Raw genomic sequence first — 69866 nt, forward strand, 5'->3', positions numbered from 1 at the left:
GTGCTCAATCCACTGAGCTACACCAGCCAGGGCCTGAATCTTTCTTTATATCTGTATAAAACCTATTGGTTCTGTTGTCCAGCCTGGTTCTGTTTCTCTGGAGAATCCTGACTAGTACAGTGGCTCTTCTGTTAAATTCTCTGAGGAAGGATGGAAGGGGGAGAAAAAGAAAAGCAAGAGAGGATTAGCACGGTAAGTTTGCTGGAGACAGGTGGGCTACAGGGGCAAACAGTCTGCGCAGTTGCATCCTCAGACCCTTTAGGTGCAGAAAGGTTGTACGCCCAGTTGCACTGGGTCCTGTGCTCCTTGGGGCCCTGCTCTGCTATCACCTTTATGAAATTCTTAATGATTCTTGAACAAAGGTCCTATGTCTTCATTTTGTACTGGGTCTCAACAGGTTTTGGGTAGAAACTCTTGATTAAGCTAGTTCCATTTTATTCCTAGTTTGCTTTTTTTAAAAAAAATGAATTCATTGGGGTGACCTTGGTTAATAAAATTATATAGGTTTCAGGTGTACAATTCTATAATACACCATGTACATATTGTGTTGTGTGTTCACCACCCCAAGTCTAGTCCAAGTTTGCTTTGAAATATACATATATATTTTTTAATAGCATAGGTGGGTATGGAGAGAGCATCATGAATTTTCCCTTTTAATCTATTAATGTTGCTAAAAGACAAAATTCAACTGAGTAAATTTAAAGATCGAATTGGGTTTATTATGTGATTGATGAATCAAAAACATACCCTCTAGCAACTAACGAGAAGGGTACTCCCAAGGGTCTACAAAACAGAAGGTTTTTATAGGCAAAACGAAGGCAGGACCATGAAGTTGAGAGTGGATTATTCCAGGCAGGGATACCTTCCTTAGGGGAAGGCAGAGGATCTTAACAGGCAGATTACCCCACTAATGTGGATCAGGAAATTCCAAACCGATTGGTTTAAAATTCCACTTTTGGGCCCTGGCCCAAAATTAAACAATTGGTTAGAGCATCGTCCCCACATACAAAGCTCGTGTGATCCCCAGTCAGGGCACACACAAGAGTCAACCAATTAATGAATAAATAAGTGGAACAACATTCCTACCTCTCTCTCTCAAAAAAAAAATCAATAACAATTAAAAAAAATTAGCCCTGGCCAGTGTAGCTCAGTTGGCTGGGCATCATCCTGCAAACAGCAAGATTGTAATTTTGATTCTTAGGACGCATGCCTGGGATGCACGTTCAATTCCTGGTCCAGATGTGTGCAGAAGGCAGCCGATTGATGTTTCTATCTCACATTAATGTTTCACCCCCTCTCTTTCTCCCTCCCTTCCTTGCTCATTGAAAAATAAATAATTGTTTTAAAAAATTTTAAATAAGAGCATTCAGTTTTGGGAGAGGCTGAAACTGCCGTTAGGTTAGCTGTTAAAGCTAGGCTTGGCATCACAGGATTTTAGCACAAGAGATGCCATGTTGAGTCTGTGGTTTCCTCTTTAACAATGTGGAAGATTATGTTCATAGATTATAAATCATCACAGCATTGATAGCTTAAACTCAACTTGACAATAATGTAGTTAAAATAGATTTTGTGTTGTAGAAGAGTTTTAAATTTGTGGAAAAATCGTGAAGCTAGTGTAGAGTTCATGTTCACCCTGCACCCGGTTGGTTGCCCCCATCATTAACACACTATTATTCGTATGCTTCGAAAAGCAACTTCCACTATTCATCCAACAATCCTTGAGGCCAACAATGAGGAGGGCCCATGGAGGAGACAAGATGAAATGAGGGAGGGTTCCCAGGCCTCCCGCCCCACTGCTGTAGGCTCTGCCTTTCCAGGCCTGGCCTTCAGCAGCCATGTTAAAGTTCCTGGGTGCCATGAGGACCCCAGGACTTTGAGTACACTGGGACACTTTTTCTGGACCAGTCCAGGCCTCAGAGTAACCAGAGGTCTGAATTGGACTCCTGGGAGCAGCCAGCACTCACTACCTGGCCTGGGAAGCCTTGCGGTATCTGGGGTCCAGCGTTCCTCTTCCTCCCAAAGTCATACAATCCAACGGCATAGACCACCCTTCCTCTGAGCCCTGGGCCAGCTCAGCCTGGGTGCAGAAGGAGGGGAAGTTCCTCCCTTTGAAGATGATAGGGTGTGCCAGTGTGGGCAGGATATTGAGGGGCTTCTTGGTCTAGGTATTAGCAAGATCCTGGGCTTAGATTTCCATGTGACCACCAGGCCAAACTTTTGGGTTTTCTCCCTGCAGGGGTTGTGAGTTGGAAGAGGGGATGGGAGTCTAGTCCCTCGCCTCCTGCAGTTAGGTCAGGGCCCCCAGGCTCCCTTTCAGAGAGGGCCTCAAGGGAGGAGCTTGGCAGGCTTTGTCTAAGAGGCCATAAACTTAAGCAATGCAGAGAATTCTGGAGGCTGAAAGGCAGAGGAAAGGTCTTTCGGTTTTCAGATCTGGATATGAATACCAGATTAACCTGGTCCGGATGTGGGACCTTGGATACGCACTGCAGCACTCTGAGACTCAGTTTCCCTGAGCGATAAATGGCTCCTTCTGAGCAGCCAGTTTAGGACGGAAATTATTCAAGAGGGAGGTAGTAGGTAGTAGCGATTCCCCAGAAGAGGTTAGTCACAGTCCGCGGAACTGGGACAAAGGCAAGTCCAAGGGCGGATCCACAGGACGCCTGGATCAGTTTCTACTCTGGGCTTCTGTGAGAATGGCACGCAGCAGCGTGCGGCACTCGGCCGCGGCGGTACACCTGCCAGCAGGGAACCCTGCGGATCGCGTTGGGCGGGCACACCCTGCGCGGGGCGGGGAACGATCGCGGGAAGGGGCGGGGTCTCGCCGGGCTGGGAGGAGCGCCGAGCAGCCTCAGGAGCGAGGCAAGAAGAGGGTAGGTAGGCCGGGGCGCGCGCTAGACGCCGTAGTTCCTCCCGCGGGTAGGGCACGGTGGGGGGACCTGCACAGCTGGAGAACTCAGGCGGCGCCGAGGACAGCCAGGGGATCGCCGGGGCTTCGGCGGCGCCCGGTCGGGGGCGGGACAGGAAGGCACTGGTGGCGCCGCAGCCTCGCGCAGCGCGGGAAGGGGGTTCTGCCTGCGGTCCCCCCTGGGTGTGCCCCCCGGCCCCAGGCCCCTCCAGAGGACGCGTTTCAGCCCGTCCCTGCCGTGGTCGCCTCATCCCGTCACAGCCCCTCCCCCAGGCCTGGGACCCCCGCCCCATTATTCCCAGTCCACCTCTGAACCCCACGTTGTGCTGACCCGCGCTCCCTGTCCTGTCCCTCTCCTCCACCGGTCTGTCTCCGCGGGCAGCGAGCGCCCTGCCCTGGCCGAGACCCAAGTAGAAGACACTCGTCAGCACGTTCTCACTCCGGTCATCTTATCCCTCTGCCTAGCTCCACCCTAGGTCCTGTCCCCGGTGGCCCTTTGTCCCCGGACCCAGCCCCGCACTGACCGCACGCTCGGTGCTAGCTCTTGAACCACCGCATCACCCCAACCCCCCAGCTCCTCCCCACCCCGTCGACACGCCTCGACCCAGGATGCAGCCCGCAGGCCGGGCGGCCGTCAGGGAGGCGGTGGCCCGGGACTCGCTGGCAGCTGATCTGCGGTGCAGTCTGTTCACCTCGGCCCTGCAGAGCTACAAGCGGGACTCCGCCCTGCGGCCTTTTCCCGCATCTTATGCCCGCCATGACTGCAAGGACTTTGAGGCCCTGGTGAGTGTACTTTCCTTCCCCGGAGCTGTCCACTGCTTCCCATACCACGTGTCCTGTGGAACCCATGTTAGTAACCATGCCAGCCCCCAACCTGGCCTTGGAAAAAGGTTTCCCTGAGCTAAGAACCACCCCCCCCCCACACACACACATGCGTGCACTAATGTTAAACTACCAAGGCACTTTGTGGCTGCTTCCTCTTGTTAATTAAAAGTGACTTCCAAGAGTGAAGTGAGGAATTAAATAGCTACACACGCCTCCACAAGATTTCCTAGTGTGGCCAGCAGTAGGGTGTTGATCTGAATCAGCTGACTCGCCAAATAGGAAGTTATCCAACCCTTTGCAAATACTCAACACACCAAAAGTAACCAGAGCCACCCTTAATACTCTGATCTTCAAATGAGGTAATATATGGGCAGTGCTTGTATAAATTATAACTTACAGTACACCTGTGAGCTGTTATTTCTGTGATGGTTCACCAGGTACTTAATTTCTTGCAGTGTTCACTTCAGGTTCAGCATTCTAGGTATCAGTTATCTTTATAATCTAAATGTTTGGAATTACCTAGCAAAATATTATTTTTCAAAATCGATTCTATAAGAAATAGAAAATAAGCCCTGGCTGGTGTAGCAGTGGATTGAGCGCGGGCCTGTGAACCAGACAATCGCAGTTCGATTCCCAGTCAGGGCACATCCCAGGGTTGCAGGCCAGTTCCCTGCAGGCCAGTTCCCAGCAGGGGACGCATGAAAGGCAATCACACATTGATGTTTCTCTCCCTCTCTCCTTCCCTTCCTCTCTAAAGATAAATAAATAAAATCTTTAAAAAAAAAAAAGAAATAGAAAATGGAAGTAGTCTATAATCATTAAAGACATTGAATTAGTAATTTACTCAAAGAAAACTCCAGGCCTAGCTGGTTTCCTTGGTGAGTTGTAGCAATCACCGAGGGAATAATTTCAGCTGTAGACAAATTGAAAAATTTATGTACAGCTGAAATATTGAAAAACATTTCAACGTTTTGAAATATTGAAAAAATGGTTAGTATAACCTAAATTTGATAAGGATGATATAAGAACATTACAGGCCATTGGCACCCATGAATATAAATGTAGAAGTCCTCTGTAAAATATTAGAATCCTGAATCCATCAATGTATAAAAAGAATAAGTCCTCATTGACAGGTTGGGTGTATCCCAGAAATGCAAAATGAGTTCAACCTTTGAAAATTAATCAGTGTCATGAACCACAGGAACAGGTTAAAGGAGATGTTTAGAATTATCTCTGATGAGGTGGTCAGTGTTGGGTTTCCTCCTTCGTTTGACTTCCAGGAGGTCAAAGGACAAAGGCCCGGTCACCCGGCTCCCACCTGGTACACTGCAGCCCAGGCTAGGGATGTGTGGAGGGTACCTCAGGCCTAGGCCAGCATGCATGGGTGTTTCTGGGTACAGGGAGTGGGAAGTCAGAGAAGGATAAGCCAACTGACTTTCCCCACAACTTGTTCTGCAAATTCAGGTGTTCAGTTTTGTGTTTGTGGTATTGGGGCTTTGGGGATGACCCTACCTTTTTGTCAATAGATGTTAATGGAGCATTGCTGAGGGCCAGGTGCTGAGGATGTGGAAGGACCCCTGGCGAGGTTAATGTGCTCAGCTGTACTGCGGTGTAACCCCTGTACAGGTGTGGCACAGAGATATTGCAGGTTCGGTTCCAGAGAGCAGTGATAAAGTAGTTGTAATCTTTTTGCCGGTCAACTTGTAAAAGATGCAGTGTCTGTGAAGTGCAATACAATGAAGTATGCCTGTATTATATGACAGAGAAGCCCAGAGCAGGGACCCTAGCCCTTGGCACTGAGCTGGGGTCAGGGAACACTAATCAGGGACAGTGGCTGATGCTATGCTGAGTCGCTAGGGATGCAGAAGATTTCCAGGAGCAGAGAGGAGGAAAGTACTATTCTAGGAGGAGTAGCAGGATGGGCAGACGCCCGGAGCTCACCGAGAAGAACAAGTCTGTATTTTAGTGTGGCTCTTACGGAGAGCAGGAAAAGGAGGCCAGCCGGAGCGTGCAGGGTGTGTCATGTCCTGCCAAGGTGTGTAGATTTGTCCTTGGTCAGAGGGCAGCATTGGCGAGATCCAGGGTGCACTTCTGAAAGACCCCCACAGTGGCAGGGTAAGAGGGATCAATCTGTCCAAGAGAGACTAGAGTCGGAGGGACTGTATTCAGAGATGGTGCCCCACTGTGCACTTCATTCATTGTTACTGTAAACATCCAAGCAGACCGGGCTGCTCTGTGCCTCTCTTCCTGCTGGAAGGGCTGTTGGCAAACAGAATCAGGCAGGTGTGTTTGATGAACAGGGGATAAATTCAGAGGGAACTTTGGAATGGTTTGCTTTGTTTATGCTTTTAAAGAATTATTTTTAATTATGCAAGTAATGTTTGAATATATTTTTGTTACAAAAAATTCACATGACACCAACTGAGTAATAAAAGTGCCCTTGACAGAGCTCACACTACCCCACATCCCTCCCTGTAGGTGTCAGTGCTCTAAGTTGGGGGCGCACCGGTCCTCCTGTATCTATAATTCCTCAGAGAGCAGCAGGCAGCCCCAAAGAGCCACCTCCTCTAGAGGGACAGCCTGTCGCCCTCATGGGGCTCATTGTGCTGGTTCTGTAGTGCACCCTTTCTGTCAAGGGCCGCTGGAGAAACAGATTCTTACCAGCCTGTTTTGTCGCCATATGAGGGAACCAGCCCAAGCCATAGAGGTTCTGGGTTGTCTGTAGGCATGGCTTTAATAACTGCTACCCAGAAGGCCACTCTCCAGCACATGCTTAGAATTAGATAAACACACTTCAGGTTTCATTTCGATACATGTTACATGAGTTACAGAAAAAAATGTGGATAATTTGGCATCTGGGCCTGTATCTGATTCAGTGGTTAACTTTGAAAGAAAGAGGGGAAGGAGTCTGGATTTGTTTTCTGCATTGTTTTGTGGTTACCTGAAGAAGGAAGGTATGGAGCTGTTTAAAAAAGTCTCTCATTTGCATTTGTTTAGCTAAAAGCACTTGAAAGTAATGTGTAACAGTTTATCATTTTCAGCCCTTTTTAATTAATTTTCTCCACACTGCAGGGTGTCATTACACACCTATAATACATATGTTGCAGTTTCCAAAAATTAGAGCTCTGGCTTGAATTACTTTGTTGATTATTGCTTTCCTGAGAATGTCCCCTGCTAAAACAAACTCCTGGCTTTAGGCTCTGCTCTGACCCTGTTCTCTCACACTCTCCAAAGTCCCAAATCATCTCACAGGTGCCTAGTTTTGAGGATATTATTATTCTGAAGTTAGCACTTAAATTTTACACTGGAAGGTCTTTGTATTCCCAGTGCCTGGCCTGGAAGGTGCTTATCAGGTATTCGGGGAATCAAATTGGGTAAGTGTGAATGGTTTCTTTGTATTAATTCCAGGCCCTTGCCACTCAAGGTGGGGTTGAGGAGCAGCAGCAGCAGCAGCAGCAGCAGCATCTAGGAGCTTGTTAGAAATGCAGGATGTCAGGTCCCACTACCCCCAGACCTACCTAATCAGGATCTGCACTAAAAAAAAAAAAAAGATTTTAGCCCAGGCTGGTGTAGCTCAGTGGATTGAGCACGGCTGCGAACCAAAGGGTCACAGGTTCAATTCCCAGTCTGAGCACATGCCTTGGTTGTGGGCCAGGTCCCCAGTGGGGGCGCAGGAGAGGCAACCACACATTGTTTCTCTTCCTCTCTTTCTCCCTCTCTTGTCCTCTCTCTAGAAATAAATAAATAAATAAAATCTTAAAAAAGAGATTCTTATTTTTAATTTTTGTAGAGAGAGGGAAAGGGAGGGAGAAAGAGAGGGAGAGAAACAGTCCGAGAGGAACATTGATCAGTTGGATGGGTTGCCTCTCGCACGCCCCTAACTGGGGGACCTGGCCCACAACCCAGGCCTGTGCCCTGAGCGAACGGAGCCACACCAGCCAGCGCGGGGTCTGCACTTGTAACGGGTCTGAGAAGCATTGCCCCTAGCCTGCCCTGCTCCCATCTACCATCTGGGAGCCGAACTGCTGTAGTTGCCCTCCTGGTTCTGGTCTCTGGCTTGCACTCTCTAGACAAGCTGGATCCCCGTGTCTGGGCTAAAAACACCGATAAGCTCCTCCCTGTCCTAACCCCAGGGCAGGCCTCCGCTCCCCAGGCCATCCCCCACCTCCTCCAGGCAGACACTCCCTCGTCCTTTAAGACCCAGCTGAAACCTCTGTGCAGACTCGGTGCCTTCACCCCCAGCGGTTAGTCCTTCCTATGGTTCCTTTACGATATTATAAAGATATTATGTATTATCTTATACATAAATAATATTACGATAAACGCCCATCCACATTAATCATTGTTATTTTCCTGAGATAAATTCTGGAAGGTGCAATTGCTGTTTCAAAGGCTAACAGAACTTTCTGAGGAAGCTTTTGATGCTCATTTCCAGATTGGAAGTTGAATATTTATGTTTACTGGAGATCACGAATGATCTCAGCCTTGGTTCCCATCCGGTCACCTGGAAAGCTTTAAAAGCTACTGCTGTTTGGGCTCCACCCTTAGAGATTCTGGTTTAATTGCTCTGAGGTGGAGCCTGGGCATTGGGACTTTTTTGTTTGTTTATTAGCAGAAAATATGTAATTAAAAATTTTTCCTACTAATTGAGGAAATGATAACAATGAGATTCAGTCCAATCAGTTAGGGTCCATTTAGGCACATGCTTGATAGCTCAAGTTAAAGTTCTCAGTCTGTCAGATTACCGTTTACTTTCCCTACCCTCAAAGATGGTATCTGCTGACATCCATAGGATGGGATGTGACTGGCGGTGGCCATGTGGCTGGGAGGACTCCTTAGCCAGTGGGGTGGTGATGCGGCGGATCTAGGGGTGGGATTCATCTTTCGGGTAGAAACCACCTCCTCCCTTCCCAGCCACCCCAGAAATGCAGGCCTTTCCTCGGCAGATTGGAGAGCAGCAGAAAGGGATGTTTGATTAATAATAATAGTACAGTACCTAACGCTTATAATATACTTAAAGCCCCTACTACTTGCTGGGCACTGTTCTGAGCTGTTTCTATGTGGAACCCATTTACTCTTCCTAACAATCCAGGGGTACAGGCAGGTTCTATTAGATTCTCTGTCACCATCAGCCAATCGGGTGTGTGTTGGTGGCAGACCACCCTCGAGCCGCCAGGTGTTGCTGGCGTGAAGCCAGGGTGAAGAACCACCCCATTAAAGGGCCCCATGATGACTCCTTTTGTGAAGAGTTCTCTCTGAAGTAGACTGTCACCCCCAGTCTGTTTTAGTTGTTTTCGTGCCTTAGGTTTGTGCAAAGCCTGGTGCACCTGCATGTAACCTCAGTGTGTACCTTTCCAGCCTCATCTCAGCAGCTGCACCCACCTCTCCCACCCCACCGTTGTAGGTGTCACTGCGGTCCTGAGGCTGGCGACCTTGGCTGTACCTTAGGTGCATTTCCTTCCAGCAACTCCTCCCACATCTAGTAATTACCACCTAGATAAGGATTTTTTCCAGATGTTCTGTCTTCCCTGTTGCCAGTCCTTCCAGGACAATGTTGCCTAATGTCTAAACCTCAGTGCACCCACCTCCTCCTGGAGACAGGAAGCACCTGGGGCCACTTCTGCAAACAGATTCCTGGGCCTCCTCCCCAGGAGCATGTGACCGGGTGGTTGCCAAGTGTCCACTGGGCCATCTGGTCGCCTGACTCAAAGCAGGGAGGTGGAGTCGTCTCCTTCCAGCGTCATTAGTCCTCCCTCCCCCCTGCTCTTCCCCTGCTGGCTCCTGCCCTTGGCCTCTCGGTCACCAAGCCACCTTGCTTTTCAGAGGCTTCCCTTCTCAAACCCCACAGCTGCCTCGCCCTGCCCACCATTCCGGCCTTGCCTCCCTGGGCCTCTTCTCCCACCGAATCCGTCCTCGTCCCCAGGGCAGAGGCTGCAGAAGTGTGTTCTTCAGGGTGACACATTTTGTTTGTCCTCTAACCTTTTAGAAATTGGGAAATTAACATATAAAAACTTAAAAAAAAGATTTTACTTATTTTCAGAGAGAAGGAAAGGGAGGGAGAAAGAGGGAGAGAAACATCAATGTGTGGTTGCTTCTCTCATGCCCCCAGTCAGGGACCTGGCCAGTGACCCAGGCATGTGCCCTGACTGGGAATCGAACCAGCAACTTTTTGATTCACGGGTCGGTGTTCAGTCCACTAAGCCACACCAGCCAGGGCGCAGATTTCTTTTTTTTACTTATTTTTTTAAAAACAGTTTATTTATTTATTTTTAGAGAGATGGGGAAGGGAAGGAGAAAGAGAGGGAGAGAAACACGGACTGGCCTTGTACACCCAACCGGGGACCTGGCCCACAACCCAGGCCTGTGTCCTGACTGGGAACTTGACGCCCAGCCCAGGGAGACACACCAGTCTGGGCTGGTTTCTGAGGCTCAGCCGCCTGGGTAAGGGTCACTTCTGGGCAGAAACCAGCTGGACCTGGGGGCTGGGCCCTCTGCCAGCCCAGGGCCTCTGTCCAACAGCTCTCACCCTCCTTCCTAGAGTCCCCCCCCTTTACTCATTTTCATCACCTCTCTGGCTCTGGGGGCACTTGAGCCTGGGACCGCATTTTGGGATAGGCTGTTCTGTTCAATTAACTGCCTCTCTGCTAAGCTCCTTCCCACTGGGAATGCTCTCTCTCAAAATCCTCCAGGTCCCATTCTCATCCTGTCTGCTCCGTGAACCCTTCCCTCTGCCTTCTCCTTCATCCCCCAGAAATGCCTGCCCTCCTGAACACGTGTTCTCCTCAGTCCGGTTCAGTGATTGACGGTTCGAAACACTTGCCTTCTCGCCCTGCTTCTACTGCACGTGACATGCGTCTTCTTCCTACTTCCCACAGGGCCTCAGCGCAGCTGGTAGCTGTCTTGGTTGTGTTATTTGGGGGTGGGGTGGGGGGAGACTCCAGAAACCTACTTGATTGGTTTCCCAGGCAGCCTCTTAAACTTCTGCTGGAGTTGCTCCCTTGGGCTAAGATATTTAGTCCATTGTAAGTTTCTCCATTGATAGGAGAGAATCACAGAGATTGGACCTCAGAGTCAGGCTGTCTGGCTTCACGGTCCTGCTACTGGAGAGCTGCAGGGTCCTAGGCAGGGTGCTCCAAGCCTCTCCAAGCCTCGGTTTCCTCCCCTTTCCAGTGGTGGTTATAAGGATGAAATGGCCGACGCGTGCGTGGCATTCAGCCCAATGCCTGGCGCGTGATAAGGCCTCAGTAAATATTAGCTTTCACTATCTTGTTCTGGTCTCCATGCCAGACTCTAGGCTGGCTGCAGGGGCTCCAGGATTCATAAGGCGGGGTTGGCCCTCAGGAAGCCTTCATCCCGGCCAGAGTTGGGGGGGGCACAGAGAGTCGGTACCAATGTCGGATTCTGCATGGAGCACCGGGGAGCCCAGAAGTCGTGAGCGGACAGGGTGAGGGCAGGTGACTTTGGACGGAGGGTACTTGAGGATTGGCATGCGGGGAGCAGGTGGGGCGGGTGTCGCAGGAGGCGCCGTTAGGCAGAGAGGCCAGAGCAGATTCCCGAGGGCCTTGTGAAGGACAGAGTGGCTGCAGTTAGCAAAGGAAGAGGTAGGCCACCTGTTTAAGTTTGAATTTCAGAGAAGCAACAAGTAACTTTTAAAATGTAAATATGCCCCGATTGTTGCATGGGTTATACTTATACTAACAGTTTTGTTATTTATCCGAAACTCAAATTTAACTGGGCAAACTGTGTTTCGTCAGACAACCCTGCTTGCGTGCTTGGTCTCCAAAAGGCCCTGCAGACAGGTTTTGGTTCCAAGAGGAAGAATCCTTTAACTTGTTGGAGCAGATTTATTTTTCCGAGTGGCCTGAAAGGCGAAGTAGGACCTAAGGAAGGACCATTGAGGGGTTAAAGAGTGGGGAGCAGAGGGGGCAGCCTGCAGGACACCCCCGGGTGGGCCTGAGTTTCAGAAGAGGGCTGTCCCCAAGGGAGCTCAGGTAAGGCCTGGGCCAGGCTCAGAGCTGGGGCCAGTCTCTTGCACTTCCCTAGACTGAGCCCCAGAAAGGACCTGGCTTAGCTGACTGTCATGTGGTGGGGCTTCCTGTGCCCAGGTCTAGACTGTTGGCAAGGGCCATGGCTGGCAGGCGGGACTTGAAAACAGTGGTGGGGATGGTGACTGTGGGAGAGAAGACTCAGCTCTGGCTTTGGGATAACAAGTGTGGACCAGGGGCGGAAAAGCAGGGCAGGGGACGTCCCAGGCTGCTGGGGGGTGTTCTTTGGGCTGGGCAGGCAGCAGGCCGTATGGGTGGTGACCTGAGGGTGCACCATTTGGAACACATCCTCAGGTACCCTCAGTGGCTCTGTATTGCACAGAACAAAGCTCAGAGACCCCAAGGGGGGGAATCCAAGGCCTTCCCAGGCCGATCTCATCACCTTCTCACTCCTGTTCCTCCTGGCGACCCCTCCCCCACACTCTAGGCTCCAGTGACACCACACCACCTGCCGTTAATGCTGACAACACCCATGGCAGTCCCACTAACATTGGAGTACCTACCTCCTGCCTTCCTACCGCTGTAAGCACGGCACCTGTGTAACGTGATTCCCCTACACGGAGATCCTGTGAAGTGGCTGCTCATGGTATCCCACTGTGTTTGAGGAAATCAGGACACAGAAAATCATAGCAACTCACTCAGGTCCCAGAGCTAGAAGCGGGGATGAGAGCCCAGGCTTGTGGCGCCTCAAACCGGGTCACGCGGCAAAGCCTTTCCTGACCGCCCGCTTGTCCCCCAGCCCAAATCAGAAGGCCCTAGGACAGGTCACAGCTTTCAGCAGGGTGTTCTGTTTCTGTGGAAGTCCTTGTGGCAGGCCACACAGAGGTCCAGCCTGTCCCCGAGGGTGACAGCTCATGGGAAGAGAAGGGATTCATGTCATCTGGGTGTAGGGGCTGCTCTGGCCTCATGAAGCCCCATGATCTCAGAGGCTGGTCTCTCTCGTGAGAGTGCCATGGACATAGCTGCCAGGGCCCTCGCAGAAAGTCACCACACTCAGGGAAAACCCACACCTTGGAGGCCCCGCTTGCAGTTCCTCCCAGTGCAGGTGCAGCCTGCCATTCTGGGTCATTTTTATCATGAGCACTGTTGCCTGGTTATGTATGTGGTCTGTCCAGAAGGTGTGTGGCCATGCACTATGAAAAATAGAAATATTTCTTGAAGAAGTTATAAGGTACAAGAAGCATTGCACATAGAACAATGACACCTCAGTCCCCTTCAAAGTAGGCACCCTGGGACCTCACACAGTTCTCCCAGTCACCATCAGCTGCCCTGTTGTATTTTCCTGAATCTCAATGATGGTCTGAAATCTCTTTTAAAGGCGATTTTAGTTTTGGGAAAAGCCAGAAGTCACAGGGCACCAAATCTGGGCTGAAGGGGATTGAATCACCTGAGTAATTTGATGTTTTGTCAAAACCCCAGTAGACGTGATGCCTGAGTGGGTGCGTTGTTGTGATGAAGCTGGCAGTCACCAGCTGCCCATAGCTGCAGCCTTCTCAATCATCCAAATAGTTTCTGCAGAGGAATGTTCAAACAACGCAAAATTTGATGGAGATTCATTGCTCTACTTGCTCAATCGTTTTGAATGTGACGGCCACACAGTACACATGCTCTCTCAACAGCGTCTACCACCCCCACTGACTAGTACAGTGAAGTTGTCATTGTTTACACACGCACATTCCAGTCCACTCTCCTTGGCTGCCAGGTCACATGGTTGTGGTGCAAACAGTTCTCGTTACATTGGCATTGGCTGGATTTGGTCTGGACAGCCCTCGCATATAGTTGTCATACTACCTTTCTCCGGCCTTCAGGGGAACAGGCTGATGGGAGGTTAACTGAAGCTTATTTTCTCCTACTTCATGGGCTCTTTGCCACCCATGTGTATATATATCATGTGTTTGGTAACACCTCTAGTGAGGTTGCATCCCATACTTAGAATTGATATTCCTGCAGCAAAATATAACAGGAAATGGGATAAATAAAGATTGAGTGAACCTCACATCAGCTCAGGGCTGGTTTTGTACCAAAGGAGTTACAAAACAACTCTAAGTGTTTGGAGCTTTGGGGGTTGGGCGTTATTTGGAAAGGGGATGGTAGACGGTAGACTGCATTTTCCTCAGGAAATTCGTGACCCAAAAGTGGTGCAGGTTGTCTGATGTACCACTAGAGGGCGCCGGGTTCTCATTTTGTCTAGGATCCTCGCTAATAGAGGTTTTCCTCACTTCAGCTTGCAGATGCCAGCAAGTTACCCAACCTGAAAGAGCTTCTGCAGTCCTCCGAAGACAGAGACAAATGGGCCTGGGACCTGCTGAACTGGATTTTATCCTCAAAGGTCCTGACAGTCCACAGTACAGGGAAGTCAGAGGTGAGGCTTTGGTCCCTAGGAACCTGTGATCCTAGGGACCTCCTTGTGCACCAAAGGACCGGGGGAGCTTGTTGCAAATGCAGAGTCCTGGGACCGGCCCCCAGAGATTCTGAATCTGTGTCGGGAGTGGGGAGATTCTGAATCTGTGTCGGAAGTGGGGCCCAGGAACTTGCGCACTGGAAGTGCAAAGCTGTGTTCTCTCTCCTACTTGCTATGTGACCTTGAGCAGGCTTCTTGGTTCATTTCAGTACCTCAGTTTCCTCATCTATAAAATGGGGGTGTGAATAGCGCACTTCCATCAGGAAAATGGCAGTGAAATTTGAATGAATTTTCACATTTAGAACAACATCTAAGGAGGACACGTACTGAGGGCTCAGTGGATGTTGGGTGTCACAAGCACTGCAGGTAATTCTGATGAGGGCAGACCCTTGACCACACCTTCAGAAACAGTGGCCCAATCCGATTGTTAGGAAACAGAGAGGCAGAGTGTGAAGTTATGGAAAAGTCCGGGCTCTGGGTTCAAATTCCTCTCCCATCCATAAGTGGATCTCCTTTTTCCAATTGAGAATAGCAACAGTTACTCAGAGGGGAGCTATAATAGAATGTGTGTCACTCCCAGTATGGTTTTTGGCATAGACCAGACATTCCATAATTCGGTGTCCCTTGCCTGGCTGGATCTCCCAGGGGCAGGCTGGGATGACAAGGGCCAGAGTGCGGGATGGCAGATGCCCAGTCTGGTGCTCTTTCCTCTGAAAGGTAGCAGGGGTTTATCTCTACTCTTCTTCACTTGGTGAATCAATTTTAATTTAAGAGCACTCAGTGTTACAAGCTTCTGCTAAAGACAGAAATCCTCTTTAAGTGGCAAAGAATTTGATGTCCTGAATTCTGGTGTCTACGGACACCCGTCTGTGTCGGACGGGAAAGTAACACAGGGAGCCCTGGAGCGGGCGTGTCGGGAGGTCCACCGTCAGGTCCAGGCTGGGCTGCTAACCCTCATGGGTCTCTGGGTTTCAGCTTTGTCAACGGTTAAGTCAAGACTCATTTATTCATTGGGCATCAGGCACCTCCTAGATGTCGCTGCAGGTAAAGTTGCTCACACAGTGGTTCCCTGGCTTTTGGTTATGGACCAGTTAACTTCCATAAAAATATGGATTGTTGGCACCCAAGGTTACCTGCTTTTTATTGTGCCCAAGCAAAGACATGAGTCAGTCATGAATCATCATCTTATAAAAGGATGTTTTAACACCAAAAAAGGAGGAGGGCCCTGACCATGAATATGGAACAGTCCTTCCAAAGAGAGGATCATGGCAACCTGAAAGTAGTATAACTATATCTGTTACATGGCCCTAATTTTCCTTTTTCTTTTTAAAAGATTTTATTTAGTTAGTTTTAGAGAAGGGAAGGGAGGGAGAGAGGGAAACATCAATGTGAGGTTGCCTCTTATGCGCCCCCCACTGGGGACCTGGTCTGCACCCCAGGCATGTGCCCTGACTGGGAATCGAACAGGTGACCCTTTGGTTCGCAGGCCTGTGCTCAATCCACTGAGCTATACCAGCCAGAGCGCCTTAATTTTTCTTATTTGATCACAACCCAGAAAAAACTTCACCATAGACTGTGACTTATTGTTTGGAAATCACTGAAATAATGTAATCTATGCCCTGAAAAAGATTACTGCCCCTCAGGAAGGAGTTCACCATTCTGTATTAATTAGTTTTTGCTGTATAACAAACCATCCCCAAAACCTAGTGGCTTAAAATAACAATGATTGTTCCTCATGATTCTGTGTATTGATTGGGTGGTTCTTCTGGGTGGGACTGGCTCCTAGGGCTGGATGACTTAGGGTAGCCTCCCTTATCTGTCTGGGGCTTCAGCTGGGATGGCTGCAGTGGGTGGGGCCTTCCTCTCTGAGGCTGTCATCCGCCTAAAGGCTAGCAGGGCTTGTTCACATAGCCGTGAAGGGGGAAGGGGTCCCAGCAGCAGGCAAGAAGGGCAAGTCCTTTTCAAGTCTCTGTTTGTCATATGTTTACAAAAGTCCCATTGGCCAAGCCAAGTCACATGGCCAAGCCCAGATTCAAGGGGTGTAGAAATAGTGTCCATCTCTTTATGGAAACTCGGTGGAATTCCACCTGCAAAGTCACATTGTGGAGGGGTGGGAAGAACAGAATGTGGCCATTTTTGCCATTTATCACACCTTTTTACCTGCTGAGCGGATTGTAAAGGTGGGATACAGGAATCAGATGTGCACATGTTACGAAAATTAGAAGTGATCGTTAGTTAGAGGGAGCAGTGCAGGCTTCTCGGCCTATTACAGGGGTAAAACCATTATTAGAGGAAGGCAGTCTTGAGCTATAAGCTCGGAGCTTATTTAAAATTGATGTCTTTATCCTCATGAAACCATTCGTTTCCGTGAGCAGAGTCCACTGGACTTAAGCCCAAGGCTTTAGGAGGCCATTTTGGCAGCTCGTTTTACCAGCATCCCAAATAAAATTGCCCCTCCCTTTGTGTTTTCCAGTTTGAAAAGATCCAAAAGCTGACCGGTGCCCCTCACACTCCCGTTCCCATGCCGGACTTCCTATTTGAGATCGAGTACTCTGACCCAGCAAATGCCAAATTTTATGAGACCAAAGGAGACCGAGACCTAATCTACGCCTTCCACGGGAGCCGCCTAGAAAACTTCCATTCCATCCTCCACAATGGCCTGCACTGCCACCTGAACAAGGTGGGGCCTGCACCTGCTGGCTTGGGGGCGCGGGGCAGGTCCGAGCTGGTGAGGGCCAGGGAGGGGCCAGGGAGGGGTCAGGTCACTAAGTCCTTGCCAATCAAAGTGTGGTCTGCAGACCAGCAGCAGCAGGGAGCCTGTGAAAATGCAGAATCCCAGGCTCACTCAGGACCTTCGGGAATCAGAACCTGCACTTTAACAAGATCTCCAGGTGATTCCTGTACTGATCACAGTTTGAGAAGCTGGACTTACAGATGGTTCCCACCTTGGCTGCACATTTAGAATCCCTGGGAGAGCTTGTAAAATCCCCCTGCCTGGCTGCATCTCAGACCAGCTCAGTGAGAACCTCTGGGAGTGGGGTGCAGACACGGGCAGCAGGCTGTAAAGGCTCACCAGGCGACCCCCGAGTGTGGGCAGCGCTCACACTCACTGCGTATGGTTCTGGGCCCTGTGGCGTCTGTGTCGCCTGGGAGCTTGTTGCACTAGTAAAATCCCAGGGCCCAGCCCAGGCCACCTGATGTGAAACGGCACTTGAACAGGCTCCCCAGGGGATTCACTTGCATGTTGGGGTTTGGGGAGCACTGGTGTAGGGGCCCTTGGAGAGGCCGTTCCCCTCCCACCTTGAGCTTGCTGCCTCCCTTTCGCTCCCTCCCTTGCAAAGCAGTGCCACCCACCCCTTCTCTGCTGCCACTTTTTTGTCTCTCAGTGAAGTGTAGAAGAAAGTGTGCAGGCAGGAGCCCAAAAGGCCCCTTAAACTCTCTGGGTCTCAGTGTCCTCATCTGTAAAATGGGACGCCATGACCCACCCCTGATGTACTGGGAGGATTGAAACAGTTCGTGTATGCCGAGGGCCGTCTCTGTACTAAGCACCAAGAGGACTCTGCTTTCCTAGGCTGATGGAGAGGGACCAGGGGAGTCGGAGTGCCGCAGCCCTTCCCCCGTGGGGATGTGGGGACGGCGCCTGCCCTGAGGGGCTGGCTCCCTGAGCTACAGCGGGAGAGCCTTCCCGACAGTGCTGCAGCAGCCGAGGAGTGAGGTTGAGTTTTGTTGAGGATGACGGGCTTGTTTACACTGGCTCTCGGCAGATTGTTCCGGCCAGGCTACTGGAATCTGGGGCCTCCCTGCTCGGCAGAGTCAGCCTGGAGAAGTTGCCTGCGGGTCAGTCGCACACACCGGGCCTTCGCCTCAGTGTGCCCGGTAGTTGGCTGCTTTGTGGCGACTCATCAGAGTCCTTCGGTGAAGTGGCTGCTCTTCCGGCCCCCTCTTGTCTGGGTTCTCAGTGAGGGGCCGGCCAGCTGACGCTGGGAGGCTGTTGTCATGGTAAAGAGACGCCGCGTTTCCCACTCTTCTGCTCGCTGCAGCCATGCTCTCGGTTCTTGGGTCTGGGGACGGGCATGTATATAGCAGGCACAGAGGGAGAATGGACGTGGGGTCAGACCAGAGGACATCATTGTCTTCGTTGAAGGTCTGCCTAACCCAGCAAGGGGCCTCGCAAAGGCTCGTTTCATTTCCCCCAAGCTTTGCTTCACTGGCTTGGAATTGGGGGAGTCTGGTGCCACCGAATAGGACATTTCCCAATTCCTAAGCACAGGATGTTCAGTGTGCTGTTAGAGTCCACTCATCGTCTTGGGATGCTGATGCCGTGACCCCAGAATAGCAGCTATTCTGGGTAGCAGCTGCCTGGAATGCTGTGTTGAGAAGGATTCTGAGTCAGTGAAAATGAGTACCAGGGCTGATGTCGTTATGTTGGCCATCACGGTCGTTGATCGACATCTGCCATGGACAAAGGATGTGTTTGCTGTGCCTTCTGCTTGAGGTGTTCAACTTGATACCCTTCTCTCTCGCTTGGCATGCTGCCTCACTGAGGGCCCCAGGTTAGCTAGCATGTACCACCTGGGAGCTGCCTTCTAGACATTTCCTAGGTCAACACCAGTACAAAGAGTTCACCGAATCCTGCCCCTTCTGTGGGCCTTCCTTGTTCAGTTACGGTTTCTGGTCTGAGAGAGTCATTTATTCTCTAATGGCTCAGGTTACTTCCCCCTGCAGGCGCGGTCCCGCCTCAGTACTCAGGGGTGTGGCTTCGCTCCTGCAAGCCCCTCAGTGCTGCTGCCGCATTCATGTGGCAGGAGTGACTCTGTATGCCATGACATAGGTCCTGCGACAGAGTGTCCTCGCCTCCCGTGTGCCAGGTGTCCTGACCGTTGCTTTCTACACACTACCTCACTGAGTCCCCACCCACGGCCTAATGAAGGAAATACCATTATCACTGTTTTGTAAATGTAGAAACTGAGACCCAGAGAGCCGATATAACTTGCCAGCTTGTTGGAGGTATAGCAGGATTCAAACTCAGCTCTGTTTGGACTCTTATGTTTTTTTCACTCAACCTTGACCTCAGGAACTTCTACTAGTTTGTCAGCCTAGTCAGGTATACCTGCAGTCAGTTAAACTGTCATTGGGTAGGAATGTGTTTAGTAATAACCCTGTGATGATGTCATAGGATTATTTGATCTTATACCTTTTGCAGGGAGAAAAAGAGGCTTGAAAATTTTGTGTTTATGACTCTATTGAAGAAAGACCTGTGTCATCTTGCTGTGCCAGTCAATATTTACCCAGCCTTGTCTCTTTTCTGATGGTCCCTGCCATTCTAGACGTCCTTGTTCGGGGAAGGGACCTACCTCACCAGCGACTTGAGCCTGGCCCTCATTTATAGCCCCCACGGCCACGGGTGGCAGCGTAGCCTCCTCGGCCCCATCCTCAGCTGCGTGGCTGTGTGCGAGGTCATTGACCATCCAGACGTCAAGTGCCAAACCAAGAGGAAAGGTGAGTGAGCACTTGGCCCAGACCTGGGCTGCAAGCCTCAGGGTGGGCAGGCTCTTGCTGTAGGCCCAGCTGTTGGCATTGCATGCCAAGGGATGGGCTGAGTCCAGAGCCATGCAGGACAGGGGTCTGCCTTCAAGTGGGGAGCAGTCTCCCTGTGAACTGCACAGTGGAAAAGGTATCACGCACCACAGGGTGGTAGGTAGAGTGTGCCAGGTGAGGGGGCTGATGGGATCCACGGGGCAGCACAGAGGAAGGAGCTGCCCTCCTGGGTCCCGATGCTCGGAGCAAGCTCTGGGGAGGAAGTGAGTGTGATAGCTGAAGGGAGTGTGCGCGGCCGGAGTATGGGTTCTTTGAGGGCGGGAAGTGGGTCTCACTCCGTTTTGGGCACCTGCTATCAGTAGGGAGCTGGAATGTACTTGACATTCAATAAATATTTGCCACACCGAAGCTGGAGGTGTGTTTAGACCTGCTCCGGCGTGTGCTGGGGCTCCTGGAGGATGTGAGCAGCTGCTGAGCTGTAGGCAGAAAAGCCCAGGCCTCCGGGAACAGGTGACCAACTGGCCACCGCAGTCCTCTTCCCTGACATGTCCCTCAGATTACTTGGCCAGTACCCCCCGCTGTTTTGCCTGCAAAGGTTGAAGAGTCACAGAACTGTTGTTCTAGTCTCCAGAAGGGGTCTGTTGGTTCCACCAAGAAAAGGAAAAACCGTCCGTTCCTGGCTCCTAATGTAAAACAACTAGAACTCTGAGGGACAGGCCCAGGCCTGACGCTGCCCTCCTAAACCAGACAACGTGAACATTTGCATTTATAATTCTTAGGAAGTTTGCAAATCGTGACATTAAACATGAAAACAAACCCTCACAGTGTCTGATGTCACACAACTTTGGCCTTTTTTAAAATTGCTAAAGAGTTTCATGTTGTTCAAAGAAAAGCTTTGTTCCTGTTTGCTTGTTTAAACAAGCCTTGGGACGGAGAGCAGGAGATGGGTTCTGACGAGATGGGTTCTGAGGAGCTGGAGTCCAGAGCGGTCAATTTAAAACGCCTGCCGAGGGGCACGGCTCAGGCCCGGTCCGGCTCCGTGGCCCGGATTATTTTGTTTTGGGGATGGATCTGCTGCTTTCCTCTGCTTTCCCCATTTCAGGTTTGTTTTCCCCCTTGTACCTCTTTTATTTTCCTATTTCTTCTTTTTCCTTCTCCTGTTTGGCTCTGTCGATTCTCCTGTTTTGTACTGTGCTTCACGTATACACACAGGCCCGTTCCTCCGCCTGCTAGGACCCCTGACCCATTTATACTCATAATTCGCTCCCTTCATTAGTGTATTCCTCTCCCCACCTGCCAGTGAAGTTGTGCTTTGCTCTTCTTACTCAGATTCCAAGGAGATGGATCGCAAAAGAGCGAGGATCAAGCACAGCGAAGGGGGAGACATCCCTCCAAAGTACTTTGTGGTCACCAACAACCAGCTCCTGCGGGTGAAGTACCTGCTGGTGTACTCACAGAAGCAGGCCAAGAGGTAAGGCGGACGGGCCCTGCTGAGGCCCCGGAGGGAACTGGGGGCTGCACTGAAGGTGTTGGGTTCTTTGTTATCAGCACCCCCTGCCCCCAGCCGAAAGCCTCGCTGTGCATAAAGCATGTAAATCGCTGTGCTGGACGAGGTGAGGCATGAGGGTAAGGTTGGATCAGGTGTGGTCCTGGCGCTTGGGGGGGCTGTGCACTCTAACGAAGAAGACAGAGTTAAACACAAATCACAGGAGGAACCGAGTGAAGCCAGACTGGCTGCCCCAGACTGTGTGGCCCCTCAGCCACCTGGGCTCCTGATTTCAGTCTCAAACCCACTGATTAGACCAAACTGAGGAGCAGGGTGTGACTGGACACTGGCTGGGACATGTGCTGCCCAGCTTGGTCACTTTCCATGGTGGCTGTTGAATCACCACCTTCCCCTCTCCGGATCTGAGATGTTTCATCCTCATCTTTAAACAGAACATAGTGAACCCAACAGCAGGTGGGGTCTTCCGGCTTCTAAGAGCCCTGGTGGGTGTCCCGTCACCCCTCAGCAGGTGGCAGGTGGTTTGTACACAGGGTCCTCCAGGATCAGGGTCACTTTGGGATCTCGTCACAGGGTTGGAGTCTGGCTTCTCCTGGGGAGGGGCAGCAGGCGAGCAGGCAAGAGGGTCACTTGAGTACTCCCCCCTCCTGCTGGTACACACCAGTGGTTTTCGTGCTTCAGGACTGCATAAACCAGCAAAAACCCGCCCTCCCCTCAAATTTGGGAAATTTGTGCAGGGCTCCTGAGTCCGGGGGACATGATCCCTTGGTTTAAAATCACCTGGCTTTTTGTACTTGAAATTTGCATTCCTTCCCATGTCTCTTCAGTGCCTGCTTGGACGGTTTAGAGATCGTGCCCCAGTGGGCCAAAGAGGATTTCCCCAGTGTGGGCTGGTATCTGTACGTGTCTGAAAGTGAAAAGACTTTGCTAAGTAACCTGCCCCCTGCTGCCGTCTGGGCAGACACCTTGAGCGAGGTCATTCTTCTAGGTACCAAAGCCCTGCATAAGAAAAGACGGGCTAGAGAAGGTCCAAGAGGAGCAGCCCTAAAAGGGAAGATCAGGATGAGCTCACTGCATAGCTGTCTTTGTACATTTAGAACATGTTCTGGTGAAAGGCACGTCAGTGCCAGGGCAAACAGCCTCAGATTTCTTGAGCAAAGGAGAACGCACGAAGCTTCATTTCATGGCTCACTCAGAGGGTGAAATTCATCATTTCATCTCTGAGCCAGAAGTTGTTGCATACACTTTTAAAAAATGTTTTCCACGTTTTGCCAATATCACTCTTTTTCCCCCCCTTAAGCAGGGCTTCAAGCCAGCTGTCCTGGTTTTCCAGCCATTGGTTTATGGTCTCGATTTCCCTGTATCTGCTGCTGCTGCTCATAGTGAGTGTTCTCAACTCCTCGGCTTTCCAGCACTTCTGGAATCGTGCAAAAAGATAATCTTTTGGGGCCTGGCGTGGGGACTGCCTCAGCCGTGTGCCTTAGGACAACGTGTGCTGTACCTCCTGTGTCCCACGTCTGAGACTGAGCCTGGTCAGGTTGAGCCTGGGGGCCAGTTGGGGACCACAGGACAGTTTTCATATGCCATAAATGTTCCGATTGCCTTTGTGATGCTCCCAGCCACACCCCGGCCAACAGGGACTGCCGGTCCCCAACTCATAGGTTTCAGGGAGCCCTCCTGTCTGCTCCTGCCTAAACAGTCCTAGGGAGTAGGCTTTTCGATCAGGGCCAAAGGAAAAAGTCCTGCTGCGTTTGAAAACAAAGTGTCCGAGCTGTCAGCGGTATGTTTACAATCGCTCCTGGAGGACTCTGGCCCTCTCTCCAATGCCTTCTGGACGGTGGAAAATGTGTAGTGGGGGCGATAAATCACGAGGCGGTTGCCTTGTTTTGACTTGAGACACTCAGGAGGAAAGTCATGTTTCTCATAAAAATTGGTGGGACGGTTTTTGAATTCCATCTGCCTTTGTGAGTACAAAACATTTTCAGTTTTTCTCAAATCAACAAACAGCATTCTGCTACAGCCATAACCCCTGTGCCTGACTGTGGATGAGAAAGGAAGGAGTCAGATCCGATGAAAGATAAAAACCTAGCAGTGAGCAACTCAAGTTGTCTTTTTAAAAAAGTCGCCAACCACTGATTACAGCTGCAGGCCTGCCTCCCGATCTGGTTCTCACCACGCGGCCTCCACTGCGGCCTGCCTGCCAGCCACGAGTGCCACGCTCGGGCCCTCCGTCACTGCCGTCCTTCAAGACAGAGGCCGGCCTCAGTGTGTCACTGCTGTGTGTAGACCGAGCCTCCCCCAGAGGGGTCACGGGTCTTTGGGACTCAGCCTGGGCTGCACATGTGCAGGAAGAGCCTCGGGTCCACTTGCTGTGCCCTCCCTCCTGCCCCGTCTCAGTCACGATGGAGCCCCGTCTCATTTGGAGGTGGGGGGCGGGGGGTAGATTTCTATAAAGAAGGGGCAAAGTCATTTTTCCATAATTTGTGAAGTTGTGAAAAAGCCGCTATCATGGTTTTTACATTGACTACTGGAACATTTCAGAAATAATAAAAGTATTTTCCTAATCACCAGGTCGTCTTTGTGACTGCGTTTAGTCCCAGCCTGGGTCTGCCATGTATGCACTTTTGCTAAAAATCTGACTCTCCTTTTCCCTCCTTGCTTGAGATGGCTGTTCGCTGGAAAGCATATGTCATCAGACTGTCTGGTAGGTGTGGGATTTCTACTCATCGATACATGAAATGTGAACGCCTGCTGTGCGCCAGGCACTGGAAATGGGGCGGGACCGAGATCAAGAAGTCCCCGGCCTCGCCGAGCTGGCGGTCGGGCTGGGCAGGCAGGTGGACGTTCTCAGCAGCCACGCTGACATTATGTGGGATTATTACAGTGGACTTTTGGAAAATACTTGGCAAAACGTCTTAACATGGCTTGGAAGTATGGAAGTGACACACGTGGCCCTGCATTGTGCCTTCTGTCCTGAGTTCTTTAATCCTCACAACAGGTGAAAAACCAAAGGTACAGAGATTTTAAATAGCTTGCCCCAGGTTACTTGGCTAGGGAGTGGTAGAGCCGGGGCTTGAACCTGGCAGGCTGGGTTCAGTGTTGGTCTAGTAACCGCCACACAACAAACCCTGGAGCCCCAGCCCTGGCTCCTAGAACAGGTGATGTTCCACTGAAACCTGAAAGAGCCAGCAGTGGTTGGCGGCGAGGTCGAGGAGGAGTATTTCAGGCAGTGGGAACAGCACGGCAGAGCCCTCGAGTTCTCGGTGGAGAAGCCCAGAGCAGGAGGGGCCTGGGAAGAGGTCTGGTGAGAAGCGGGGCTGGAGAGGAGGCAGGGCCGGCTTCTCAAGGACCTGACACACTTGGGCTGCGGAAGCTGCTAGAAGGTTTCAAGTAGAGCTTTTAAATGGGAGGTCAGATTTGGTTGTTTTTTTTTTTTTTTTTAATTTTTAAAAAGATTGTATTTATTTATCTTTAGAGGGGAAGGGAGGGAGAGAGGGGGAGAAATATCAATGTGTGGTTTCGTCTCGTGTGTCCCTTGCTGGGAACTGGCCTGCATCCCAGGCATGTGCCCTGACTGGGAATCAAACCGAGGTTGTTTGGTTCGCAGGCCTGCGCTCAATCCACTGGCCAGTGGTTGAAGAATGGATTTAGGGTTATTTCGAGGTTTGAAAGAACTGATGCGTACAATAGTGTGCAGCACAGAGTAAGTACCTGGTATGTTTCAGTGCTGTCGTTGTCATCATTGTTGTCGTCACTCTCGTTTTTTTGTCCTGTATCTTTCTAAAAATCTGTTTTTTAAGATTGTTGATAGTAATATTACAGATATCCCTAATTTCCCCCCGTGCCCCCCTTCACCCAGCCGCCCCCTCCTCAGCCTTCACCACACCGTTGTCTGCATCCGTGGGCTCTGCATGTTCGCACGTGTGTTCTTTGACTAATCTCTTGCAGTCTCCCCACCTTCCCTTCCGAGGTTTGTCCTTCTGTTCCTTGTGTCCATGCCTCTGGCTTGACTTTGTTTGCCACCTTATTTTGTTCATTAGATTCCACATATCAGTGAGATTGTGTGGTGTTTGTCTTTCTCTGACCGGCTGTTTTTAGTGGCCTAACAGAGGAAATGAGCACTCAAAGGAGACAGCAGGAATATCCAGGGAAGTAGGAGGAAACCAAGACAACAGTGTCGCAGAAGCCAGCAAGGGGGGCTTGACGAGCAGTGTCAAATGTTGCTGCATAGTCAAGGTTATACCTGAGAGGCTTCTATTGGATTTACTGAGTTGGAGTTCACTGGGGAACTTGGCCGGAGGAGTTCAGGGTAGGCGATGTGGACAAAGTCCGACTGCGTAAATGTGAAATGTTATGCATGGTTTCCAGGGGTCCTTAAGCAGTGTTTATTTACAACCTAGCCCTTTTTTCCTGCGCACCACCCCCCACCAAAAAAAGAAGCAGTGCAGTATCTGATGTGACAGCGAAACAGGCACTGAGTTCGTGGGGGACGTGAGGGTGAGTGGAGGGTGGCCTGCCCTCCAGGAGCTCCCAGGCTGGTGGGGGCCACTGGACAGACGCATCCGGCGTGGGGAAGGAAGCCCCTGGCATCTGAGGACCGGCGCTGGCAGGAGGGAAGACTAGAGTGGGCCTGCGTGACGACTTTCTCGGGCCCTGGGAACTTCTGCCTTCGTGGGTCCCTTCCTCAATTAAAAAAAATACTTCTTAAAATTATATTATATAACTACATTGGTGTAGAGGTGAATATATTATTATATACTAAAATGTTTTCTTCCACTTGAAAGCTCATTCTTTCCTTCTGATTATAAAGGAAGTGAAGACTTTAAACCACGTGGGCCTTAGGCGTTGTGCCTGTAATGCCTAATGGGTGAGTCAGCCCAGACTTAGGGTCGTGGGGGAGAGCATGAGGTCTCTGCGTCCCTGGGAACAGAGAGGTAGGAGGGACATTAAAGACTCAGTTCTATGTAGCACCAACCCTACATCCAGAGGCCAGGCAGCTCCAGGCAAAGGCACATTTGGGTGTTGGAAGTGGTTCAGCAGGCTCATCTGCAGACACTTTCCTGGAGGAGGAAGGAGCGGTGTCTGTGCTGACCAACCCCCTGGGCCAAGAGCTTCACCAGGCAGCTGACGGCAGAGGAGGCTGGATGGTAGTTTGGTTGGAACCTCCTCACATGGGAGCTCCAGCTGCCTTGGTCTTGTGAAAGCAGTCCCATCAGCCCTGTGTCACCAAAGTCGCTGTCAAGGACAGCTTTGGGAGGGGTGGCAAGTGAGTCTCCTACGGGTGAGGTACCTGCTTCTGGGAGGTGCTGAGAATCCTGTGAGCTGTCAGTTTCCACCGCAAAGGGAAGGGCTTTTATTCTGTGGGCTTCCGTGTGGGGTAGGGATGGGGCTCACTGTTGTTTCTTATTAGTTCACTTCGTTAAACACTGATCGCCTGCCAAACCAGGAATGGATGGGGAGTTTGTGATTTAAAGAGCCCAATTCAGATATTTTTCTTTAGAACATGGCCCCATGCATCTGAGTCCATTCCTGCTGCTAAACCCAGGAGGTTTGTGTTGGCTTGGAATCAGCAGCATTCACCCTCCCTGTTGCCATGGTGATTCTTGGGTGGGGGGTGTAGGACTGGATTCCTTCCTCACATACACAAAAATCCCAGGACCAGGCCCCTCCCTAAGTCCCCTCTGAAGCCCACACCCACCTCCCCTGTCCCCTCATCTCCACCCTGCCCCACCTCCTGAGTTTTCCATCTCTTGGTCTTTGTTTGTTTTTGCTTTTGTCAGTCTCTTCCCTCTGGATGGGTTTCTGTTTGTTTCCGAACTGTCTGGGGCTCTGCACCATGGAGACAGTGTCCCGGGCTGCCCTAGCCCTGATCTGGTTAGAATAAGCCCCTCTCCTTCGCGTGCCTCTGCAACCTGGTGTTAGGAACATCCCAGGCAAATCATGGTGCTCTGGACCAAGAGAGAAACCACTCACTCCGGCGGGCACTCTTGTCCACCTGGGGAGGGTTTTTAGAAAATTTCCGGTGTCTCTCTTCAGCGTCCATATAGTGCAGCCCCGAGAAGGGAAAGCAGCATTTATTGAATTCCTACTGTATACAACTTAGTGGGCTGGGCTTTGCTTAGGGATGTTTTCTGCATTCAATTCAACTGCAAGCTGCCGAAGGGCAGCATCCAAGTTGTCTCTGTATATCTGAGTATTGAAGATAACTGTGGACACTTGAGAAGAGTTTGTTGAGTGAAAAAATGGATGAAAGGATCTCCAAACTCCTGCCATAGTAGAAGGTCATGATTAAATATCAGCAAAGGGGATTGAAGTTAGATTTGAGAGAAGGTGTGTTGGCGAGGCAGTGCAGGTGAATGAAGGTTTCAGAGAAGGTTGTGAACATCTACTGCTTGATTTCAGGGAGTTCCATTTGCTTTCCCTTTGGGGACTTCTGCTTCCCCCAGAAGTCCCTTTGGGAATAGTGGAAGGTAGGCGGGACAGAGCCTTTGTTTCACTAAAAAGGCTTAGACTTAAAATGCAAATGGCCTGAGAGAGGTTTAAAATATTGATTTGAGGCTTATTCAAACACATATGTAAAAGGCTGATGGCGGCCTTTGCTAAGAACAGGTTTTAATAATGAATGTGGGGGTGTGTGTGGTGAGATAGAGACCACTAGAGAGTCAAGGGTGAGAGGAGCTTTGAGAGGGTGGGAGGAGAAAAAGGAAGGCTGGGGCCATTGGAGTCAAACCCTCCATACCAGGGGGTGCAAAATCAGCTCCCCTCCCAGGCTAAGAGTGTTAGCTCGGCCACATCCCCAGGGCACCTGGGAGTGGGACCCGATGCCCACACTATGCACAAGAGCTCTGGGCTCAGCTGCAGTGACCTTTGCAGCCCCGTAACCACAGACCTAACAGGCTCAGAGGTTCACGTGGCACCACATGTGGGGCAGGGAGGGTCAGCCCCTCCCTGGCACCCCTGCTGCCTGCTCAGAGTGTGGGCATCGGCCTGTTCTGATTAGGTTGACTTCTTCGAGGCCTCACATCCAGGAGCTGCCAGCAGCCAAATTCCCCGATTGTCTGTGATGTTCTGACATCAGAGAATAAACAGTCTCCCCTGTCCAGCCAGCTGTGATGAGCACTATGTCTGTTGCTCCACCCGCCTGGGTGGGGCTGCAGCCCTGTGTCCACCTCCAGCTGAGGCCTGGGGGACATGGGGAGTGAGCGGAAGGGAGAGGGGAGGTCGTTGTCTGTCTCCACACTGCACAGGGCATGCCTTCCCTTGAGTGCCCATTTTGCCCCAGTGCTGGGTATCGCAGCCTCAGACTACTTCCCACACAAGCTCTGTAATAACGACTGTGACCTACAAGGAGGTTCACACTAGGCCACTGTCCCTGGGGTCAAAGCCCGTCACCCCTGCCCAGGGCTTCCTGGGGAATTTGAGACTCCTGCATCATTCTAGATAGATTTGAAATGATCACACCCAAACGGCTCATTTTATAGAGGTGGACACCCTGAGTCAGCAGCAGAAGTGGGACTGGATATGGGCCTTCCATTGCTGTCCACTGCCTGGGGATGCTGGGGCTGTGGTGGCTGGGACGACGTGTGAGAGGGATGGCCCATGTTTTCGCAGAGGAGCAGAGGTGTTTTCATCCTACGCTTGTTTTGGAGATCAGGGTTGAGGCCAAGCCATTTCCTGAGGAAGCAAGGCTTCTGGAAAAGGCTGCTCACCAACCAGCTCCTCCTAAATCATCCTGTCAGGAGCAGAGCTGGGGCAGTGGGGCCTGAGTGGGGTCCTGCACTGTCTGGAACCCAGCACCCGATCCGGGCTTGGCCAGGCCATGGGAGGTGGACAGGACAGAGAGCAGAGAGCTTGGGGCGGTGGACTCCCCCCACCCCCACCCCTCCGGCACATGCCATCTACTTCTCTGCCCCAGGACTCTGGCTGGGGACTTTGGGGAAGGAGAGAGCAGCCTTTCTCAGCCAGTCCGCAAAAGGAATTCCCGCAGAAGCCCCTCTGGCAGCAGACAGCCAGGGTGGGGTGGGGGGGCAGGCAGACAGTGTGGGAGCCCAGGGCGGCCCCAGGGTCTCTGTGGACAGGTGTCTATCTCACAGTCTGTCCCCAGCCTCCAGCTTTGTCTCTGTGCAGCTGCATGTGTCAGTGTGGATTGTATGTGGAGGCAGCTGTGTTTCCGGTTGGAGCTGGGTTCCTGGGTGGGAAGGCATGTACTTATGTGTTTGCCTGCATGTCTTTGTGTCCAGGTCTGTGCAGCCTTATACACATGTGTGCTTCAAGGGAAAGTACAAGTCTCTGTGTCTTTGCACAGATAAGTGGGTCCGCTCCTGCCTGCCTGTGTCGGGAAGTATGCGTGTGAGCACTTGGCTTATTTTGCTGTACATGTGTCCTTGACTTTCCAGCTGTAAGTTTAGGCATGTGTGTCTCTGGGGGCATGGGCATGTATTTATTAATAATGTGTTGGTGAGTCCCTGAAAACATGTATGCCTGTCTGTGTACATTTATGCAGAAGCTTTCATTCACTCATTCATCAATTCATTCATAAAGCGATTTGCATGTTTACTAACATCTGCAAAGTGCTTGCCCTGTGACTGGGCCCAGACTGGGAAGTGATAGAGGTGTCCAGGGCAGCTCCCAACACTTACAAGGCCCAGGGCAAGAGTACAAATGAAGGCTTATATTCTTATGTCTAAATATTTAAATGTGAATAAGTCAAAGCAAACTGCTAAGGAAAATACTCAACCCTAAAAACCTAGAAGGCTGGGTTTGGTTTTGAATGCTCATCTCCTGAGTTCTGTGTTGGAACTTGGCAACACACAGCTAGGGACTCTGTCCCGTATCCTCAGGGGCCTTGGTACACGTTTTTCTCACATTACATTGCATGCACTCCACAAGCAGCCGCCTCTCGGTCATCCTTTAGCCCTAGGGGTGCCCACAGCATTGGCAAAGTCTGCCCAAATGGCTCCCAGTAGGAATTAATGGGTCCCATGCACCTGCCTGGTAATCCAGGAGGAAGGCCTGTTCTTTTGGCCCCTGGACTTCTCACTGTCTACGGTGGAGTGTGGCCACCTAGAGGGGGAGCCCAGAGTAAGGGCCCTTTCTGCCTGTTTCCTTGTGGAATTTGTGATCTGGAAAGGAACCACACATCACATAGACAGATGAGAGTGAAACGGCACATGGCTACAAGTGCCTGTGATTCCAAGTCTCTGCATGTCTGCCTGCGTGGACACCTGTGTGTCTGTGTGTGTTTCTCTGTTCATCTCTGTCTGTCTGGTCCTCTATACGGCAGCGTCCATAGCTTTTCTCCCACCCTGCCTTCACCTGGGCCGACTTAGGACCATGAGGCAGTTCGGGGTGGCGGGAGGGGGCCTGATCCGAGCAACTATCGTGTGCTCAGTCCTACGACCTGGCTTTGGTTTCCTTATCTATAGAATGAAAGGGCTGGATTCCCATGTCTTTAACTTGCAGGCCTTGCTTGGCTTACAGAAGGAGTATGATTGATTTTGTGAGTTGATTACTTTCTGGAAGCCAGATTTCGGGATGCCTCTTCAGAGAGTCCCTCTCCGCCATGTGGGAGCGGCGTCTCCTTCGGAGTTGCTCAGTCCCCCTCAGAGCGTGGGTGTTGGATAGGAATGTGTGCAGACGCTGGCACCCAGCCAGGCTCACAGATGTCCAGTGAGTGTTAGTTTCTGTCTTTAGGGAGGGTCTTTCCAACTTTTGTACCTTATAAATTCTGGGTTCAATAGACACACTGACTAACTGAAATCACTAGAACCACATGTTGATGTTCATTGCGGGGAGGGGGGGCTAGTTAGGTGAGAAGATCTGGCTCTTTTTTCAGTGTCTTCTAAGAAGCTGCCAACTGAGATCTGTGCATGAGTTGCTCCCTTCACCTCTTCCTATGGGGACCCTGGATGGTTTCTCCGTCTTGTGTAAACGTGTGAAACACAGATATGATGCCTTCCTCTGACTTCATTCTGCCCCGAGCCCATCCTGGTGCCCAGGATGCTGAGCTAAATAGGATCAAGCCACAGAGCAGAGCTGGGTCAGGTGAGGCCTCAGGCTCCCCAGCATGTCTGAGCCTGCCTGGCCAGCCCTTACTGTGGGCAGACCCAGCGAGACAGAGGGCACCTGTCCCCGTGACTGATCTTCCCGGGAGGGCACTGGTCTGCTCCTGGCATAGATGGCCTTAGGATCCTGGAGCACTGGGGGACTGAAGAGACCTCTATGTCCCCTCTACCCTCAACGCCTGCGGAATGGCTGAGTTCCAGCAGGAACAACTCGAAGAGAGTAGGTGAGGGCAGGCGACAGTGCCTCTCAGCCAAGGCTGGTGGGGTGGCCATCTTGGGAATCCCCTGGGGCCTGAGATAACCGGTGGCTCTTGGGCTCTCCCGAGATGTCTCTGACCCCGAGGGGAGGAGGGGGGGCCTAGGGCCCAGCCGGAGTTGCTGGGTTGGGAAATGTTGTGCGGATGAGCTCAGAGTGGCTGAGGCCCTGAGTGAGGTGGGAGAGGGTCTGCCTTGGGGTGACGCTGGCCGCCCCTCTGAGCCCCTCCCTTGCACACATGGGTGACTGAGGGTTGGTCTGATGGTCTCCCAGCCCCAAGGATTCCTGGGGAGGTAGGAGCAACTTAAACTGCAAGAGGCCCTTTTGGGAGTCATTGGGATCTCCCCCTACCATCTCCAGGCTGTTCTCTTTGGGACCAGAACTGGGAATTTTCCTCTTGAAAAAAAACTCAAAGCAAGGGAGCAAGCTGTGGGTTGGGGCCAAAATAATGTGTTTAAGGAAATTTCTGCTTCATGCTGGCTAGGACAGGAAATGTCTGGTCAAAGAGCTGCTGACGGCCAGGGTCTCTGTAAGTAAACAGGCCGCCTCTGATGGCCTCCCTGAGCTCATTTCCCTCAGCACTGTGTGAGGGAGGTGATGTCACCAAGCAGGGCCCCCTGGTCATGGAGTGTGTCGGTGAGCAGGACGGAGGCTCAGGGATTGCCGGTGGCTTGGGTGCGCTGCCCAGTTATTGCAAACAGCTGCCTCCTCCACAAGTGGCTCTGACACCCTCCTACATATCCTCATCCATGAAGGGGCTCCTGCCACAGCCATGACCCCATAGCCAAGGGTGTTCCTGGGGAAGCTCGGGGTTAACTGTGAAGTTGCCAGCTCCCATGCAGGGCCTCTTCCTCCACCAGAGAGCTGGGCCTTCTCTGGTCTATGGAGAGGGGACCCAGGATGGGTTCAGTTGCAAGGAATGGCCCCTGGAGGTACAGGCCCATGTCCTGCCCCCCCTGCAGAGCAGGCAGTGGCAACGTGTGCCACTGCCTGTCTCCGGGGGCCGGGTGGCCAGGAGCAGCGTGGGAGTTTCCATGAGCAGAGGGCCCAGGTCGGGAAGCTGGGTGGGGTGGGAAGGAAGCCACAAAGCCCTCTCTGTGCCTCCCGCACAGGCTCTTCCTGAGCACTGCAGTCACCAGGTGAGACTTTTATGGGGCTCCAAGCCCTGAGGCAGAGCTGCAGCTGTCAGAGTTGGGCCAGGCTCTGCATCTTCCCCAGTCACCCCGTACGCCCCCACTTCGCCCTCCGGCTGGGCAGTGCGAAGCAGTGAGACTCCAAGTAGACAGGTGGGCGAGAAGCGTCTTGGTGGTGGGCCTTAGCCTTTGACTACTTTGTGTCCCCCCAAACCCTGGGCTGACTTCACAGGGGCTCATCAGTCAGTCGCACAGACCCGCTCCACAGAGCAGCCAGAGCAGCCATGCCTGCCTGACCTCCCCCAGGCTGACCAACATCCTCAGTCTGACGGGCAGGCTCACGGAAGACTCGCTGACTTCCTCACGTGCAGCCTGACTGATCAACAGACCAACCCACTGATTTAGTTTACTTATTCAAGACATAGTAACTAAACATCTTGTTTGTCTCAGGTCGTATGCTGGGTGCAGGGGATAGAGCAGTGAGTAAGACAGACAAGATCCCTGCACTTGGGGAGCTAACAATAAGCATACAAAACAGTGACAGTGTGGTTATGTATTGTGAAGGCAGTAAACAGGATTGTGTGGGAGAGGGGATCCAGCAGGCCCTGCCCTGGGCATCATGGTCAGGGAACTGTCAGGAAGGACCTCCCTGATACATAGTTTGAACCTGGGGGATGAGAATGAGGGGGAGGGGGAAACCATGCAAAGAGCCCGTGGAAGAGCTTTTTAGTTAGAGGCAAAAGCAATGCCAAGGTCTTGAGTTGGGGAAGAGCTTGGCATAACCTTGGTGTAACCAGAAGACCGGCGTGGCTGGGACACAGTGAGCGAGGAGGAGGTGGCGTGTAGTGAGGTGGGAGGGGTGGGCAGGAGCGGACCAGAGGGGCCTTGTCTGCCACAGTAAGGACTTCAGGTGTGAGGGCAAGACCCTGAGGGCTTTAAGGGAAAGTGTGATTCACATTCAAGAGAAAATAGCCTGAATAGCGCTATGTCCACTAAAGAATCTATAGTTAAAAATATTCCTATAAAGAAAACGCCAGGCCTAGAATGTCTGCCGAATTCTACCTAACATGAAGGAAAAAAAGTCTTATCTGCATGTAAAAAGTAGTCAAGGTCAACTGCAGTTTTGTCGGATCCACGAATGGGAATCCCCTAACGATGAGGGCCAACTTGGGTTGCAGATTTTCCACTGTTTGGGCGGGGCAGGGGTCAGCGCCCCTAACACCTGCCTTATTCAAGGGTCAGTCCTGGACAACAGTGTGGGGATTGCCTGAGGAAGTGTGGGGGCTGGCAGAGGCGTGCAAAGGGGGAAAACCTGGGACAACCGTAATTGCATAAAAACAATAAAATACAATTTAAAAAATCATTAGAAAAGGAATACCAAAGGAAATACAATACCAATTGTATTTGAATAATGGATGCTTGGAAATTGGCATTACAAAAACAATACCTTTAACAATACTGTCAATAATATGAAACACTTAGGGACTAATCTGACAACAGCCGTGTAAGATTAGCTGTGTACACTGAAAATGCAGAACAGTGCTGGGAGAAATTAAATAAGACCTAAGTAAACGGAGAGAGGCACTGTGTTCATGGTTCCAGAGACTTGATGTTGTCAATATGGCAGTTCTCCCCGAGTTGATATACAGATTCAAAATAATTCCAATCAAAGTCTCAACAGGTTTTTTTTTTTAAATTTATTTTTTAGAGAGTGCGGAAGGGAGGGAGAAAGAGAGGGAGAGAAATACCTGCTCAAGAGAGAAACATAGATCCGTTGCCTCTCATATTTGGGCCGAGAGGATGGGGTTGAAGATGGGGAACAAACCCACAGCCTAGCTCTCTGCCCTGACCTGGAATCTTATCAAAGGATCTTTTCAACCTTTGGCTTTTCAGGATGACGCCCAACCAACTGAGCCCTTTTAGTCAGGGCACAGCAGGTTTTTAAAAAAATCAATGAGCTGATTCTAAGATGTATGTGAAAAGACAAAGGACCTTGGATAGCAAAACAATTTTCAAAAGAATTATAAAGTTGGAGGTCTTTCCATACTTGATTTCAGGACTCGATGCAAAGCTTCAGTAATCAGGACAGCATGGTATTGATGTAAACATAAGCACATAGATCAATGGAACAGAAAAGACAGTCTAAAAATAAAGCTGCACGAGTATTGCCAATTGGCTTTTGACAAAGGTGCCAGGGCATCCTTGGGGACAAGATAAGGTTTTCAACACACAGCACGGGAGTAACTGGATGTCTGTGTGGGAAAAAATGAACAGCTGCCCAGTCTCACACCAGGCACAGAAATTAATTCAAAATGGACCACAAACCTACATGGAAGAACAAAGACTATAAAACTCCTAGGAGAGAACATAGGAGAAAACCTTTATGTCTTTGGGTTGGGCAAAGAGTTCTTAGATATGGTTAGCACAAAAAGTACTAACAATAAAGTAGAAAGTTGGTAAACTAGACTCCATTAAATTTAAACCTCGTGCTCTCTAAGGTACCACTAGGAAATGAAAAGACATTTGCCAGTGGAGGGAATATCTGCAAAATATATATCCAACAAAGGAGTTGTATCTAGAATATATATTTTTAAAACCTCTTTATATACATAGAATATATGAAAAAGGGAATTTGCATCAAGAATATATTTTAAAAGTATATGCAACTCAGTCAGAAGACAAAATATTTTAAAAATGAGCAAAAAGTTTGAAAAGATACTTCTCCAAAGGAGATATGCAAGCAAGCACTTGAGAAAATAATCCTTGGTTATCAGAAGAATGTGAAGTAAAACAATAGGAGACCACTATGTGCCCACTAGAAAGGCTAAAATTAAAAGACTGACCACACAGAGTATAAGTGCGCATGTGAGCAACTGTGACCCTTCTGCACTGCTGGCGGGAATGTTCAGTAGTATAAACACTTTGGAAAACAGTTGGGCAGTTTCTCAAAAAGTTAGACACACACCTCTGATATGACCCCTTATTTCTCTCCCAGGTATTTATCCAAGAGAAATGACAGCATAAGTCCATACAAACACCTGTATGGGAATGTATATACAGCTTTATATATAATAGCTATAAAATGCCCATCGTCAGGTGAATAGTTAAACAAATCATGGTCCATCCATACAATGGAATAATACTCAACAATGAAACAAAATTAATTATCGATACAGTGAGTAACATGGATGAATCTTAAAATTATTAATCCACATAAAAAAGAGTACAAACAGCCTTGGCCAGGTAGCTCGGTTGCTTAGAGCATCATCCCCATTTGCCAAGGTTGTGGGTTCAATCACCCATCAGGGCACATATGAGAGGCAACCAACCCTGGCTGGTGTGCCTCAGTGGATTGAGTGTTGGCCTGCGAATCAAAGGGTCGCTGGTTCAATTCCCAGTCAGGGCATGCGCCTGGCTTGCGGACCAGGTCTCCAGTTGGGGGTGCATGAGAGGCAACCACACACTGATGTTTCTATCTCACTCTTCCTCCTTTCCTTTCCCTCTCTCTAAGAATAAATAACATTTTTTTTAAAAAAAAGAAGCAACCCATGAATAAGTGGAACAACAAATTGATGTTTCTCTCTCTCTCTCAAAAAAATCAACAAATTTTTAGAAGAGTACATACTGTATTATTCCACTTATATAATTCTGAAAATGCAAACTAGCCTATGGCGACAGGAAGCAGATCAGCGGTTGCCTGCTGGTCTGGGGGTGGGAGGCTGGGAGGCAGGCTTGGATTGGAAAGAAGCACTGGGAAATGTTTTGGAGTGATAGGTTCCAAATTTTTATTGTACTAGTGATTTCATGGGTGAATACATATGTCAAAACTTACTCAATTGTACACTTTAACATGTCAGTTATACCACAATAAAGTTGTTCAAAAACCTGAAACCTGATCTAGTTTTGTTAAACTCGCGCTGGCAGCTGGGAGCAGCTGGCAGTCATCAGGAAGCTAGTCGGTCATCTGGGCAAGAGGTGCTGGTGGCAGTGGTGACAGTGGAAATGGAATGGGGACATTGAAGAAATATTTTGAGACCTAAACAACCAGACCTGCTAGCAATCATATGTTAGGCATGAGGGAGATGGGGAAACCTAGGATGGCTACACATTTCTGACTTGAGCTCTGAGTGGCTGGGGATTCCTGGCCAGGAAGATTTGGGGTGGGGGCAGAACCAGAGGCCTCTTTTCATCTGCATGCGGGGATGGCTGGGCTCACAGGAAGGGTCTGGAGGGAGACAAAATTTGGAGGGCGTTTGCAAATAATTGGCGTTTTGTAGCCAGATGAGTGGGTGAGGTCACATGGGGAGGGCAGAGATGAAGAGAGACTGAGAACTCAGCCCCGGGTATTCCGTCGCCCAGAGGTCCCCGAGGAGCCAGTAGAGCTTGTCTGGAAGGAAGGACTGGAGAAGTGCCCGACCGTATGAATTTCCCAGGGCTGCTGTAACAAATTAGCACGAATCCAGTGGCTTAGAACAGACAGAAGTTTACTCTTTCACAGTCTGGAGGCCAGAAAGTCAAAGTCAGATCACTGGCCTGAAATCAAGGTGTCACTGGGGCCGCACTCTAGGGGACTGTGTGTTCCTTGACTGTCCCAGCTTCTGGCAGCTGTTGGCATTCCTTGACTTGTTGCCACATCGTGTTTGCCACCATGATCACATTACGTCCTCTTCTGTCCTTGTCAGGTCTCCCTCTACCCCATTCTTTTAAGGACATTTGTCATAGGTTTAGGGCCCACCCAGATGGTCCAGTATGATCTCCTCCTCTTGAGATTCTTATGTTCACAAAGACCTTTTTCCCCCCAAATAAGGTCACACTACACGTTTTGGGGATTAGGATGTAGGCATATGTTTTGGGGGGGCCGCAGTTCAAGCCACTACACCAAATGACTGATAGACTAAAGGAATGACTAATTGAATAATTCAAGATGGCAGGACTTCCTGTGCCTGGGAAGAGGGACTGAGGAGGTCGCATACGGGTTGTAGGAGCCCAGTCTGGAGGTAAAGGATGTGGGCTGCTGCTGGCCTGAGCAGGCGTGTGGGAGTCTCATGGAGAGGGAAGTACTATAGACAGGAATCTCCCAGCCCTCTCAGTCCTGACTCAGCATCTGGCAGTGGCCGTCCACACAGCTGCCAGAGTGATCTTTACAATGCGGATCTACTGATATCACTCTCCAGTGAGTGACCTTTAAATAGATTCCACAGCTTTTAGGTCAAAGATGGATAGCCAGTTGGATATCCTCACCAAGTATACGAAGTCTGGGGGCCAGGCCCCAGCCCACTGCTGCAGCCTGTCTCACACCTGCTGTCTGCCTCCCTGGCTGTCTGTGTCCAGAAACACTGCCTGCCTCTGGGCCACCTTCCTGCTGCCTGGCTGCCATGGCCTGCTGTTCCCTTCTCCTGAGAGTCCCTCTTTTTCAACCTGCTTCACAGAGTTAGCAACTACCGATGCTTCAGCTCTCAGACCAGATGTCTCTTCTTGAGGGAATTCTTCCTTGGGCCCCTGGTCCAGATCATACAAATGTGTAATATACTGTCTCATGGCTCCCTTCCCTTATCTTCCATAGTGCTATTTGTAATAGTGCTTTATGCATATTTATCTCTACCACTAGACCATAAGTCCCATAAGGGCAGGGTTTGTCCCAAGTGCCTTGTTAAGTGCTTGGCACCCAGAAGGGGTATGTGGTAGTTTTGAAGCATGTCTGCAAAAACATGTCTTTCCATCAAGAGATAGAGTTTAATTGATTTCCCTTTAAATATGGGCTGGTCTAATTACTTGCATCTAGTTAACAGAATGTGGCAGAAATGATGCTGTCGGCCATAAAAGCTAATATGGCATCCTCTTGGCCTGCTCTCTTTTTGGATGCTCCCTTTCAGAACCCAGATGCCATGCTGTCAGGATGCCCAGGCCACATAGAGAGGCCACATGTAGGTGCTTTAGCCAAAAGCCCCACTGAAAATCTAGCCTACAGCCAGCATGGACCGCCAGACGCACCGAGGACAGCTCTGAGATGATTCCAGCCTCGGCTGCCACCTGACTGCAGCCACATGGGACACCCCGAGGGAGAATTACCTTGCTGAGCCCAGTCACTCCTAGAACTGTGGGAGATAAAAATAAAGTTGTTATTATTATATAAGCCACTAAGTTTTGGCGTGATTTGTTATGTAACAGTAGATAGTTAGAACAGAGTCCAATAAATACTTACTGCATGAATAAACGTGGAGAGCTCTGCTTGAAGGCATATTGCCTGAGCTTTAGCAGGTTTCAGCTGACAACTCTCAGTTTCTCCTTCCCCAGGAGGGCCTGCAGATCCTGGAAATGCAAAGGCCTACCCTCCCCATATCCACCCAAGGGGAGACAGACTTGTGGCAAGTCTCTGCTCTGGGCAGAGGCCATCAAAATTCAGCTCTGGCAGGAACCTCAGAGAGCATTCACGTCACTGAAGATACATAAACTCCTGTTGGGTTTCAGGGTAGCAAAACCATACATTTTCTCTGTGTGGATGTGCATTTTTGTGGGTAGAGAATCTCCAGGATCTAATTTTTATCAGATTTTTAAAAGGTCTCTGTCCCCAAAGTAGTAAGAACTACTGATCTAGTTCAACAATTTTAATTTCTATGTTTAGAAACTGAGGCCCCTCTTTTCAGGTAATAAGGTGAACTAGGCACCCTAAAAAAGCTTCCTTCTGACAATAGTTCTGGCTAAAAGAAATCTTTTAAAAACATGTTGCTGTGCCGGCAAGAAAGTGAGGAATACTCAGGCCCAATCATTCGGGAAACCTGAGCAATGAAAAGGAAAGTTGAGCAATCAAGTTCACTTTTGCTTTGAGCACACTTATTTTATTTTATTTTATTTATTAAAAAATCATACAGCATGAGATCTATGCCCAACAGACTGTTAAATGTACAGTGTGATATTATTAACTGTAAGCACGATGTTGTATAGCAGATATCTAGAACTTTTTTATCTTGCACAACAGAAACTTTATCTTTTTTTACAACTCGGTAAACTTGAATTTGAGTATTTATGGTCCTGTTGGAGTGGGATGATTTGAGAGAAACCAGTGGTGTGCTAGTAATTGCCTCTCCAACAAGGCAACACACCCTGTTTTTGGCGTTTGCTGATTTCCATGTTGTAAATACACCGTCATGGCCAATTTGAAGCTATTACTTGTGTTAAGAACTGGTATGCAAAATTCCTGGACATTTGGTTCTTTTGAGCTGATAAGAGCCAGTTCCAGCACTGCTGAGAGAAACTGAGGGTCTGTTTAAGGTGGGAAGGCTAATAAAACCTTCCCCACAGAAGACCGAGACTTCAGTGAATGGATGAACTAGGTATAAGCAACACCACCTCCCAATAGACTGAGTAGAAGAACGTCTGCCTTAATTTCCCTATTCTCAGGGGAAAATGAAACATCCCCTGCAAATATGTAAGGAGAAGCCATAGCTAAGTGGATTTGAAGCCCAAATTCTTACTACTGAAGTGGTCTAAAATAAAGTCAAACATTAAAGAGTGCCCAGTCTGGTAATGCTGTGGCAAATCAGATACGAACTTTCCTGGAAAAACCCCACCTTTACGCGAAGCCTGGAGAATTCCTGCAAAGTTCCAAGAAATGAGTAGCTTGTCATTGAAAATCACAAAACATTCCTGGGAACAACATGCAGTGGAAAAAAATCATCATGGACCTCAGATGTTGGAATTATCAGACAAATCATTTAAAATAACTGTTTAAAATGCTGAAAATAGAGAAAGCTTGAACGTTTGAGCAGGGAACAAGAAACTCTGAAGAAAGATCAAGTATATTGGAACAAGAAAGAAATAGAATGCCCCTCTAGAAATTCAAAGAATCGTAACTAAATCTACAAATTCAATGGTTGCGTTTGATAGAAGATTAGACACAACTGACTATATCAGACATAATAAAATTAGAACTGGAAGACAGACCTGAAGAAATCCTCTAAAATATATGTAAAAATATGCAAAATGTGAAAGAATAATTAAAAGACATGGAGGTAAGAGTGAGAAGGTCCAAGAAACATATAACCAGGGGTCCAGAAGGACAGAACAGGGGTTATGGGGCAGAAGTAATATTGGGGTTGATGGCTGAGACCCAGAAATCCACCAATCTTTACATACACTCAAGAATCTCAATAAGTCACCCCAAAATGAATTTAAAAAAATCTACGAGCAGATGCACCATGGCGGAAATGCAGGATACTGAAGACAGAGACAGTGTGAAGGACAGATTGCTTTCAAGACAGCGACAGTTAGACTAAAACAGCTGATTCCTGGATAGCTGAGAGTCAGTGGGATTATATCTTCCACGTGCTGAGAAAAAAATGACTATCAGCCAAGAGTTCTGAAACCAGCAAAAAGGTATTTTAATAATAAACAATAATGACATGACGAGATGAACAAAAACTGTATTCGCCACCAGCAGACAGAAAGAAAATGATCCCAGATGAGAGGAGTGAAAGACAAGAAGGAATGTAAAGCAAACAAAATGCTACATATGTGAATAAACCAGAATACTGTAAACAATAATCACAATGTCTTCTAGGCTAGAAAATATAAGGTAAGAGTCAAATACATAAAAGCAATAATATATAAGGTAGGAGAGAGAAAATTAGAATTAGCTCTAAGGTCCTTGTTTTATTTACACACAAAAAATAAAGATATTGATTAATAAAATAAAATATTGATAAAATAAAATATAGATGAATAAAATATGCATATTAAAAGTTCTAGAGTTACCACTTAAAATAGCAAAAAATTCATAATTTGCAAACTAATAAGGGAGAAAAATCTAATAAGAAAAATAATTGAGAAAGCAAGAAAGAATAGAAAAAGATATCTAGAAAAGTTTGGGGAAAATACAAAATAAAAGGGTAGAAATACATACATATGTATATACACATATATACACACTAACCATTTGACAGGGATATGTTTCTGGCCCCATTTCCCCTCCATGGGGTGAGTTCCTCAAGGGAAGGACTGTGCTTCATTCTTTTCTGAACAGCCAGCCCCTAGCTCAGGGCCCGGTACATATTAGAAGCTAAAAATATTGGAGGGATGATTGTGTGAATACAGGTCATTGGTGATAAAGGAAAGGAGGGTTTAAGGCAGATTTTTCTGGATTCAAAACCTGTGCATTTTCTACCTTAGACAGCAGGGCGTGGAGGCAGACTTCTTGCGACTGAGTTTTTTTCTCAGCTCAGTAGTTCCCTGTCTCCTCTGGTCTTGCTGAGGATATAGGTGCTTCGTGGAGGCCATAGCCCCACCCAAGGGGCGGAGATCCTCCCTGTGCCCACACTGCATGTGCCCCCCCCCCCAGTTGGAAAAAGAAGAACCTGGGCAGAGCGGTGTTCCCTGGTGTGGGGCTGTGGCCTCTGTCCTTCCTGGATGCCCTCTGGTGGGGTCCACTCTGGAGCTCTGCTGTCCTCTCCTCCTTCCTGCCTTCTTTGGAGGTGGGCCCCATACCACATTCCCTGTACCTTGCTCCCTCTGGCCAGGAGCCTGGGGCACAGCGCTGTGAGTAAATCCCAGAAGAACTGTGTCTCGGTGAGCACCTGTCTCAACCACAGCTCACCTGAGGAAAAGAGGCCACCTCCTATGGCCGGAGTCTCCCAGGGGGGCTCAAGCCCCCCCCCCTCACTGCCCTGTTGGAGAAGCTCAGGCCTGGAGGGCTCTGGCCTCCACTGGGGCCGGACTTTGGCGGGAAGCTCCCCAGGTAGGGGCTGGGCTGCCGCTGGGGAGAACCTGTCCAGCCCTCCTTTGTCCAAGACCTGCTAACTCTGGGCGTGGCCCTGCGGTGGACGCTATTGTCACTGGGAGAGGCCATGTGCTCTCCACTCTCTTCCCCCAGGCGCCTGCCTCTCCAGCTGTTTTCTTCCTCCGGGCTGTGGAACCTCCCGCAGATCCTCTCTCCTCAGGATGGAGAAAGCAGATGCCACTCTTCCAACCAGGGCCCCAAACAGCTGCCCTCCGCCCGCACAGGGAAACTGGCTCTTCTCGTTTAATTCTCCGGTGACCGCTGCCCTTTACACCACCAGGCAGGGAGGGGGTGATGGGGACAGGGTGGCCTCGACACCCCCGTCCCACTCTCCGGGCTCAGGGCCTGTGTCTGGGCCCGGGAGGCTGTCTCTCAGCCACAAGCCTGGTTCCCTCTGGGGAGGCTCTGGCCTGCCCTGCAGAAGTGTCACCAGGGCAGGTTTGCTGGGTCCTGGCCTGGGGCAGGGTGGTATCTCAGAGGCACCTGTCTGCGGGAGGGCGGGCTTGGAAATTCTCAAGTCACAGAGCGCACCTGCCTTTCCTAAGTGCTTTCCCTCCACCCTGCCAGTGGGTTTCAGGCGTCTGTGGGGTCGTGTTTTCTGGAAAATGGGTGGTGTGCTGCCTTAGCTCATCAAACCAGCAGCTGGCACCTGTCAGAAATCCCCTTAGAAAGTGATTTCCCACCAGAGCACGTGGTCCTCAGCTGTGGCTGCGAGGGAGAATCACCAGTGAGCTTTTAAAAACAGCAGGTCCAGGCTGCAGCCTGCACCAGTGAAGTCGGCACGTCTGGGGGGCGCACACACAGGGCTGTGTCTCAAAGCTCCCAGGGGACCCAAAAGGGCACCATTCGAGCCTCACAGGGACCTTGTAAGACAGGCACTGTCGCTATCCCCACAGTACAAGCAGGGACATTGGGGCTCAGACAGGTAAAGACACATGGCCACGGTCAGAGGACAAGTGGAAGGGGTGGGACTGGAGTCCCAGATGGAGCGAGCAGGCAGCTCCTGCCTGCCCTGGGTTGAGGTTTCAGTGGGACCACAAGACCTCAGGCTGGCCTGGGAGCTCGTGTCCTCTGGCGGTGAAGACATTTCTGTCACCTCTTTCCCTGCAACACTAGGCTGGGGCTCTTCCAAGCCCAGGACACGCGAGTCACCCCCACTCACCCATCTCCTGGCGCCTCTCACTGGAAAGGCGTGTCCTTTGGTGAGGAGAAGGATGCATTCTTGAGGTGAAATGTTGTATAACAGCCAGGAACGGAAAATATTAAAAACCCATGGGCGCCAGCAAGGTTCGCAGCAGGGCCAGGAAGTTCAGAAAAGGGGAGGAAAGCTCCCTGCACTGGGGGCCCCCCCAGGCTGTAGGATCATCCAGGCACCCACACCCTTCACCCTAGGCTGCCTCCATGTTCAGGGTCAGAGCGAGCCTCGCCTGGGCCAGAGGGAGGTCTCGGGGTTGTGACTCCAAGAGAAGAGCCCCATGGGTGTATTAGGTTTAGTTTATCTCGCATTCCAGAGGGGGCGGTGGGCATAGTGGGCTGGAGCCATTGGAGCCGGGACATCTCACTGGGAGTACCTGAGGCTGGGCCAGCCCAGACCACACACAAGTTCCAAACGGTCTGGGGGCCGGGTGCTGAGAGAGTGAGACACGGTCCCTGTCCTCCAGGAGTTTCCCTGTAGACAGGGCAGGCAGAAAAGCAGACCGTGTCAGTAGAATGTGAGAAATGCTCTTCAGAAGGAGTGCACAGGTCCTATACAAGACGTTGGAGGCACAGTTAGCTCAGTCCAGGGCGGCGAGGAAGGGTTCCCCGAGGGGGTGACCCCTGCCGAGTCTTGCTACAAATTGATATTGTGCGAATGTGCCCAAAGCTGTCACATGGGTACAGCTTTGGGCACATTCTGGGTACATGACCTTAGGAATATGTCTGTGTGTTTGGAAAAAAGACACAGACACAAGCACATGGACTCCTCCCTACGGGGACCCCTGCCATCTCTCCCTTTCCTACTGCCCATCACAAACACATTTAGGCGCAAACTTGTGGTCACAATTACACATAAGCACATGTGCATGTACAAAGTAGTGCTGAATGTACCAGAAATCATCTCAGTGAGAGAGCGGTTCCAATATGAGAACAGTTTTAGTAAGAACTGGGAGTAGAAGATAAGGCTTCTTCCTGGTGGCTGGGAGTCTGCCAGGACAGGGTTTCAGAGGCTGGGGAAATTGCTCTGCTGAACATAGGGAAAAGGGTCTGGAGGGAGGTGTGAGGAGCACGGTGGAAGAGGAATAGGAAGCTCTAGAGGCCATCCAATCCTCTCATTTCACTATGGAGGAAACTGAGGTCCAGCTCAGGAAGGTGTAACGCCTAGTTACATTGCACTGGGGGGTCAGAGCTAAGTGTGGGCACATGCACATCACAACACACAGCTGCATGCTCCCATACAGCTGCTCACCCTACATACACACAGGGGTGCACACCGCCACTCCACAGTTGCAGGTGCTGTCCACTGGGTTTGCTTTGTGTACACTTTGTGAGGTTCTGGTCCCTCATTAAGCTGGAGCAGCTGGGTCAAGCCTGTCTGCCTATTCCCTTCTCCATTCCAGCCCTCATGAATCATGTGGCCCATAGTAGGAAGCACAGCATTTGGGCCCCTAGAGTCATGCTATCTATGGGTCTGCTTGGAGCATTCCCTGGAGGCTTCCTCCAGCAGAGCAGAAGGTTCACCCCAGAACTGACTCAGAGCTGCCCCAGCATCAGGGCTGGGCCTGCATCCTCCAGGGAGTATGTCTAGTGTCTCAGGGTGGAGCCAAAGAGCTTCCAGACCCAGAAGTGGGACTGCAATTCCCTAGTTTCATCTCAGTGAGATGCCAGGGAGCCTACTGGAGTGTATAGAGGAGCCTACACGTGGAATGGAAGACCTGGGCTCCACCCTGGCTCTGCCCCTCCCTCCATGAATGGACTTAGATAAGCCCTTTCTCCTCCTCGATATCTATGAATTTATACTGAGCCAGATACACGGTCTTCACACTGCAGGAGCTCAAGTGAGGGAAGACAGCGTTTTCTGGTAGAGCAAAGAGCTCTTCAACTCAGGGTGCAGCCAAGTGGGAAGTGGTGAAGCTGGGGCTGGGCAGTTTAGAAGGAAGAAATACCATATTTTGCTGTGTATAATGTGTACGTTTTTTACTCAGATTTTTGAGGGAGCAATAAGGATGTGCGTTGTACATGGGTGGTACTAATTCTGCATCTATATAAGTGTTCTTAATTCTTTATTTATGCTTATGCATTAAAAGTATAACTCTAGAAAGCAATAACAATATCCATATTTCAAAAATAAATGCTAAAATTCCTTTATAATACCAAAAACAAATATCTAAATATAAATAAATAATCAAATTTAAAAGTTGTATTAATTTTTGGCAACCCTCATGGTACCACTGCACCCAGATCCCCTTCTAGCTCTAACTGCCCGCTCACAGCACCCTACTTGGGGAAGCTGGACCACCACAGTGTTGGGTCAGGAGTGGCCATCAATTGGCTCAAGCTGAGCATCTGACCTAAACCCAGTTCATTCATAGGCTGGCTGGTGACTGGTGCAGGGCTTCATGGGAAAGGCTTCACCACCCAATAGGGGTAGAGGTGGGAACTAGCTGAGCCAATCAGGATGGTTTCTGCTAGGATTTGAACTAAGAAAACACAGATGATAAACCTGTCAGGAGCAAGAGGCAAGGGGAACTCCTGGGCAGAGCAAAGACAAACCACAGCAGAAATACCAGGCAGCCTGTGAGAGAGGGATGTGTCCAAGAGTTGCCCAGCCCCGGCTCCTGACTTGACTATCTTTATAACAATTCTCCGTTTGTCTCAGAATTGCCAGAGTTATATTTTTTCCCTGAAGTACATAACCAGTTAAGGAGCCCCCTCATCTCCCTGGTATCCCAGAGAGCCACCAACTCTCTCCACCATCCTGTATGCGAGGCCACTGTGAGAAACTGAAAAGATCAGAGGATCGGAAGTTAGGACACCCAACCTGGGTTTGCACATGAATCAAGTTCCTAAGCTTCTCCCAAGAGCCAGGTCTTGGCAGAAGTCTCATATACCTTGCACAGTGTGCTGATCTTCACAGGGCAGGGGCAGGGTAAAATGAAAATCCTCAGCAACTTTGACAGGTGAAAGCAGCCAGAAAGGTAAAGGCAGCTGATGTCTTCCTGGGGCACCTCCCTCTGTTTGATCAAGGCTGATTAGCTTAGTATAGAGGAGCATCCTGGGAGACAAGCAAGCCACAGGAGGGGCAGTTCTGGACCCAGGATTGTCTCCTAGCTGTCTTTTCCTGCTGCAGTTCTCAGCAGACTCCAGTCTGAGTCCTGGGGAGAGCAGAGGAGCTATAAGTGAAAGCTATGAGATATTTCATTGACAACTCTGCATCTTGGGCATAAGCAGTCCTGCTTTGGGATCAGGTAAGAGAGACACTCATTCCTGCTATGCTACTGACTTTTGTGCATCAAGAAAGCTCTCGGGTTCTTGTGCCAATGCCTCAAACATCCAACAGTGTTAAAGAAACAAAAACCAAAAAACAGGGGTGGTCAATGAAAAGAGCAGTCTTTTCAACAGACAGTCCTGGAACAATTGGACATCCACATGCAAAAGAAATGAAACTTGACCTACATTTTGTACTACATGCAGAAAGCTAAGTTAGAAATGAGCCATAGACCTAAAGATAAAACCAAAAACTAAAAATATACTAAAGAAAATCTTTGTGATCATGAATTAGGCAAAAATTTCTTAGGTCCAACACCAAAAGCACAATCCATAAAATAAAAAATTATAAAATTAAACTTCATCAAAATTAAGAACTGCTCTTTCAAAGACACTTTTAAGAAAATGAAAAACAAGCTACAGACTGGGAAAAAATATTTTGAAACACGTGTCTGGTAAAGAACTTATCTCCAGAATATGTAAAGTACACTCAAAGTTTAACACTAAGAAAACAACTCGCTTACAAAGTAGGCAAACTATTTGCATAGACATTTCACCCAAGAAGGTAACTGCATGATAAATACTATAGAAAGATGCTCAACATCATTGGTCAATATAGAAATGCAAATTAAAACCAGGCTGAGGTCATACTACACATCCATTAGAAGGGCTAAAAACAAGCAAACAAAATCAAATGTAAACCTTTGGCAGTATCAAGATTTGATGAGAATGCTGAGCAACTGGAGCTCTTAAACATTGCTGGTAGGAATAGAAATGGTACAATCACTCTGTAAACAGTTTGGCAGTTGCTTATAAAGTTAACACACAACTCATTAGCCCCATTCCTAGGTATTTACACAAAATAAATGAAAAACATGTTTACACAGAAATCTGTGCACAAATATTTACTTTTTAAAGGATTTAATTAATTTATTTTTAGATAGGGGGAAGGGAAGGAGAAAAAGAGGGAGAGAAACATCAAAGTGTGGTTGCCTCTCTCTCACCCCCTACTGGGGACCTGACCTGCAACCCAGGCACGTGCCCTGACTGGGAATCGCACAGGTAACCCTTTGTTTGAAGGCTGGCGCTTAATCCACTGAACCACACCAGCCAGGGCTGTGCACAAACATTTATAGCTAAGATGTAATTGCTAAAAAATTGGAGACAACCCACATGTCCTTCAACTGGTGAATGGATAGATAAACTGTGGTATAGCCATCCAGAGGGGTACTACTAAGCAATAAAAAAGGAACGAGCTGTTGACATGTTCAACAACGTGGATGAGTACATTATGTGGAAAAAGGCAGAATTAAAAGGCTCATATCAGCCCTGGCTGGTGTGGCTCAGTGGATTGAGCGCCAGACTGTGAAGCAAAGGGTTACCTGTTCGATTCCCAGTCAGGGCACATGCCTGGGTTACAGGCCAGGTCCCCAGCAGGGGGTGCATGAGGGGCAACTAAACATTGATGTTTCTCTCTCTTTCTCCCCCCCCTTCTCTCTCTATAAAAATAAATAAAATATTTTTTAAAAGGCTCATATCAAAGAATTCCATTTATATAGAATTCTTGAAAAGTCAAAACTACAGGGGAAGAAAGCTCAGTGGCTGTCAGCACCTAGGAATGGAGGGAGGGGCTGACTAAAAAGAGAACTTTTGAGATGATGGAAATATTTTATATCTTGATTGTATGGTAGTTACATGATTGTTGACATTTGTCAAAAATCATTGCACTGTACAGTCGAGAGGGTAAATTTTATAGTATGAACAGTATACTTCAATTTTAAAAAATGGGGGTGGTGACATTAAATTTTTTCTTCTCTGTCTTTGCCTTCCTTGTCACCTCCCAGCATCCTGTTTTCAAAGTTATATTTTCCTGGGGAAAAAAATGCCCTGATCCAAACTCTCTGAACATTGCTTTGCTTCTGGAACAAAAGGCCAACACGCTAAGAAAGGTGTCTGTGGGCCCGCATATCTGTCTCCCTTTGTCCCACCTTGCCTGGTAAACCTGCTCACTAAGGCCATTTTTTAAAATTATATTTTATTGATTTTGCTATTACAATTGTCCTGATTTTCCCCCTTTGCCTCACTCTACCTAGCACCCCCCACTCCCTCAGGCAATCCCTACACCATTGTTCCTGTCCATGGGTCACGCGTGCAAGTTCTTTGGCTACTCTATTTCCTATACTGTACTTTACATCCCCATGCCTATTCTGTAACTACCTGTTTGTACTTCCTAATCCCCTCACCTCTTTACCTGTTCTCCCCTACCCCCTACTTATCTGGCAACCACCAAAATGTTCTCTGTATCCATGATTCTGCCTCAGTTTTTCTTGTTTGCTTAGTTTGTCTGTTAGATTCAATTGTTAATAGATACGTATTTTTTGCCATTTTATTGTTCTAATAAAGGTTAATTTTGTTCTTTTTCTTAAATAAATAAATCCCTTTAGCATTTTAAATAGTAATGGTTTGGTGATAATGAACTTCTTAATTTTTTTCTTGTCTGGGAAGCTCTTTATCTGCCCTTCAGTTTTAATGATCACTTTGCTGAGGTAGAGCAATCTTGGCTGTAGGTCCCTGCTTTTCATGACTTCAAATATGTCTTGCCAGTCCCTTCTAGTCTGCAAAGTTTCTTTAGAGATATCAGCTGACAGTCTTATGGGAACTCCCCTGTAGGTAACTAACTGCTTTTCTCTTGCTGCTTTTAAGATTCTCTCTTTAGCCCTGGCTGGTGTGGTTCACTTAGTGCCAGCCTGTGAACCAAAGGATTACCAGTTCGATTCCCAATCATGGCACATGCTTGGTTTGCAGGCAGAGTGCCCAATAGGGGGCGTGCAAGAGGCAAGCACACATTGTTCTTTCTCTCCCTCTCTTTCTCTCTTCCTCCCCCTCTCTCTAGAAATAAATAAATAAAATCTTTTACAAAAAGATTCTTTCTTTATTTTTAAACTTTGGCATTTTAATTATGATGGGTCTTGGAGTGGGCTTCTTTGTATTCATCTTGTTTGGGATTCTCTGTGCCTCCTGGACTTGCATGTCTATTTTCTTCACCAAATTAAGAAAGTTTTCTTTCACTATTTTTTCAGGTAGAGTGCCAATTTATTGCTCTTTCTCTTCTCTTTTTGGCACCCCTGTGATGTGAATGTTGGACCTCTTGACGTTGTCCCAGAAGCTGCTTATAATATCCTCATTTTTTTAAATTATTTTTTCTTCTTGTTCTGATGGTTTGTTTTTTTGCTTCCTTCTGTTCCAAATCATTGATTTGATTCTCAGCTTCATCCACTCTGCTGTTGTTTCCCTGTAAATTGTCCTTTATTTCAATTAGTTTATTCTTCATTTCTGGCTGATCTTTTTTATGCTGCTGAGGTCCTCACTAAGTTCCCTGAGCGTCCTCATAACCAGTGTTTTGAACTCTGCATCTGACAGATTGCTTATCTCCATTTCATTTAGCTCTTTTTTCTGGAGTTTTGATCTGTTCTTTCATTTAGACCATGTTTCTTTGTCTCCTAGTTTTAACAGCCTCCCTGCTTCTGTTTCTATGTATTAAGTAGAGCTGCTCTGACTCCATGTCTTGGTAGTGTGGTCTAATGTAGTAGGTGTCCTGTAGGGTCCAGCGGCACAGCCTCTCTATCACATAAGCTGGGTACTTGAGGTGTGCCCTTCTTGTGGGCTGAGTACACGCTCCTCTTATAGTTGAGCCTTGGTTGCTGTTAGCAGATCAATGGGAGGGATTTACCCAGGCCAGTCAGTTGCAAGGATTGGCTGTTACCACTTACCACCAACCTCTGCCCTCCATGGGGCAGGATGGTGGTGCTCCAATGTGGTCTGTAGCTGTCTACTGGGTGCACTGGCTGTGAGGTTTCCAGAGTCATGCAGGTTAAGGTCAGCTCCTACCTGCGTTACTCCCTGGGCCATCCTGCCTGAGCTATAAAGCAATCTGAGATGGCTACTACTTGTGCTGGGCTTGGAGATTCCCAGGCAAAGCTGAGGTGTGAATCTAAACTGGTTTCCGCTAGTGCTGGGCCTAGGGCTCACTGAAGCCAGCTGTTGCTTGTTTGAGAGAATTTAGGAAGTTGTGAAGCAGGAACCAAGAGTAGCCATTCATATGGAAAAGCAGCTTTGATGGGCCTGTAAATAGTGTGCGGCAGAGTCTCTCGGGACCTCCATAGCAGGTCAAACAGTGTTAGCCAGGTTGGCACTAGCTTTCGGGCCCTCAGATATGGCACTAGCTTTCGGGCACTGTGCAAGGAAGTTTTAGCAAAGGGACAATGGCCTCTGCTGGCCTTGATGCCAGACACTTCATTTTCTCCCTGTGTGCCACTGGTGCCTTTTAAGACACTATCCTGGTCCTGGAACTCAGAGGCAGTGAGTGTGAGTAGGTGAGTCTGTGTGTGGGTTCTTTAAGAGGAACTGGTTGGAGCTCCAGAATTTTCTTCCATAAATTCAATCATCACTGGTTCTTGCAGCCGGAAGTTGTGGGGACTTATCTTCCTAGCACTGGAACTCCGGGCTGGGGGGCCCAGTGTGGGTCTGGGACTCCTCATTCCCAGGATATTCCCCCTGAATTTTTATCCACCACATGTGGATGCGGGGCCAGCCTGTTCCTCGTCTGTGCCCCTCCTACCAATCTGGATGGATGTGGTTTCTTTAATTCCAATTGTTGTCAGACTCTATTCAATTTCTGACAGTTCTGAATAATGATTGTTCTATATTTTAATTGTAATTTTGATGTGGTTGTGTGAAGAGGCCAGCCATGTCTGTTTATGCCACCATCTTGACCAGAAGTAGCCACTAAGGCCATTTTAACCTGCCTTTCCCCTTGTCTGCCCACTCCCCCTGGCCATGAGAGCCCCAAACCCTTTATGGCCCTGGAGCTGTATGAGTGAAGGATTCTGCCTGGAAAGAGGGAGAATCAGCTTTCCACACTCAGCTTTCCACATCTCCAGCCCCTGAAACAGCTGCACGTCCAGATATATACAGCCGGAGAGGACATCTACTTGGCATCTGCGTCATCTCATCCCTGAGCAAGGCCACCACTGTCATTATCAAAAGCTCTTCTAAGCTGCCATAATCTTGGTCAGAACTGAAGCTGCACCACACCCAGGGCCACCTGGGGCCTCTTGGGGAGTCATGAAAAGAGGCCTCAAGTCACAGGACACAATCTGGGAGATGCATGGGGGTCAGCTGGATGAACAACTGGGGCAAACATGTCACATGGGTATGTCTAGTTAGGGGAGGAAAGTGTGAACACTCTTGAGATGACATCCTGGTAAGGGAGCACCCCTAATCCTAGACAAAATCATGAATGTGGGTGTTTCAGAAATACAGGGGCACTGTGGGGACACTATGATGTCCATATATAGAATATGAACTCACTGGTGTGTGCTGTCAACACTAAAATGTCAGTGGGTGTGAGCTGACTACTGGGCTGGCTGAAAAGTCCGTTTAGTTTTTTTCCATAAAATAAAAGACACATCTTTCATTTTCACCAATAACTTTATTGATTTGGATATTTTGAGTATGTCGGCTATCTCCCGCTATTGACTTCTGGTGGGTAGAGGCCAGGGGTCCTGCTAAACATCTTCCAACATATAAGATGGCCCCACAGCAAAGAGTTATTTGGCCAAAACGTCAATAGTACCAAGAAACTTCACAAACCACTTTTGACACATCCAATCAGTCACAGTACCTTCTCCATACACTGCACAAATATTTTTTTCCATTTCAGTTTTGTTTTTACCTTTCTTGAAATAATAAAGCATAAATGCCAAAAGTGTTGTGTATTTTCTTTCATCTTCAATATTAGAATGGCTACACAAATATTGACCAATTTCGATGTTTTTTTAATGCATACCTATATGACAGCTGTTACAATACAACTAAAGAAATTGTTTCAAATGAAGTTAAAGACAACTAAGCACTACTAGAGCCATCATTTAGAAAAAAACTAGAAGAACTTTTTGGCTAACCCAATGTAAAGTGTGGGACAATAAGACAATGAGCACACCATGGCAAGCCTGGTGGACATCGAGGTGACAGAGAGGGAGTCCCGAAGTCAGTGGGGAAAACACTGGGCTCTCGGGTGGAGGGTGGTGGACGCATTGTGATAAGCATGGTAAACAGTAGAGACGCTGAATATGAACATAAGGTTGTAACTGTGTTGTAGGGACAGTGAGGTAGCCCTCTTTTTAAGCTCAAGGAGCATTCTGTGATGACCACAGTAAGCACATTACATAAGGCAGAGGGCTCTACTGGATGTGTTTTGGGGTATCCACCAGACTCATGGCCCATTCTCAGGGAATCTGCTTCCACCTCCAATCTGCACAGAGTAAGCACATCCAGGGTGCTGACCTGCAGGCTGCTTGTATGCGCAGCAACCCGAGTAGCATGCACAGTCCTGAATGTTTCTTTGTCTTCCAGTTTCTAAGCTGGAGTTGGTGTTACGGTTCAGTTTTGCTCAGCTCTTCCAGGGTGTGTTGATGCAGTTACGAGGTGGGGAGAGTCATACATGGGTGGGTTTGCAACGGAACAAAGCGAGGGTGAGCCCTGAGGCTGACAGCTATTAAAGTGGTCTTTTGATATCAAGACTCAGCTCCCCAATTAAAAAATGGGAAAAGGACTTGAACAGACACCTCTACAAGGAGGACATACAGAATATTCAGAGACACATGAAGAGATGCTCAATATCGTTAGCTACCAGAGAGATGCAAATTAAAACCACAATGAGATACCACTTTACACCAGTCAGGATGGCTATCATAAACAAAGCAACAAACAACAAATGTTGGAGAGGTTGTGGAGAAAAGGGGTCCTTAGTTCACTGTTGGTGGGATTGTAGACTGGCACAGCCATTATGGAAAACAGTATGGATTTTTCTCAGAAAAATAAAAATCGACCTGCCTTTTGACCCAGCAATTCCACTGCTAGGATTATATCCTAAGAATCCTAAAACATCAATTTCAAAGAACCTATGCACCACAATGTTCATAGCAGCACAATTTACAATAGCCGAGAGTTGGAAGCAACCTAGGTGCCCGTCAGTAAATGAATGGATCAAAAAATTGTGGTACATATACACAATGGAATTCTACGGAACAGAGAGAAAGAAGGAACTACTACCCTTTGCAGCAACATGGATGGAACTGGAAAGCATTATGCTGAGTGAAATAGGCCAGGTGTTGAAAGACAAATACCATATGATCTCACCTTTAACAGGAAGCTAAACAACAAAACGAACAAGCAAGCAGAATAAAAACAAAGACACTGAAATAGAGAACAAGTGGACGGTGACCAGAGGGGAGAGGGAAGGAAGTTTAAGGGGGAAGGGGGGAGGGATTTGGGGGAACAAATGAGAGGGACACAGGTAGGAGGGCTCAGGGGGTGGGGGTGAGGGAGGAGCGTGGGACAGGGGGGTGGGCTTGGATGGGAGAAATAGACAAAAAGCTGTACTTGAAAATGAACTAAATAAAAAAATGTAAAAAATAAAAAATAAAAAATAAAAAATATATTGAGCAAAAAAACAAAAAGACTCAGCTCCTGATGTCAAGGTCAGTAGCTAGACATTTGGGGCTGACTTCTACTGGGAAATGGGTGCTTATGGGTTGTGTTTTTAGTGGGTCCATGCCACTTTTTATGTCCCAGCATCCATTACTCCTAGTCTTGTTGCCACAGTTTTCCTTTGGGAAAAATCAGTCTAAGTAATCCCAGTGTGGTCTACCCCTGACTTCAGAACTGGGCTACTTGGGGCTTCCACCCCCATGGCTACAGGGGCTGGGTCAGGGGTGAGCCATGAGAGCCTTTCCCAGGAACAAATGAGGGAGAGACACTCTTTCTGCTGGAGATTTAAGATGTGCTAGGAGGGAGCCTAGAGCTTCTGGAAATAACACTGCGTGGGAACAGCCTCTGTTTCAGTTACTGCTGCTGTGTAACAAACTGCCCCAAACTGTAGTGGCTTAAATGACAATTGTTTTATTATACCCCATGAGTTCTGTAGGTCAGTGCACCATGTAGGGCTTGACATGGCAATTCTTTTTTTTTTTGTGACATTGATTGAGGCCACTCCATGGCACTCCTCTGGTGAAAGAGCCGGTCTGGTCTGGAGGGTCCGGGACTGTCACACTCACTGTTTAGTACCTGGGTGGTGCGGGCAGAAAGGCCGGACCCAGCGGGACTGACTCCCCACCCACACACGGACACCAGTCTCTCCAGTATGGTGGTCTCAGGGTGGTTAGACCTTCTTACATGCCAGCTGGCTTTCCCCAGGGCAAATGTCTCAAGAGAGCCGAATGGAAGCTGCATGACCTTTTCTGACCTACTTTTAGAGGTCTACCTCATTCTTGGTTACAAACAAGTCATAGGGCAGCTCAGATTCAAGGGGAGGGAAATGGGATTCTACCTTTTTCAAAAGTTGCCTTGGCTAGTGTGGCTCAGTGGATTTAGTGCCAGCCTGCAAACCAAAAGGCTGCCAGTTCAATTCTCAGTCAGGACACAAGCCTGGGTTGCGTACTGGCTAGGTCCCCAGTTTGAGGGCGTGTGAGAGGCAACATCTCTCACACATTAATGTTTCTCTTCCTCTCTTTCTCCCTTCCTTCCCCTTTCTCTAAAAATAAATAAGTGAAATGTCTTAAAAGGTTGTTATAAGGGTTTATACGAACCACAATGATGCATGCATGCCAGGGAGCGAGATCTAAAACGCTCCCTAGATTCTACCTGTCGATGGCGGAATAGTGAAGTCTCATCGCACAAGACCGCATACAGTGGAAGCTGTCATTGCAGCCGTCTTTGGGAAACACAGACCACCACAGCCTCCCTGAGAATGAAGTGATCTCAGAGAAAGCAGTTGTGAAATGGAAAGAGAACAGTCCTTATGATATCTGAACCTGGATCCAGTTTTTTTCCAAGACTTCAGTTATGAGAACCATCAGATTCTTCTTCTGCTTCAGCCAATCTGAGTTGTGTTTTTGTCACTCGCAACTGAAAGAGCTTTTCCTATTAGTGAGCATATCAGTTACCTATTGCAGCACAACAAGCCCTGCAAAAACTCAGCGGCTTACAACAATGATGGGCTGGCTTGGCGGTTCCTCTGTGGGTCCTGCCTGGGCTCACTCATGCAACTGCTGGAGTGGAAAGTTCAGGATGCCTCAGTCACATACCTGGCTGTTGGCTGGGGGGCCTCCATTCTTCTCCACATGGTCTCTCTCTCGTGTTCCAGGAGGACAGACTGACTTCCTCCTTCCTGTGTGATGGTCTCAGGCCAGTGTTCCAAGAGAGCGAAGGTGGCAAGGTTTCTTGAGTCCTAAAATCCAGAAGTTGTATGATGTCACTTCTGTCATATTCTTTTGTTCAGAACAAGTGACAAAACCAGCCCAGATCACAAGAGTGTGTAAATAGACTCCACCTCATAATGGGAGAGTTGCTAAGAATTTGTGACCGTATTTAACCCACCTCAGTATGATAACTAGCTGGGTCACGTAGACGGGAACATTTGCAGAATTAGTGTATGTGTAGGAAATGGGGAGTGTGTGCCAGACAGACAGAGCCAGACTCTCCTGGGCATGTTTTCACTGAGAAGCATACAGTTGGAGTGTGATTTGCATGGGGGCCCCTCTGTCTACACGAGACTGCTTGTTTCCAGGGTCAACTTTGAGTCGAAGACTTACTGTGTCTGAGTGACTTCACCTCCGTGAGCCTCAGTGTTCCTCTGTAAAATGGGTGTGATCATCCTTACTTCATCGTTCAGCTGAGAGGCTCAGGATGAGATAATGACCATGAAGGTGCTTGGCAAATTATAGAGCGCCGTATGCATGTGACTGAACATCATTATCGGAGACCTGGGAAGGAACGATCAAGGTGGGCTTGGGTGGTCAGAGAGGGTAGGAGGGAGGAGACTGAGCTTTGAAAGATGGGAAGATGCACACCGGTGGAGGGGAGGGGCTGTCTTTCAAATTAGGAAGCTGGGGAATAAATCTATAAAGGCACAGAGGTGGAACAGTGACAGACTGTACCTGGAACAGGGAGAAGAACAAGGTCAGAGGGGCATCTCTCCCATTACCCTGGATGGACTCCAGGTCTCTGGGCTCCCTAGGTACTGGATCAGCAGAACTTTATGGTCACTTGGAGCTTCAGTCAAGTGCTCCAGTCCCCAGGGATCACTGGTGGCCTGTCCCTAGCCAGGCCTGCAAAGCCTCCCCAGGCCTCAGGGGGGCGATGATGAAAGCATGCGAGAGGGGATCAGACAACGTCTTAGAGACAGCATCTTCCTCCGGAGCCACCAGCATCGGGTCGGACCCTCGCAGTGTTCCTAAGCTCCCTTCCCCGCAGGAGTGTAAGAACCCTTGGCCATATGCTTAGGTCACAGGTGGCCTGGCTACACTGGGCTCCAAGACCCCTCCCAGTCCCCTGGACAGGGGTGGGGTGATTGATGGGTTTCCAATGTGTTCCAGGCAGAGGCTTGGAGCTGCTGCAGACTAGCCTGGCCTGCAGAAGCTCCAGATGGCCATTTATGGCTGGGGCGGACCCATCCAGGTCAGGCGCTGAACTGTCTAGACCTGTGGCTACCTCCCAAGCCCTGTCTGTTTGTCCGTCTCTCCTGGGGTTCTGGCTGAGGAGAGCAGCAGCCTGTCCTTCCAAGGAGTCCTTGGGTGAGGGGTTAGGGGTAGACTCAGATTTCCCCAATCTAGTTCCGTGCAGCGCACAGCTCAGACCCACTTAGGGGCAGGAAAGGATCTTTGTGGTCTCCCAGTGCTCAGCCTAGAGCCTGCCCAAAACAGGACCTCGGTGAGGGTGTGTGGAAGGAGAGAGCAGATGCTGGCATGGGGGCAAGGCCACAGGGGCCAGGCCTCTTATCTCCAGGCCCCAGCACGAGGCAGGAAGCCCAGGCTAAGCTGAGTGAGCTTGGGTGGGACAGGAGGCAGCCCCCAGCACTTTGTGGATACCCCCTCCCCACCTCCTGCTGCCAGCTGGGACTCTCTCCTTGTGTGAGGCCCATGACCCAGCAGCATGGATAACATCTGGGAGCTTTTGGAAATGCAAAATCTCAGGCCTCACCTCAAATCAGAAACTCTGGGGTGGGGCACAGCAGTGTGTGTTTTAAGAAGCCTTCAAGGCATTCTGACAAATGCCAGAACTGTAGAACCATTGCCTGAGACAACGGGCAAACTCATGCTGAGGGGGAGGCAGGTGAAGTCCCAAGGTACAGGCAGCTGCTTATGTCACCCCTGGGTAAGGTGGGCTGTTCACGTGCTGGTGGGCATCCGTTACCAGAGTCAGACAAGTACTCCCAGACCAGCACAGGGTCTCCCGAAGTCCACGTGCAGGGGCTCTGGGGGTCTGATGCACACAGACAGGCACCCAGATGGAAGGAGATAGGGTCAGGGAAGAGCTGTTCTCCCCGGGTGACATCCTGTGCCCTGCAGTTCCTTTGTTCCTTGTTCCTTCTGAGGATTTCTGAGTGCGACTTCAGAGGCCCGAGAAGCTGAGTGGTTGTCCGATTCCAGCCAGGCACACCCAGCTGAAAGGTCAAGTGGCCTGTGTGTTTAAGAGAGTTTGAAGTATGTGATAAAACCAACAAAGTCCTTTCTCTGTGTGAGTGGGCCACAGCCAGGGGAACATGGGGGATCAGCAAGCAGAGCCGTGAAATCCTGCCCAGACGTACGATTCCCCGTGGCCCCTTCCCGGGGCTGCTCCCAGTGCCCACCCCAGCTCCCCACCCATCTCTCTGTTCTGGCCTGTGGAGCCCCAGGCCGCTGTCCGCTTGGCCAGTGACCAGGCCCTGCGGCATCTCCCCCTAAGGATCTGGAAGTGAAATCCCAGCCTCTGGGAGCTGCCTGGGATGTGGGGAGGGGAGAGAGAGGCTGAGCTTCCTCATGCTCAGATCTAGTTTCCCGGCCGCTTCCCGTGGCGCACTGCCACAGCCTGAGCCACCAGCTGTGCTATATAAGGCCCAGAGTCTGGGCTGCTGAAGAGACGAAGATTTGGACCCCCCAGCTGAGGAGTCCTGCTCAGGACACGGTGAGCCCCTCTCCCCTTCTCCTCGCCCCATCCCTGCACCCCACCGTCCGGCTCAGCCTTCCCTGCCCTTCCCTGACCACCCTTCAGCTCCCCTAGAGAAGAGCCCCTTTTCTGCTTTGGAGGTCTCTCTGTTCTCCCATTGGCCCAAAGTTCTCTTCACCCCCCCTCTGAGGTCAAGGACCCTCAGATGACCCCAGCCGGGATCTTCGTACCTCTGGGCACCCTGTTTCTTTCCTGCGGTCAGCCAGTCTTCTTGGTCTGCGAGTTCTGAGGACCGTAGGATGGGAGCCTGACCGGCAGAGCATATGCCGGGGAAACTTCCGCGGGCTGCCAGATGGGAAATGGTTTTTCCACGAGGTGCCTCAGGCCACCTTGGCCTCCCAGACCTTCCCAGAGCGGTCTCAGACCGAGTGCCGCGCGGCCGGCGGAGCACTCTGCTCCCCGCTCAGAGGCCGGAGCTTTCCGTAAGACACTGAGAGCCGGAGACCTTGGGGACAGAACGCCCGTGCCGCTGTTCCCCGGGCTGAGAAACAGCTGGTGATGGGATGAAGGCTTAGAGCTAGATAATCAAAAATCTGAGATTGGTCTGTTCTCCCCCTGGATTAGCTAAGTACTTTCGAATCTTTTTTCCAGAAAGGAGAAATCTTCCCCCTTCCCACCATATCCTGGACTTTGGAAGTTAAAGAGAACTGCTTTTGAATCTCTAAGGACTGGTCAGATCTGGGTTGACCAGAGCTCTGGGGAGAGAGAAGAAGGAGCAGGACCCTGGGCCACACCCCGCGGGTCCCTGTCCTCATCACCCGGCTGCTTTCCTCTTCCCGCTCCGGCAGGTACTGGGGAGCCTGGAGTCTCACAGTGCGTCCCCCCTGCCTTCCTTCAGTGGGCTCCTGGCTGTGTAACTCCTGCCAGACCCCACATAAGCAGGCCGGAAATGTGTTCCAGCTGCAGCCTGTGCACATCTGGGAATGTGTTCACAGAGGTGGCATGTCTGAGGTCTCGGTGCCCTTCAGCTTGCCTGCCCTGTGAGGGGACATGGAAGTTGGGGCAGGGCTTCACAGCCTTAATACGTAGCCCCTTTGCATAAGAGTGTGAGCCCCACCAAAGGGTGGCAAAACATGCCCCCAGTACCCAGGTCTTGGAAGTGATTAATGAGTCTCCCAGAAGTTGCTGGGAGTGAGTCCAGGCTCCTCCTCCCTGGCAAGGAACTTACTCTTCCTTTTGCCTCACCTTGATGTGGGGTCCTAGCACCTGGGCTCAGGGTGTGAATCCAGGTCTGTCTCATTTGCACCCAGGTTCTGGACCTCTGCACCCTCCTAGCTGCCTGCATTTGCAGCTTCATCAGGTGTTACCTTCCGCAAGACTTCCTTCTGTTTACCCTTCCACCTTGATAGGTTAAGATATTCTGCTGAAGCCATAAGAGGTGACCCAGAAATGTGGAGCCTGACAGGCTTGGTTTCTTTGCAGGCCGTTGGATCTGAGAAGCTTCCTAGGGGACCACATTCCAGGGACGACCTGACTCTGTGAAGCATCCTTACCCATCTTCCGTCAACGTCCCCACAGGGCCTGGGGGGAAGATGGTGGGGGAAAAGGCCTGGGTGTTCTTCTTCCTCCTCATCCTGGAGGTCACCTCTGCGTTGGGTACAGGCTAAGTATCTGCTCTCTCCCAAATCCCCACCTTGACATAGTAAAGTCACGTCTGCTTTGGGACTCAACTCTGCATCTGCCTTAAGACCTGAGACTGGGTTGTAGCTGCATTCAAAATTTATGCCCTGCTTGTTTCCTCCAAGGAGTTGAGATGGTTCCCAATGTTAAAACTCACAGGGCAGAATCTTTTAAATGAGAAGAATGAGCTGTCATTTAGAGAGGGGAAAAAAATAAGAGGGTTACCACTCCTGTATGATCAATTTAGCTTTGAGCCTCCTGGCAGCCAAAGCAAAAGGAAATCGCAAGGGATCACTGAGTTCTCAAAAGCAGGTTTGAAGTTCAATCTGGTTTTAGTTTTATGAAAATTCTTTTGGCCTAAAGCTCCGTTTCATTTAGACCTTGAAGCTAAATTTCACAGACACTAGAACCCCTTCTGGTCTCCTTGTCCTCTAACCCCATCTTCTGGTGACACAGTTCTCAAAGGAAGAGGTAGAGAGAGAATTTGCTTAATGGACCCTCTAAGGCTTCTAAGTACCAGAGCTCCCAGAACTACCCTGTATACACACACTCTCCATCCCCCCTTTCTCTCCTGGTTTCTAACCACATACTCAGGTGAAGAAAGAGAAATTGCCAAGCCCTTCCTTTAGAGCTGCACGCCCTGCGGGCTTTGTGACCACAGGTGCGGGAACAAAGGCCGTCTCAGCGTCTTGCCAGGCCCTGAGTGCCTGCTTCCTGAGTTGCTCTTTTCATCCCAACAGCTGCTGCCTGGGTGGAGAATTAAAATTTAACCATCCAGGGGAAATCAGAATCATTTGGTTAAAAGAACTCCTATCACCCCGATTAAACGGGATAGAGAATTCTGATCCGGCTCCTCACATGAGAGTTCATTGCTTTTCAAAGCTTTTGCAGCCCTCTGCTCTCCCATCCCCTTCCCATTCCGGGGCTCCAACCCAGCCTCGGGTGGGGTGGGGCTGGGAGCTGCCTCGCACCCGTCCTCAGGCAGGCCCGCCATCCTGGGTTAGAAAATTGAGGACTACTACCCCAAGTAGGCAAAAAACAAAACAAAACAAAACAAAAACCCTCTTTAGGGGGAGGGTGGACTCCCACAACCAAACCTTGCCAAGGGAAGGGAAGGGGACATCTATTGCCCAGGCATTGAGCTAACAGGAGTTGCTAACATTTATTTGGCAAGCACTATGGGCTAGGTTTTGTTCAAAGTGGATTTTATGAATGAGCTTATCTAATCTCCACAATCCTCTGAGGCAGGAACTATTATTGTCCACGATGTATGATGAGGGAACAGGGGTCAGATGAGTTCAGTATCTGTCCTGAGGTCACATGGTTAGGAAGTGGCAGAGTCTCTGGATTTCATGATCTCAATCTTCGTCTCTTTTAGAGATGTTCACTTGGGTGACCTCCCAGACTCCTCAGGCCAGCCTGGTCACCCCGCGAGGTGGAAATTAATGTTCCCACCTTTCAGGCAAGGAAAACAAGGCTCCATTCTGGGAAGGACAGGCCCAGAGCCTAATGTAGGAGCTCGGGCCCCCTGGCTGCCCCACATCTTCCAAAGATCCATTTCTAGAACAAGAGCAAAAAGAGGACGGCCATTTATTGAGCATGTACTACATCCCAGTACTACATGCATGTACTACATCCCTTTCTACTCATTATCACCCTGAATATGCCCAGAGCCCTTTGATGTAGTGATTATTAATGCGGCCCTATTTTATGGGGAAACAGACTTGGAGGAATAAAGCTCTTCTGAGGTTGCACAGGCAGTAAGTGGCAGAGTGGGGATTCGAACGCACGTCCTGTGCTTATGCTCCATCTACCACATCGTACTGCTTCCCTGCGTCTTGAGAGGCAAGTAGCAGGACCCTGCTGGGCCCTGGTAACTGACGTTTCTGGTCTCTCACTTCTCCTGGCCCTCAGGGAGGCAGATGATGCTCACCCAGTCTGTGAGAAGAGTCCAACCTGGGAGAAGGACCCTCCGCACCTTTGCCAAGCCTTTGAATCCCCCAGAGAGTGAGTTGTGGCTGAAACTGGGAGAGGTCACTGGGGGGTGTTTACTGAGCTTGGGCATGATATCAGGGTTGCAGGCAAATCCACTTTTACAAGGCCTTTGGCCTACATCTTTGCCCAGGCAGAGAGACCTAATACTAGGACACTCCAGAATTGTGAAGCTGCTTTATGTGCTTGGGGAATGCTGTAGGACTTGCTGGGGCCACAGCATAGGCTGGTGAGGAGAGAGAGTGGAGATGAGGATGGAGAGGATGTATACAGAAGGGCAGGAGATTGGACACATGCTGGAGAGACAGATGAGACAGGCCCTGAGACCTGTGTAGGGGTCTGGGCTGGAGCAGAAATGATAGCAGGGATGACGCCCAAGGCAACTGGAGCTCACACTGGGCTCCAGGGCCTGGCTCCGCCCCCACCTGGCTCTCTCTCTCTCAGCTCCTGGTGAGTGGACAACGTGGTTCAACATTGACCACCCAGGTGGGCAGGGTGACTATGAGCGGCTGGATGCCATTCGCTTCTACTACGGGGACCGTGTGTGTGCTCGGCCTCTGCGCCTGGAGGCTCGGACCACTGACTGGATACCCGCAGGCAGCACCGGCCAGGTTGTCCATGGCAATCCACGCGAGGGCTTCTGGTGCCACAACCGGGACCAGCGGCCTGGCCAGAACTGCTCCAACTACACCGTGCGCTTCCTCTGCCCACCAGGTGAGCCTGAACGGCCCCACCCCCTACCTGCCTCTGGCCAGGGGTAGTCCGATACCACACATATGTGCGCCTTTGCTCCTAATAATAACCCATTAGTGTTACGAGAGCCGTTGTCTTTCCAACAGTGTTCTGTGTTTCTGGGTGCTCTTCGTTCAATCCACGTCACTGGGTGCCTGTGGCATGGAGATGAAGACCACAGACCCCGGAGCCGTGCTGCCTGGTCCCAAGCCTGGGCCTGCCAGCTGAACTGCATTTTGTAGGCAGATTTTCTGAAGCTCTCTGAGCCTCAAGTTTCTTCCATGGAGAACAGGGGTAATACCAGCCCATCTCTGTAGGGGTTCTTTATGAGGATTAAATGAGATCATGAATATAGAGGGCTGTTCCCAGGTGAACATTCACTAAATGCTGGCTTCCATTGAGTTCCTATGTGCCAGACACTTGTACTAGTTATCTACATCACTCAAACTTCACAACTGACCTGTGAGGACTCCCTATCTTGACAAGTCACTCCAGGTTCAGAGAGGTTAGGTAACATCTCGTAGCTACACAGCCATAAATGGAGAGCTTTGGTTTGAACCCATGTCTGTGTTTGCAGAGTCCAAAAGTTTTTGTTCTGTACTTCTTCCCTCCCCACACTGGATAATACAGGGCCAGTCTCGGGCCTGCCCACTTTGCAGATGGGCACTCACCGCTTTCGTGGTTCTGCCAGGGCGCGCAGCCTGACCCTGCAGGCCCAGGAGGCAGTGCTGGCTATCTGGCAAGTGGGAGCTCAGGCTGCACAAGGTTTCCTGGGCAAGGTCCAAGGCCCCCATTTTGGCACATAGGCCTCAGAGCGAAGGTGAGTCAGGTAAACGGAAAGGGGCTTGATGTCTGAATCACTAAAGTCCCACACCCTGGTGGCTATTTCCACACTGGTGGAGAGGAAAGATGGTGCCACCCCTGCACAGCCTGGGACAGCATATCAAAGTCCCAGAGCTCAGCCAAGAAGTCCTTCCACCTGTAGCCCATATGGTGTCTTTGTGCAAATTAGAGACAACCCTTCCTCCAGACGCTTGACTTCCATCTGTTGGAAACATCACTGCGGCAAGCACACATGTTAGTGACATCTACAATGTAAACAGAGGCCCTGCTGTCTGAGGAAATCCAGCCTCGGGTCAGGTTTCCTGACAAAGTCCCCTCGGGAGGGAAGTCAGACTGTCTGCTGCTCCTGCTTTACAGGATCCTTGCGCCGAGACACAGAGCGCATCTGGAGCTCGTGGTCTCCCTGGAGCAAGTGCTCTGCTGCCTGTGGTCACACTGGGGTCCAGACCCGAACACGCACCTGCTTGGCAGACACAGTGTCACTGTGCGGCGAGGCCACTGAGGAGGGCCGGCTCTGCATGGAGGAGGCCTGTACAGGTATGGCTGTTGTTCCTAGTACTGGGCCGGGTGTGGGCAGAGGCTGAGCAGCCTAGAATAGGTTAGAGGAGCAGACTGAGATGGATTCATTCATCTAGTCATCAAGCGTTAACTGAGCTGCTATTATGTGCTCTGATGGAGGGATACAGAGTATAAGGTGGGAGCACAGAGCAGAGTCTGTTATCATAGCTTAGGGGAATCAAAGAGGACTTCCTAGAGGAGTATCCTGAGCTAAGTCTTGAAGGATGGGCAGGAATTAGTCATGCTAATAAGAAAGAGTAACAAAGGCCCAAGGAGGAAGGGAAGTCTATGCAAGTCCACAGGCTGAAATGTAGCTGAAGGAGGCTCAGAATTCAGATAAGCCCTCCTGATGTGGCCCCGTCTCCTGCAGCCTGTGACCTGACCTGCCCCATGGGCCAGGTGAATGCTGACTGTGATGCCTGCATGTGCCAGGACTTCATGCTGCACGGAGCTGTCTCCCTCCCTGGGGGCTCCCCAGCTGCAGGGGCCACTGTCTACCTGCTGACCAAGACGCTTAAGCCACTGACCCGGACAGACAGTAATGGGAGATTCCAAGTTCCTGGCTTGTGCCCTGATGGCAAAACCACCCTGAAGATCACAAAGGCCAAGTTTGTTCCCATCAAGCTCACAATGCCCAAGACTAGCATGAAGTCAGCCACCATCAATTCAGAGTTCACAAGGGCAGGTACTTAAGTTCTCTGGGGTGGGGCTGGACTTTTAAATAAAGGGATTACAGTGCTAAGAGCTGGTTTTCTGGTTAGGTAAGGGGCTGGACTTTTAAATAAAGGGATTACAGTGCTAAGAGCTGGTTTTCTGGTTAGGTAAGAGTAAAATTCAAAATCCTTACTGTGACCTACAAGGTCCTACATCCTCTGCTCCCCTTTACTTCTCTGCTCTCTTCTTCTGTCACCCTCTCCTGTGCCCCTGCTGAGTCACCTACTCCAGCTACATGTCCTCCTCTCTGTTCCTCAAACGCACAGGCATACTCCTGCCTCAGGGCCTTTGGACTTGCTATATACTCCCTCAAATGAGTTCTTCCCTAAACAGGCCACCTTATCTAAAATAGGCATTGCATCCCTGACCAGTGTGGCTCAGTTGGCTGGGCATCATCCCACAAAGCAAAAGGTCATCTGTTCGATTCCCAGTCAGGGTACATGCTGGGTTGCAGGTTTGGTCCCCAGTCACGGTGTGTACAAGAGGCGACTGATAGGTGTTTCTCTCTCACGTCGATGTTTCTCTCCCTCTCTTCCTCCCTCCCTCCCTCTCTCTAAAAGTAAATAAATAAATAAAATCATTAAAAAATATTTTTAAAAATAAAATAAAATAGTCATTAAAATACATTGTGGGGTTCGGAGGTCAGAAAGAGAGAGAGATGCTGGGGGGAGGGTGGTTTCAGAAATGGTGCAGAATGGCCGGAGGCCCTGCTGGAGGCAGCAGAACAGGAACGTTGCACTATTCAGTCCAGTTCGCCCGTCCCGATGGCAGTGCCGGGGGGTCCCGGCGGGCACCAGAATCCCCTTCCTTCTCCATCGCCTCACCCAGATGCTGTCTGCCGGGCCGTGGGAGCAGGTCGTAGGCGGAGGAGGTAGAACAGGTGGACTTTATTCCGAATCAGCACCCTAATTAGGACCTTTAGAGAGGGGCAGGTGGGGCGTGGGGTAGGGTATATGTGAAGTCATACAAGGTTAACTTGTGACTCTGGAGAATCCGTCACAAAGGAATACCCCAAAACACCATTCTCATCTTCTGTCCCAGAGACTCCATACATCGTGAAGAACCCCGTGACAAAGGCGCGGAGAGCAGGGCAGAGTGTGGCCCTGTGCTGTAAGGCCACGGGGAAGCCCAGCCCAGACAAGTACTTCTGGTGAGTAGCCTGCCAGCCACACCGCACTGCCCATTCTCCTCTAGGCAACCAGAGCTCTCTTACACTCAGTCTGGTCTTATGAATCATAACACCAGCCAACAGAATCAAGTGACAAGGAAGGCCCTGGTACAGAGCCCGGAAGCTGGCACTTTTAAGTGGGGGCCCACAGGTCTGAGGCCACCTGGACAACCAGGAAGCCCTGTCGTGGTCCTCTTGAAACTGGGGCCCACGCTGAGCAGCTCTGGCCCCTGGGTCCTGACTTGCATATCCTCAGGACACAGGACAAGATTCCTCAGCCCTGCCTCCCTGAAAAAGGCAAACAAGGGCAGGGTCTCCAGTGGCTGTGAGTCCTGTTCCCTTCACCAACATTTTACAGCCACTGTCTCATTTCACCCTCCCCGTGATTCTGTGACGTCAGCTCGGAATCACTGCTCCCATTTTATTGAGCAGGAAGCCGAAGCTAAGTGAGGTACGAAGATTTGTCCCAGGATTCACAGCCAATGAGCTGGGTGGGGGCTGAGACTCAGTCAAGTCCCTTGACTCCCAGGCTAGTCAGTGCCCTTGGATGACTTACACCAAAAGTGGTGTTGGCAGCTGCAGGAACCCATCCACCACCTGTCTCCCTGGCTGCTTGCCCCTGGCGCTGCCCCTCAGGCCACACCTCTCCGTCCCTTGCAGGTACCACAACAACACACTACTGGACTCCTCCCTCTACAAGTACGAGAGCAAGCTGATGCTGAAGAACCTGCGGCGGGACCAGGCTGGGGAGTACTTCTGCAAGGCCCAGAGTGACGCCGGGGCTGCAAAATCCCAGGTTGCCAAGCTGATTGTCATAGGTAAGCCTGTCTGGGCCTCTGGAGGGCCCTGCTGCAGTACTGGGAAGCATTCCAGTGGGCATAGCTGGGCAATAAAAACCCCAGCGTGTCTGTGCTGGGTAGGGTGCTGTGTTCTCTGGGACACAAAGATGGCACAGATCCCAATCCTACCCTCATGGAGCTGCCACCCCTGGAGAGGTGAAGAATTGCAAATTAGAGACAAGTAAAGACAGACCAATGCAGCTAAAACAGGAGATAAGAGGCCATGGACTTTGTAGGTGAGAAACAGGGACCCTCCAGGTAGGAATGGCCGCAGGTGGCTTGAGGGAGCCATCAGTGGTCACATTTCAGCTGGGGTTTAAATAGTGGTTCTTAGCTTTGGCTGCCCAGGGGGAATCACCTAGTTGGTTTCAAAAACAGTGATGTCTGGGTCTCACCCCCAGAGTTTGATTTTAGTGGCTTGGGATGTGGCCTGGGTATGCGCAGTTTAAAAGCTCCCCCAGGTGATTCTAATGTGCAGTCAAAGTTGAAAACCCCTGTTCTACAGAATGGCCGGAGACCGTGTGTATGGCCAGGGGAGAGTTCCAGGCCACGGGGCCAGTGTGAGCACAGGGCCTGCAGTGGGACACTGAGGGGCTGTACAGGAAATGGAACCTGATCGGAGCGTGCTTCCAGAAGTGAGCTGGCGGGGAAACTCGAGGCCAAAACCAATCAGGAACCTGTACTTGGAAAGTCAGGGAGAAGGACAATAGCTTAGTAATTGGCCTAAACAAAACCAAACAAAAGGCAGCAGAAAAAATTTATTGGAAGGATTCTGGAAAATTTTAGAGACTCCAAGAAAGTTGAGCAACAGACGTCCAGACACAGGACGGTCGGGCCTTGGCAACCACGGGGCCCCGTCCGCTGTGGTCCTGGCCCATGGCACCAGTGTCCCATTTGTCCCAGTTATTTTTTTAATACTTTCAATTTTTATACTTTCAATTTAAAAAATAGTTTTCTATTCTAAAGTTCAATTTATAGATAATAAATTAATGACATACAATTGACAAGTATATAGGCACACAGCCAAACTATATTGTAAAGTAGAAATAAAAAGAAAATACTTTTAATACAAAATAGTATGTATTTCAATATGTAAGGGCTTTGACATAATTACACAAGAATGCCAACGGTCAGACACGTGCACTTGAACCCGGTCACTGTGAATGTGACCGCTGCAGATGCGGATGGATACCGGACTGTTATTTTGGTGGTTCACATTCCTCAGGTAAGGTTGTAGGCACGTGATTTTTTCTGAGACAAGGCACAATTCTTGGTATTTTTCCAAGCTAAATGAAGTGCAATCTTTGCTTGACTTTTATGGTAGTTGCATTTTTGAAAAATTCAATGCTATAGTAAAGCCATGTAAGAAAATAACAAGGTTCTGATCATTTTCAACAGAGTTGCCACCTACACGAATGTCTGGCGGGATATGTGAAAGTCACACAGGACACAGGAAAATTCTTTATGCAGAAAAGTGCCAGGTTTTGCAGGTCATGGCGCAGCAGTGCCCCTGCCTGCTATGAGCTGTAACACTCCCAGTGCAGGCGTAACTCAACGCACGCTCACAGGTTTTCAAGACACCTTCAGTAAGAGCCATTACTCTAGTGGTCTCAGCAACCAACCCTGTTTCTCCCTATGTACAAAAGGATTAGCAATGGCTGCTCCAGCTTCCCCAGAGGAGTTCGGTGAGAATCAGGATCATGGATACGCAAATAATTTGAAAACCATAATGCAGTGCAGAGAGGTGAGGTTAAAGAGCCCTTCGTATGGGAGGTGAACTTACATTTAACAGCCACACCATTTCCCTCCACAGGCCCCAATGAAACTCCATGCAACCCCATCCCTGAGAGCTACCTCATCCGGTTGCCCCACGATTGCTTCCAGAATGACACCAACTCCTTCTACTATGATGTGGGCCGTTGCCCTGTCAAGACCTGTGCAGGGCAGCAGGATAATGGGATCAGGTGCCAGGATGCTGTGGAGAACTGCTGTGGCATCTCCAAAACAGAGGAGAGGGAGATCCAGTGCAGCGGGTACACACTGCCCACCAAGGTGGCCAAGGAGTGCAGCTGCCAGCGGTGTACAGAGACCCGGAGTATTGTGCGGGGCCGTGTCAGCGCCGCCGACAATGGGGAACCCATGCGCTTTGGCCACGTGTACATGGGGAGCAACCGTGTGAGCATGACTGGCTACAAGGGCACTTTCACCCTCCATGTCCCCCAGGACACTGAGAGGCTGGTGCTCACGTTTGTGGACAGGCTGCAGAAGTTTGTCAACACAACCAAAGTGCTGCCCTTCAACAAGAAGGGGAGTGCAGTGTTCCATGAGATCAAGTTGCTTCGGCGGAAAGAGCCCATCACCTTGGAGGCCACAGAGACCAACATTATCCCCCTGGGGGAGGTAGAGGGTGAAGACCCTGTGGCTGAGCTGGAGATCCCATCCAAGAGT

At 49.8% G+C, this 69866-nt stretch overlaps 2 protein-coding genes across 4 annotated transcripts in view; both read left to right on the forward strand.

Moving 5' to 3' along the window:
- Positions 1–2825: 2825 nt before the first annotated feature.
- On the forward strand, positions 2826–23801 carry PARP16 (poly(ADP-ribose) polymerase family member 16). Of its 2 annotated transcripts, XM_037155758.2 has the most exons (7): positions 2826–2870; positions 3480–3688; positions 14000–14137; positions 16650–16856; positions 19504–19675; positions 21044–21185; positions 22519–23801. In XM_037155758.2, the coding sequence occupies exons 2-7, from the start codon at positions 3515–3517 to the stop codon at positions 22655–22657; spliced, it is 972 nt and encodes a 323-aa protein (XP_037011653.2). In that variant the 5' UTR covers positions 2826–2870; positions 3480–3514; the 3' UTR covers positions 22658–23801. The 2 variants fall into 2 exon arrangements, with proteins under 2 accessions (XP_037011653.2, XP_037011654.2); XM_037155759.2 differs by lacking the exon at positions 2826–2870 and having other exon boundaries at positions 3371–3688; positions 22522–23800.
- Positions 23802–58757: 34956 nt separating this feature from the next.
- The window catches only part of CILP (cartilage intermediate layer protein), a 13571-nt gene continuing 2462 nt past the window's right edge, over positions 58758–69866 (forward strand). The window contains exons 1-9 of one of the 2 annotated variants that reach the window (XM_037155798.2): positions 58758–58910; positions 60375–60548; positions 62487–62579; positions 63009–63278; positions 64497–64676; positions 65068–65382; positions 66453–66561; positions 67240–67397; positions 69232–69866. The exon at positions 69232–69866 is cut by the window's right edge and continues 2462 nt beyond it. In XM_037155798.2, coding sequence (XP_037011693.2) covers positions 60485–60548; positions 62487–62579; positions 63009–63278; positions 64497–64676; positions 65068–65382; positions 66453–66561; positions 67240–67397; positions 69232–69866 — 1824 coding nt within the window. In that variant the 5' untranslated portion in view covers positions 58758–58910; positions 60375–60484. The remainder of the gene's footprint in view (positions 58911–60374; positions 60549–62486; positions 62580–63008; positions 63279–64496; positions 64677–65067; positions 65383–66452; positions 66562–67239; positions 67398–69231) is intronic. The other variant, XM_053670164.1, reaches the window with a different exon arrangement.

This window comes from Artibeus jamaicensis, unplaced genomic scaffold, assembly GCF_021234435.1.
Source record: "Artibeus jamaicensis isolate MK-2021 breed Jamaican fruit bat unplaced genomic scaffold, CSHL_Jam_final contig_548, whole genome shotgun sequence".
In the NCBI taxonomy this organism is placed as follows: domain Eukaryota; kingdom Metazoa; phylum Chordata; class Mammalia; order Chiroptera; family Phyllostomidae; genus Artibeus; species Artibeus jamaicensis.

Excerpts from the sequence above, each read along its gene's own strand:
- PARP16 (XM_037155758.2), top strand. The coding sequence starts at position 3,515 with ATGCAGCCCGCAGGCCGGGCGGCCGTCAGGGAGGCGGTGGCCCGGGAC. Across the intron at positions 3,689-13,999 it reads GCAAGGACTTTGAGGCCCTG|CTTGCAGATGCCAGCAAGTT; the intron begins GTGAGTGTACTT and ends TCCTCACTTCAG. Across the intron at positions 21,186-22,518 it reads TCACAGAAGCAGGCCAAGAG|CAGGGCTTCAAGCCAGCTGT; the intron begins GTAAGGCGGACG and ends CCCCCCCTTAAG.